General features: G+C 39.8%; 4 protein-coding genes and 1 pseudogene across 10 annotated transcripts; 2 read left to right on the top strand and 3 right to left on the bottom strand.

Moving 5' to 3' along the window:
• Positions 1-2726: 2726 nt before the first annotated feature.
• On the bottom strand, positions 2727-3884 carry LOC148724038 (uncharacterized; annotated as a pseudogene).
• Positions 3885-9753: 5869 nt separating this feature from the next.
• LOC111343386 (pre-mRNA cleavage complex 2 protein Pcf11) lies at positions 9754-21821 on the top strand. Of its 2 annotated transcripts, none has more exons than XM_088734114.1 (13): positions 9754-10028; positions 12255-12380; positions 12576-12755; positions 13087-13365; positions 14315-15688; positions 15809-16007; positions 16325-16756; positions 17187-17490; positions 17832-18055; positions 18751-18869; positions 19130-19222; positions 20120-20155; positions 20937-21821. In XM_088734114.1, exons 1-13 carry the CDS (start codon positions 9867-9869, stop codon positions 21270-21272), a joined length of 3864 nt encoding a protein of 1287 aa, XP_088590240.1. In that variant the 5' UTR covers positions 9754-9866; the 3' UTR covers positions 21273-21821. The 2 variants fall into 2 exon arrangements, with proteins under 2 accessions (XP_088590240.1, XP_088590239.1); XM_088734113.1 differs by having other exon boundaries at positions 15809-16016.
• A 982-nt stretch (positions 21822-22803) lies between these two features.
• LOC111343382 (protein FAM114A2) lies at positions 22804-30502 on the bottom strand. The gene is made up of 5 exons (XM_088734115.1): positions 29708-30502; positions 27603-27892; positions 26742-26944; positions 25283-25438; positions 22804-23642 (listed from the first exon to the last, which is right to left on the bottom strand). Exons 1-5 carry the CDS (start codon positions 30397-30399, stop codon positions 22992-22994), a joined length of 1992 nt encoding a protein of 663 aa, XP_088590241.1. The 5' UTR covers positions 30400-30502; the 3' UTR covers positions 22804-22991.
• Positions 30503-30961: 459 nt separating this feature from the next.
• Positions 30962-40870, top strand: LOC111343381 (ATP-binding cassette sub-family C member 4). 2 transcript variants are annotated; one of them, XM_088734111.1, is made up of 8 exons: positions 30962-31125; positions 31939-32034; positions 32753-33315; positions 34341-34720; positions 35483-36858; positions 37248-37818; positions 38240-38376; positions 39234-40870. In XM_088734111.1, the coding sequence occupies exons 3-8, from the start codon at positions 32770-32772 to the stop codon at positions 40148-40150; spliced, it is 3927 nt and encodes a 1308-aa protein (XP_088590237.1). In that variant the 5' UTR covers positions 30962-31125; positions 31939-32034; positions 32753-32769; the 3' UTR covers positions 40151-40870. The 2 variants fall into 2 exon arrangements, with proteins under 2 accessions (XP_088590237.1, XP_088590238.1); XM_088734112.1 differs by lacking the exons at positions 30962-31125; positions 31939-32034 and having other exon boundaries at positions 32688-33315.
• Positions 40871-41452: 582 nt separating this feature from the next.
• LOC111343389 (uncharacterized) lies at positions 41453-63924 on the bottom strand. Of its 5 annotated transcripts, none has more exons than XM_088734117.1 (5): positions 63776-63882; positions 60170-60353; positions 44494-45388; positions 44300-44389; positions 41453-43748 (listed from the first exon to the last, which is right to left on the bottom strand). In XM_088734117.1, the coding sequence occupies exons 3-5, from the start codon at positions 45386-45388 to the stop codon at positions 43615-43617; spliced, it is 1119 nt and encodes a 372-aa protein (XP_088590243.1). In that variant the 5' UTR covers positions 60170-60353; positions 63776-63882; the 3' UTR covers positions 41453-43614. The 5 variants fall into 5 exon arrangements, with proteins under 5 accessions (XP_088590243.1, XP_022806293.2, XP_088590242.1 ...); XM_022950558.2 differs by lacking the exon at positions 63776-63882 and adding an exon at positions 61345-61629; XM_088734116.1 differs by lacking the exon at positions 60170-60353 and having other exon boundaries at positions 63776-63924.
• Positions 63925-66573: the final 2649 nt, after the last annotated feature.

Genomic DNA, 66573 nt, shown 5'->3' with positions numbered 1-66573 from the left:
TTCTCTCTGTTCTTCATTAAAAACATGTGATCCCCCCACAAAAATCCTCCACCCCCCCGGCCACCAATAATACCGGTCCTTTATTCCAATAAGCTTTCTGTTATTTACTCGTTGCTTCTTCTAAGGTATCGAAGGGTTTTCATTATCAATAATTGTCTCATTACAAAAATAAAATTTCCACTCTAACTCTGTTTCAAGGTTGCAAATTGGCTATTATCATAGTTATACCACAAAACTGAGTTATTTGCTCTTGTTGAACGATTTGTTTACCCAAATTGAATAACATTGAACATCATTTCAGCCTAATACTATGACGTAAGAAAAAACCACAAGCAACCGGTCAGGAAGTGATGTCATAATAGAAAAAAAAATCACAAAAAAAGAAATATAGAATCCGCGAACATCAAGGTCTGCTAGGTAACGGAAAGGGCTAAACTGATGGAATCTTAACTGATGGAATTAAGTAAGAAAAGTCACGCGAGTAGATGTTAGTATGGTATCTCCAAAAGCTGCCACTCAATAGAATGTTGGCAAGTGCCTTCCCCATAAGCCCCCCGCAAATTCCATATTTCATCAAGGAGAACGCTGCGATTTGCGGTGTTGTTCTGTCTTCTGTTTTGCATTGGTTTCTTTGTTTTGTTTTGCTTTTTCTTGTGAGGTATTGCGGTCAATAAATATGCGTTATTATCCAAGCGTGAGGTCAAGAGGACTGGATTTTGGCCGAGTTCTTTTTTTTTAACATTTTTATGGACCTCGACTTCGTCTCGGTCCATAAAAATGTGACAAAAGAACGAGCCTAATATTCAGCCATCTTGAACGAACAAGCTTGGTTAATAAAGGATTTATCATATTACAAAAAGATTTCGCTTTATTAAGAGTTAAGAATGACTTGTTTCCTTCGAGGGGTGGGAAAGAAAGCCAACTGTGTTTGTAGCACAACAAACTCACGACTGTCGTGCCTGCTTTCTATTACAGTGGAACCTCGATTTAACGAACCTCTATTTAACGAAGTCCTCGATATAACGAACGATATCCTATGTCCCAGCCAAAGTTATAGTAAAATGCATGGAATAGAACCTCGTTATAACGAACCTCGATGTAACGAATTCTTCGATATAGCGAACATAATCCGGAAGGCCAAACGTAAAATCTACCTCGATATAACGAATTCCAATGTCAACACACGACAGAAGATAAATGCTGAACAGATCAACAGTCAACAAATCCTTTAATCCTTATGGTAAAGAGACAGCAACTTTTCAGACAAATTAAGGCTTATTATGTTACAGACGTTGGCGCGATAGTATTTCGACAGCAATTAACCTCTGCTTTATCTTCTTTGTATCTTATTAGTTCTCTTAACGTCTTCACTTTCGAAGGCTTCTTGTGATAAAACGAATATGTAGCCAGAATTTCAAGTCCAATGCCCTTGTTTCTCCGTTTACCAGTCACTTCCACAGAAGTCAATTTTCTGTAGACAGTAATCTTAATGTTGCAACAAATTTTAAATCGCTGCTCTGAACGTGTCGTTTTTTTGTACCGTAAAGAAAAGCTGAGCGTCTGCTCAAAAGTGAAAATAATTGACAATGCAAGTCACCATGCTTAATAAATGAATTGCATCTCAAAACGCGGCACTTCGGGGTGACGAATTTTGCATTGAATTGCGTGACAGAAGTCACTTGTGTTACAAATCAATCATTAACTATGACCTCGATATAGCGAACCTTGAGTAATTTCCCCTCAAATTCGTTATATCGAGGTTTTCGACTTGAAGAACCCTCGATTTAACGACCAAATTAAGTCAGTCCCCAGCGACTTCGTTAAATCGAAGTTCCACCGTAAATCTGTATAAGAAGACAAAAGTAGGAAAAAGGAAAACACGAGATTTAACGAACGCAAAGCTTATTCAAGTACGGACATCCTGTTGATTCACCATTCTGTTTTGAACTTGACTAACAGTTATACGGTTTTCAAAAATGTGACTTATCGGTTTCCGTGGTTGTTTGTAACTCGTGAGAGTCAAGTTGGTCCTGACAGCCTGAAAGCACGCTTCCGCCTCCAAGGACACGTGCAGACGTTTGACCACTGTGTTGACCGAGTGGTCAAACGTCTGCGCGTGTTTGAACGTTTAAGTAATGGCTAAGTAGCGTTTCCTTTACAGATTTCAATGAACGTTTCGTTTTTTTCTCCGCATTTTTGGTTTGACATTGGTTGTATTGTATGTTTTCCTTTGAGATTTTGCGCCGGAAATTGTTACTCAGTTGACCAAATTTGATCTCCGTGCGCATGCTCAACGTAGACCGCCCAGTTGTTCCGGTCACGCAAACAGGTAAAGTGTAATTTCCAATAGTTTCCCCAAAGTAAAGTGATCGATGTACTTGCTTATGTACTATCAGTTGAATATAATTATAGTTAATAAATAACTCTGAGACTTTTTAAATTTGCCCTCGGTAAGAATAACTTAAATTATCAAATATAAGTACCGAGATTTACTTAGTGCAAACTCGCCGAATAAAAATCGTCTCTCTTCGATGAGAAGTAGTTCCTGATTGGTCATTCGATTTTTCTCACGGTGAAACTAGTGAGCTATCCCTTGAATCCTTCCTTAAAAGTTCGACTCAGTATTAAATGGTATTTATTTCACCCTGAATTCACCACAAAATTACATTGTCATTATTTCTGAAATCTAGAGTTCTACGCAAAAAAAATTTACTGAATTACTATGTTCAGATTGGTACATCATCGTTATTGTTTTCGTTATCTTTATTTTGACTTACTGCGGTGGTAGCGGGTCGCGGAAGGACTTTTATTTCCTTTTGTTTTGAATTTTCTTTCTTTTGTCCTTCAGGAGGGTCGCTCATTGCTACTGGTTGTGTATTGTTTGAATTCGCTGTTTGGTTTTTCTTGCAGAAAATTCTCCAAAGAAATTCGCGAAAGTCGCTCATCTGAACGATGTAAATTACAACGTTCATTGCACTGTTGAAATAGACTATGGCACCAAACCCATAGCGTGATCTAAAATCAGTTTGAAAATCACGGTATGGTTTTGCTATATGATTGTAAAGTAAATTGACCAAGAAGAAGAAATAGGAGACGATGAAGGCAAACGCGATGAAGATGAGAAGAGTCATTCCCTTTCCTCTCGTGGCTATCAGCTTGGTCTTAAAAGCATTGTTCAACCCTGTGATCACCGCACGGTTCCCTCTGATCCATATTGTTTTAAGAAGGCAGAAGTTGACGAAGGTTATAAAACCTCCCGGAAGAATTCGAATGTACTGTACCACGACGACAACCAGGGGCATTCTGAACGAGTAAAATTGATACTTGTAAAAGCAGATAGTTGTATAATGAGTCTGGTTTATATCCTGCCTTATTCCACCATATGGGGTGGCTGCTAGCAGCATAAAGACCATTCCAAACACCCAAGCCCAAATGCCACTTCGAAGTGATTTGGTGGTATATAAAAGTACGTGGAATCGCGCGCGTTGATAAGTGCTTTTCAAGGCTGATTACAATCAGATTGTTGATTGTAATGGATGAGAAAATAAAATTTAAATACCGAACTAACTTACATGCCCAGCCATTTGGAAATACATCGAATAAAATTTGAATGCATACTACAGTCCAACCCCTATTAAGCGGCCACCCTAGGGGAAATGGAAAGTGGCCGCTTAATAGGCCGGGTTCGTCAGGAATTGGTCTAAAACTTACGTAAAACGTCCATGTATTCAAATACAAGCATGCTTAAAGGCTTTTAAGCTCTGCTGGACGCAATAAAGCGTTTAAAAATCGCACAAAACCAATTTTAAGAAAATGCTGAGATAAGGTCACAACATGACAACATGACTCACTTACATTGAAAAGTTAGCGACATGTAACGACATGGTAATATTAATTCAGTGATTAATTGCATAAATTCAATTTTAAGGAAATCTGACGATGAGGTTTCAGCGAGAACCAATAGCACATATAAAATTCTCGATATTGACAAAACTATCATAAATGTCGCGAAAGCAAAAGATCGTTACTTGAAATAATCCTGGAGAGTCGTTTGTCGCTTTGGAGCTCGAAGGTTTAAAAATGTATCAGTCGTTGCTGTCTATTTCGGATTCTTATCTGTCATCGCCTTATCACAAACAAATCCAAAGCACGCGTATTTATTTTTGGGTGGCCGCTTAACAGGGGTAAAAAACAATAAAAACCACCATCGGGATGACCAAAAGGTAGCCGCAGTCGCTTAATAGGGGCCGTTTAATATGGGTTTCATTTATAGTATTTAACTGAAAATAATTTCGGGACTTTCATGATAACTGGCCGTTTAATAGGTGGCCGCTTAATAGGGATTGGACTGTAGTGGAATAGATATTGCACTAGCTAGTATCCGAAAGTGATAAACTTCTCACATATAAATTGAAATTTCTCACGAAAGGGCTCTTTTCGACTGGGTATCGCTTTTGGATTGGCTTCTTCCAAAGAAAGTAGAAAATTAAACTGTTGCCCAAAGATCCCACGATGCTTATAGTTGCGAGAAATGAACAGAGGACGTATTTCACGGTGGGATCAACAGGCATGAAAACGTACACCACTGAAACGTTTGTGGTACAATTTTTTCCGGTAGTATGAACTGTTTCCTGACTTGTTCCACAGTTGGCACCATGTTTTATCCCTGTTCTTGAGTATCAGGCTATTAGGAAATAATAGAAAAAAAAAGAGAGGTACAGTTAAGAAAATACTTTGCTCGGACGCGTGCCCGGAAGACTGGATCGAGTACATGAAGTCGAGGCTGGCACTTAGAAATAGGCCATTTTGTAAAATAAGTTGTGGTTAATCATCGTGGTAAATAACACTTTAGAAAAGAAATGTTTGTCTTACGATGTGGTCCGGCCTATGATGTGGATCGCGACGTTTGGACAGGGTCCTATATACTACTAGTCTTCTTCAGACGATGAGCTCGTCGCCTGAAGAAGACTAGCGGTATGCAGTCGAAACGTCGCAATCCACATCAGTAGTGATTACAAGTAACCGGCCATTTTCGATATAGTAAAATTCAAACTTGGCTTCGCGAGGCTTGGGGATTAAAACAAAAGAAATCACATCGAAGTTTAGGGATAAATAATTAGTTTCTTTGGTTTATTCCCCCAAGCCGCGGAGCCATGTTAGAATCTTCATATATAGAAAATGGCCAGTTGAGGGAGAAGTATTCTACCAAAGTATAAAATTTTCAATTCTCAAGAAAAATTAAAGTTCCACAGAAACAAAACTGTTTGTGACGCTCAAGGTTTCTAAAAAAGGTTCCTCTCTACTTAGGAAATTCTGCTTTAAAACACAGAGTAGAGATTCCTCTTTCGCAGTTGAACCGGTTTTACTCAGCTTTCGAGAGCAGAAAGCTTAGCCAATGACGCAGGAGCGGCTTAGTATTAGATTATTATAGCGCGTTTCGGTTCAGGCAGATCCCAGGCCCCCGCGTCCTGAGGTGTGAACGGCAAACCCATTAACTTACGACCTAAAAAACAAAAAATAGCCTGTGAAAAATACTCTTATCGAACTAACTCAGAAAAAAGGTTTAAGTATGTGTACGTGATTGCTTTTTTCGTGAAATTACGTGCGATAATGAACATAGAAATAAATACCAAGGGGGAAGATGAAGAGAAAATTACTGCTTGAAATCTAAAAAACATAAGAAATTTAAACACGACGTGCGGTACATAACATTATTTTGGTTCGTTTTGTATGGTTGGGCGGCGTTGATGTGAAGATGAGCGGCGAAGCTTCGAGACTGCGCTGGTCATTTTTGCGACTCCAACGCCTCTAATTTCATCGAGTGCCCAAAGAACTGTCAGCTACTTAAGCTCTTAAAAGCATGTTTGACGTATTTGACGACAACGGAACAAGTTACTCAATACAATTGTCTGATGCGTAGGTCACATGGCGTAGAAAATTTAGAGTTAAATTTAATTTGGTGCGTAAACAAGCCTGATTTTGTACGAACTAACCATGTTTGATTGCGGACTCGGATTTCCTCGCTGAAACGCGTGCAGTCAATGTCCTATTACCTCAAGAGAAAGAAAACACACTAACGCGACAAACAACGTCACAAGAAGTTAATTTTTTTAATTGTGTAAGCATTAAAGAATATAGCTTAGTTTTTAAGTGATTAGCGGTCGATCGAGCTGTTACACGACTTCGTCCGATGACTAAGTCGTTAATTAATTTGTCTGCTGAGCGTCAAACATTCGATGATCTTGATAAAGAGATAGATAATTTTTTGCTCTTAGTCATTTAAAATGCAAGTGCTTTCAGACATTTTCGCATTAATAAAACCCTTTCATTCCCAGTCGTACGAATTTGTGGAATGTTTACCAATTTGTACGATGGTGACTTCGAAGGTTATCTATAAATCTTTTAAGGACTCAAAATTGGATTTGCTTCGAAACTGGGATAGGACTAAGCAAGCTGATCCGCTACATGATTTTTTTGAGCATAGAAAAGAAAAACACTTTTCACATAAACGTTTTACTCGAAAGATCATTAAGTACATGAACGTGGAAATTATGAAAATTAGAACTAATGAGACTTAATCATCTTTTAGTTAATTAAGTGGAAAGAAGCAGAAACCATGTGATTCGGTGAAAACGAGAATAGGCCTCTGCGAGAGGCATGAGGCAGGTGAATAAATGTTTAAATGTTGATAGTGGTCATACCATTCAGCTTAGCAGACCAGGATTAAAACTCAATACACCAACATGAAAAATTTAAATCAAGTACTTACGATGAGCCCTTGTGGTCCAAAAAAATTCGAGACGCGAATATCGCCGCGCTGGGTGTTGAAGATAATTTGTTGAAATGTGCTATCGAGTCCGTTAAGAATCTTCTCGAGGGTCAGCTGATCAGTTGTCAAAAGCTAATGAACATTTTACCCACAACCAACACTTTCTCGGTAATATATTATTTTTGCCAAAAATAAAACCAGCTCCAACACTCAGCTATTGACGCATTTCTAACGCTATACTTTTTTTTTTTTAATGCGCCGCTTAGGCAGTGATCTCCGCCACTTGAATTCAACAACGTAAACATGGACTTTCATAGGCCCATCATAGAATAGCTTCTTGGAACTGTTTTGGCCTTTTTTCCTTACCTTTAACGAAAGATCAAAAAATTGGCCATGTATGTCAATAAGCTCTCATCATCTCTTAAAACTGTAATTAAGGACGGATGCATATCAAACTGTTTCCCCACTGCGATGGACATTTGTTTTTGTCGGTTCCAGCCTGGCGCAGCCGCTAACCCAGATGCCCTCCTGAGCAAATTTTTAAAATGGCGGACAAACCAAAGAGAGAGATAAGAGAACCAAAGCGATTCTGCAACGAATACACAGCATACACCCCTGTTAAAAAGGTCCTTTCACAGAGAAAAAATACAAACTTGTATGATGTTGAAGAGACTGAAAATTCACTACATCGGCTGCAGTACACGCTTCGATGAGTGGAGACCCTTCGGGGACGGTGAAGCATCTGAATATTTTCCTTCGAAATTGTATAGATTAGTAGGCTGCAACAAAAATTTAGTGGACGACGTTTAAGGTAAAAACGGCGTTCTAACCTGAAAAAAATGTATTTATTCCGACTCTTTCGGAAAATAACTTTACAAATCTTACTTGTTTATCTCGTAAGTAAACGATGGTAAATTAATACCCGAAGCGCTTTCCGAGCAGCCCGATTCTTCTCCCACTGCTTTCTCGCTTATAAAACAGGAAACGAGCAAAAGGAGGAAGGTGTGACTGTTTTGACTAGCCATTTGACGAGGTTCAATCTGCTCCTTGTTCGACAATTTACATATCAAAACAAAGGAAATTTGTTCCTCTCTTTGATTTTGGCGGTACATTTTCAATTTGCGCTTGCGTAAGAGAGAAATCGCCCAAGACTCCTTGCTCGGTCTTGTTTTGACCACGAACGCCTTCTTAATTTTGACGGATCCGCTCGGGAAAAGCTGAAAATGACGAGGGAAAAACTTTACTTTGTAGTACGAAAATACACAAAATGGAAAGCCATGATATTATAGTTCAACATTTCGGTGGTACATTGTTAACTTTTTATACAGAGAGTCGGCAAGATGATATAACATCCAAAAATGGCACTCGATTTGAGAGGGCCGATGAAGTGGGCGTGGTCACGAAATTCAGTAAGAGACTATTTGTACCCCGTGAGTTTGATACGATGTGCGCACAAACTTTTGTCCGTTTTGGTTCTCAAATGCCTGATCAGCTGGACCGGATTAGATTTTTCTTTTCAGATCATTGTCTTAGAATATACATAGGCAACGCGCACCACCGTTTCGCTGTAGTTATTCAAAACTTTGAGTCGAGTTAACGAGTTTGCGTATAATTTGAGCGTTTCTAGTGGACACACCTGTTAAGTTACTGTGAGAACTTTTGATTTGTAAACGACAGTATGGTGGCTAGTTAAAGGAATTTTCCGTCTGAGTTTTTCTACATTTTTTTGGGGCCGGGTGGAATTTCCAACTTTATACTGCATATACCTTTGGGTAGTACATTTTCTCGGTAACATTGTGAGGCACGATTATCGCGAATAGTATTTTAAACAATATTTCTTATTGAGTTGAAAATGAGAAATAGATAACGATTAGCAGTAATAATGTCGGAAATTGTGTGTTTACATAATCAAAACCTTTTTAACGCGTTTAAAATTTCGCTGTTTAGTCCACCGGAAATAGATAGGCATCGTATCTGTCATCATTAGTAACTGTAACCAATCAAAGGAAACATTCACCGATTGTATATCCTTTGTTCTAAAATACACCACGTGTGTTGTAATCGAACTCGGCACTTTGCGAGAGAAAAACATATCTGTTAAAAAATTCTATCGTGAGTGAGCGATTTTAGCGCGAGTTTATCGGGAAAACCGTTGTGTTGTCAGGCAATTATCTAATTCCCAACAATAATAATGATGCTATCATTTATCACGCCACGTAAGAGAGCAGGGTAAATGTCGAAATTCATTAGTAATTATTACTATAAAATGTTTTATTGTTAGGTAAATGTAATTTATTTATAACAATGCTCTTAAGGAACATATTGAACAACAACAAACATATGAAACATATGAGTGAACTGCGGTTATGAGACGTATATAAGAACGATCCTTCGCAGTAAAGCACTATTTGAGCAATAGTGGAAATCAGACCTGAAAAAAATTTCAGGCCTGTACGGGATTCGAACCACTGACCTCTGCGATACTAGTGCAGCGCTCTACCAATTGAGCTAACAAGCCAACTGGGAGCAGGCCATCAAATTAATTCGATATAAACCCGTAGATGATAAATCGAACAACAACAAACATATGAAACATATGAGTGAACTGCGGTTATGAGACGTATATAAGGTCAGGTCTGATTTCCACTATTGCTCAAATAGTGCTTTACTGCGAAGGATCGTTCTTATATAAGGAACATATTGTTAGCATTGTACAATAAGTGGTACATGTAGGCGTGGCGTTAAAATAACTCCTCTGAAAATTGAAAATCGAGGAAATATCGCAGTGTTACGATTATTTATCTATAAAGTGTCAATGTTGCTCTTGCAATTTGGTTCAGGATTGTAGAAATCCCTCTGATTATCTTTTTCTCGCTTTCATCAACTCCGAACGTCAACTGTGGCATCTCGACCGCGAAGAGACTGAGAACTATTCTGTTCCCATAATGCTTTCGAGGCAAAGCATACTCATGTGAATAAAATGAAAACGAGGTTGTTCCAGTTTCCGCCATCTTGTATTTCTACTTGAACTTTTTCCGTTAAGATGCATTAATTTTTTTACTTTATACCTCTTTTTTCGACTCTTTTTGTCGCCCTGATGGATGCTGGGGAAGAAGGTATTTGCGAGGAATATGCGTCATCGCTCGAAGACTTGACTTTTAATTCTAAACCATTAATCAATGTGCTCACGATGCTAGCCGAAGAAAACAGTCAGCATGCCGCGAACATAACAAAGCTTATTGAAAAACGCATTTGTCAGGTGTGTATTTTTATTTATATTTCTCCTACTAGGCTCTTAATGAAACAAAAGTTCTCCAGCTATTGAAAGCAATACTTGTGTGCTCATTGCATTTTTATTTTTAGCTGTATATGATAGAAAACTACGTACTGTTTTGTTGACAATAATATTAATTTATCGCCAACTTAAGGGATTTAGCCCACCGAATTACCAGCCCACCGTCTGACTGCGAAATTATTTTCGTACTCGAAATTAGGTTCTCAGAGTTACCATATTGGCCTAAAGGGAGTTTATCCTGATGCTCCATGCCTGCAAGCTTATAGGATATTTAGAATCAAGGTGATACCGGTAGTTTTGAATTAGTCCTTGCTTCTTGGTTGGCAATAATAATTTCTTGCAAACATGTTGGAGCAAGGAATTTTAACAAAAGATTTCAAGCAGTTTTGATCAGGGGCCATTTGGATAGGGAGTGTGGGCTGCAAAACCAAGCAGGGCACTTCAGCCTTTAATGTCAAATACTTGTTATTGTACAATGAATATATGCAGTTCATATGTACTTGTTACTGTGTTGGCAAATCCCAGAGTGATGGTCCACTTGCAAGCAGTTTCAGTGTCAGCTTGAGTCCCTTTTAAAACACACAGCAATTCAGAATTACCTTAAAGTAAATTTAAAAAGGTAGAGATGTTGGTAGTTTTCATTACACCAGTTTGTCGCACACAGCCTTCCGAGAATTTGAAGTGACATTCCTCTAGATTTTTCTCTATGCACTGCGACTTAGTTTGATTTTTTTCATTGATAAGGTTACTTAAACATTTTCGGCAAATCTATTTTGCACAGTATGGTATCTTAGATGTTTTATTGTGTTCAGTATGAATGATTTCTCTCCCTCTCTAGGAAAAGTTAAAATAGTGCCCACCATCAAACAAGCGCCCACTTCAAATAAGTCCCTACTCTCAAGGTTCCTAAATTTAAGGATCCCCTAGAGGGCAGAATGGAATAAATATGGTCATGTGAAATTTTTTTTTAATCCTTCACACACTTTTTAAAATTTTCTTATATGTTGTTTATATACAAGATATTCCTTTGACCTGAAGGTGGCAGATGCTAATTGATGTATGCCAATTTTTTCTTAACTGAAGAAGTAAAGAAATAACACATAAAAAGACACTAGAAGATACTAAAAGACACACAAGAAAAGAAAATCAAGGAAAATGAAAGACTTTCATAGTATAGGAAAAAAAGTCAGAGTTTTTAGGTGTAATAAAAATTACTGTGTTTAAATTTTTGCATTATCTCATCAGGTTCCACAATAGAATCTTAAGTCACTAGAATACTGAGAAGAGCCCATTTTGTTTCTTTTTTGAAGGATTTCTCTGATAAATTTTATATTCATCCATAGGGTATCTCATTCCTGATTTTTGATACCAATACCCGTTGAGGCCTTTCTTTACATTTTAAGCTTAGAGCACTTAAGGTTTAAGAGTGGTGATGTTGATGAGCAAGTAGTCTAGGTGTGGATGTGTGATGTACTTGAAAAAGTTTTATGATGTTAGAAGGTGTGGTGTCATTATGAACATCAAGCATTAATTTACATATAGCTTCCTGATATAAAAAGGTAATAGGGAGAATTTTGGCTTTTATGAATGAGGGAATAGCATTTTTTTTTTCAATTGAGATTATGCACAAAACTTGCTTTTGGAGAACATTAATATGAGGTTTTAAGTAAGAATTATTTATTGCAAAGTGATGCTCCTTTTTTGAAGTTGTCTGAAATAGCTCACATAATTCATAGTTAACATGTACTTGGTGTCAAAAATTATTGTCACACCTAAATTAGTTTTTACTGTACATATAAAAATTGTAATTTGGTGGTGGTATACACAGTTAAAGAAAAGTATTTTGATGAAAATAACAGTTAAGCAGTGCACTAAGGATAACAAAGTATTGATTTTTTTCAAGTTAACTTGAAAAATTATGTACAATGTGTCCAGTAAGAATTTCTTGTAGCATGTATACACTGCTACTCGACAAAAGTTATTGTAATTTATTTATTAGAATGGCAGGTTTTTTGTCTGGAAAAAGACACATTTTTACAAAGTTTTTAGATACAAAAGTGGCCACACAAGTCATTCTACTTTTTTTTGTCATCCATCAGAGATGATGTTTTAGAATCTATTTTGTAGCCTTTGGTAGTTGCTGATAAAACAGAGTTCTCTAAACCTTTTTTTCTTATATTTTTGTCATAGGTTCCACAACAATTAAAGCTACCCTCCCTTTACTTGCTTGACTCCATTGTGAAGAATGTTGGAGGAGGGTACCTGAAGCTTGTAGCAGAGATTATGGAAAATAGTTTTACTTGTGTATTTGAAAAGGTAATTTATGTGCTAGAAATTTCTCAACTGATCAGCTTGTTTGATTGCCTTAATGCACCAGTAGGACAGGAGAGTAATTGGTTTCATTCCTTTTCAAACCCGAGTTATTTTCAATTGTTTTTCGTATTCTTTTTAATGCATTATTGTGATTATCATTCTTAATTTTTCTCAGTTCTCAAGTAATAATATTTTTAGGCAGATGAGAAGACCCGTCGGGATCTATACAAGTTGCGGCATACTTGGCAGCAGTATTTTCCAGCCAAGATGTTGCATGACTTGGATGTTGCTGTCAATAAGCATGACCCTGGCTGGCCCATTTCTCCTGCTCCTCCACCAAGTCCTTCTATACATATTAACCCGAAGTTTCTGCCAAAGGTACTTTTGCTTTCAAGTCATTGCATCTGCCGAATGCAAATATGGCGTCCAATTTGAGTTGCCATTGTTCTGGACTCACTAGTCTCGTCTTTGCTTGGAAACACAAAAGAATTATTACATGTGTGAGAGGCTAGTGAGTCCAGAACAATGGCAACTCAAATTGGATGCCATATTTGCATTTGGTGTATTGGTACTGTGTAAAAAGGAAAGAGGGAGCTAGTTAGAGTGTTACCGTATGTACAGGAGAAAATCCTCTCAAAAATGATTACTAGCATCCCTTTAACATTAACTGGCATCATCAATCAAAGTCTTTTTTTCTCAAACAACACAGGCTGAAAAAACTGGTGCAGTTTTAACTGCCAGCATAGCCACACCGCAAGAGCATAAGGTTGTAGTTGACCACCAGCAGCGTTTGCTTGAGCTACAAAGACTGCAAGAAGAACAGCTTAAACTGACAGAACTTGAGATTCAGGAGCATCAGATGAAAAGAGATCTTCTACTCAAGAAGCAACAACAGGAACGAAAGCTGCTTCTCCAACAACAACAGCAGCAGATTCTTCACATGCGATTGAAGCCAGAAAGTACAAAAGATTCATTACTTTCAAATGGGGTGAGTACATATATCTTATTAACCAAGCGCTAGGGCCGTACTGGGAGAACATCGGCCGGAGGTCTTGACAGTATGGACTGAGCGCAGCGAGGTCCGTACAAAAAAGACCGAGGGCCGATATTCTTCCAGTACGGTCCTGAGCAAGCTTGGTTAATAAGAGATTTAATACACGACTGAAGTTCAAAGGGACACAAGTGCGGTATCATTCGGGACCATTCGGGACAGTGCCCGGTCCAATACTGAGAGAATATTGACTGGCATTAGAGCATTTTGATTGGTTGATTTTAGTTATTGGCCCTCTGACTTCCTGAGTCGTGTAATAATAATTTTTATTATTTGAGTTGCTCAGAAATTGTGCTTTACATTTATGCCATTGGGAAGTTCTTTTTTTAAGCCTCTGGGGTGTATCCTTAGGGGATTAGATGCTAATTAACAAATAGTAAACACCACAGCGTACACTATTGAGTTATGGATGCACGTGGGAGGTTGCTAAGCACGAAAGAAGCGTAAGAGTCGCTCGAGGCGATAGCCGAGAGCCACTCTAGCTTCTTGAGTGCTTAGCAAACCTCCCAAGTGCATCCATAACTCAATAGTGTATGGTGTGGTGTTTACCATTTGTTTTATAACATAACATTGATACATTGTAGCTAAAGAGTTCCCTTTTATTTAACAAATCTTACGTGACCAGAAAAAAACAAGCGCGCGCGGAAAAATAGTCTTTGCATTTGCTCATGTCAGCAGCGTACACCCATGGGCAAATGGGGGACGCTAAATTGACCAATCAGAGCGCGTGCTTTACTTTGGTTGTGTTATAAAGTCTCTTGTAGGGGTATAAGGGTTAAATAAGAAGTTAAGGAACAGGTTTAGCTCTTTCATTTTTTTTTTTAAGTTTGCTTGAGCATAAGTTGCTAGAATTTTGTGGAAAAAATTTGAGTTTATCTCTCGACAGCCTCCCAATGTTGAAGTAAGTGGATCAGTGTCAACCAAAGCAGAGACTACAGAGAAACTCCAAGAGACACTAAGTAGCCGTGATCCACGTATCCGCCGAAATGAGCCTGAACCTGATCATATTCCAGAGCCAGAATGTTTTGGTGATTCTTTGGAAACTGTCCCAAGCTCTAAGATAAAAAGTGTCCAGCATATGTCTGTGGCAGCCAATCCATTAGTAAGCTCAAGTAGAGTTCCTTCACAAACTCATCTTGAAAGGGAAGTTACAGGCAGTCCAAAGTATGGTGACTTGCAGAAACCATCAAGGCCCAAGAGTGCACACAAAAGGCGAAATTCTGGTGACTGGTCAAGCCACTCACCAAATCATGAAAACTACAAAGATGAGCCAGAAGAAACGCATGATGTCAGAGGAAAAGCACGGAGGGGAAGAAGACGCTCTAACGAAAGGCAGAGAGAAAGAGGAAAAGGTGAGAGGGGCAGAGGTCGTGGCCATGAACCAGGAAAAAGAGGCAGAGAAATGGAGCATGAAAAAACTGAGCGTAGGTATAACAGAGTGCCAGACAGAGGCTCCAGACAGACAGTTATTACAGGGAGACATGATGAAACAAATCATCCTTTTCGGGATGGTTTGAGGAAGAGGAACGAACCTTTCCTGCCACGAGAAGAGCATGTGTTGAATCAGGAAAACTGGAGGAGGGATCCAGCAGAATTTCCAAGTGTAGATGAAAGGTCTCGGCTTGGAAAACATGGCTCTGAGGGGCCACCTATGAGAGACAGATATGTAGGTAAAGATTTCAGGGGTAGTAAAAGTCCACACTATGGTCGTGATGAATTTGTCAGGATGGGAAGTCCAGGAATGCATGAAGAGAGACCAAGGGGAAATGGATGTGAAAGAGAACAATACGAAAATGTTGAACGATTCAAACCGCATCAAAGCAGTCAAGGAATGCTACAAGATCCCGACTTTCAGTTTAGAGAGGAAGTGCATGGTCACCCTTCAGTCCCTTTTCATGATGACCCAAGAGATAGACCAGTGGGAGAACCTCTGTCAAAGAAACCAAGACCTCTTCTCTCAGATGTGGAGATAACTGAACTGCGGAACAGAAAGGGGGCACTCCCAAATACAGGCAGAATGACACCACCACCTGTTTTCTATGAAGGTTTCCTTGGAGAACCCATGGACATTCACTCACATCCTATGGATGCTGAACATCCTTCACCTCGGGATCATAGCTTTGGGCCCCCAGGCCCAGGAATACGGAGAGAATTTAGGCCTCATACTCCACCCATGGAACAACATCCAGGAGAATGGACTCCAGGGTTTGAAATTCCACGTGAGCTCATGTTGGATCATCAGAATGAAATTATGAGGCAGGTCAGTGAAAGTCGTACTCAAGGTTCTCCATCTATTACAAAAAGTATTCCATGGCTTTTCTTCTTTATATGTTGTAGTCTTAGAAATATATTTTAAGATTTCAAATGTATTTTCATCCAGGCTGAAAGTCGTCTTCGTGCAGGAGAGTTGACTTTGGAGCAACATGATGATTTAGTGGATAAACTTCGCCAATTGTATGAGCTTCAGAGGCATCCTGATTCAATGCTACTGCCAGGAGAGAACAGGCCTCCACCAAATTCTGAGCATTTACCAAGACGCATGATGCACTCAAGATTAGAGGAACCTCCATTTAGACCAGGTGGACCAGGTTGACATTGTTGTTTCTTTTTTTGATGATTCAGTACTAATATTGTGGGAGGGAAGGCAACTGTAGGTGTGACAAAATATGTCTTAATAATAAGACTGAGGACAAACAAATTAAAGGAATATACCTGTTTAGTTTCCCTAGTTTGTATTTTCTTGGGCTTGCCTGCAAGATGACTTGTTTTGATTCAAAGGGAGCTTAAATTGCAGCCTTGAAATGTTGGAGCATCAAGGTCTGCAAACATGCAATATATCCAGTCAGTCACTTTTCTTTCATACAGTTCCTGAACCTGTTAATTTTTTTTCTCTCAGAGGGGGCACTGGATAGGCCTGGAACTCCACCAGAAATAGGCCCTGGAAGACCAATTGCTTCAAGATTTGATGGTCCTCCAGAACATCTCAGAATACAAACCAGAGGTCCTTCTCCCATGGAACCAGGCCATATGATGAGGGTTGAGGACCCCAGATTTGAAGCCAGCGAACCTGAAATGAGGAGATTCAATGATGACTTCAGAAGAGCACCAATGGAAGTGGATCCTACCTCACTCGGTAGACCAATACCAATGGGTGGTCCCCCCATAAGAACTGAAAGACCATTTGACAACAGTCCAAGGCTTGATGGTGGGTTGAACCCTCAGTTTTCTCATGGAAGGCCTGTGGAGGAGATTGCTAGACATCCAACCAGTCATGAAAACAGCCTAGGGTCCATGGTAACACCCAGCACACCACCAAGGCAGGACAAAGGTAAGTTCCCTGGAAACCATAAACTCCTGAGAGTATCCCCTTCTTGCAGTGCCCCCTCCTTGCAGTGCCCCTTTGAATCAAATGTAAAGGTCAGGGGATTAATGGAAATGATTACCAATTTGAGAAGTTCCTGATTTTTAAAGAAATTCTCCTCGTTATTAACAAGAGTAAAGAGGTAATCATTAAAATATTGTACTTAAACTGCTTATGGATAATGTCTCCATTGGAGGAAGGTATAATATGTGTATCTAGAACAAAGTCAACCTTAACTTAAAATTCACAAGGTCTCTTTTGGGGCTTATTACACCCATGTTGTTTCTTCTTCACATGAACATTGTAGATGTGGTGGATTCTGGATTCTTGATGTGAAGTATTAGTGATAGTCAGTTGAATATAAGCGTACCGGTTTATATCATTTTACCCTTTACAGCCCAAGAAGTACCTCACACTCCCAACACTATGATGGAGAAGAGATCTGTTGATGATCTCTTTCGAAAACTGATGGATTTCGGAATAATCAAGGTGATGCCTGAACCGGGTAGTGAACCTCCTCAGCATGTGGCCGCACCAGCACTCCCACAGGCTGAGATGCAAAATCAACGACCCCTCCCTGGACTACCGGTTTCTCTACCAGGCCTCTCTCTGCCAGCCACAGCTGCAAAACAAACGAAACCTCCCAAAGAGGAGAAACACGTCATTCCACCCATGAAACTTGTTCCCGAGGACCTAAAAAAGTAAGCTAATCGTATTGGGTATTACAATTATTCACCTGCAAGAAAACTATTTTAATGTCCTCTGATTGAGTGTCGTCAAATCAAAACCAGGGGTATCAGAACGGAAAATTTCTTAAGGACCTAATAAGAAACCTAAATTAAAACAAACACTCTGCGAGTGCAAGTAATCAAGTCGCAGTTGTTTTAAGTTACATCCAATCAGTTTAGACAATTGCTCGATTTGTTTTGTTTTAACCAATCCAGGAACGAAGTGAAGCAAAACCCTAAGTAGTTCTTTATTGCTCTCGACACTATCGAAATTTGCAGTATTACAACGTGTCACTGTATTTTTCACTGCGCAGGCGTCACGATAGTATAATCGCCAGCCTTTATGATGGCACGCAGTGTTCATCATGTGGGCTGCGGTTTCCTGGTGAAGCTGCAAAGATCTACCGTGAGCACTTGGATTGGCATTTCCGTAAAAACCGCCGAGAGAAGGACGGCAGGAGAGTAGCGCACAGGCAGTGGTACTTTGTTGTCAACGACTGGCTGAACTATGAGGAGATATCAGATCCCGACGAAAGAGGTGGTGTTTTGTCGTCTTTACCAGCTATGTTCATTGTTCTGTTATATTGGCGGACAAAAAAAGGAATGCACGTTGTGCTGTCTTTTGCAGTTCCCTTGTAGGAACTAACAATCATGTCCATGATAAACATTATAGAGTTCACCAAATTTTACAAATGAAAGATTTTTTCCCAATTTGTGACGAGGGATTAGCAACATTTTGTGTTTTTTTGTTTTGTTTTTGCTCCTTCGTAAAACTTATGGTATCGTGGCCTTTCAGCAAAACAAACAAAGGTACTTTAAAATATTTTTTTACATTAACAAAAAATTTTTAACGGAAATTTCTACAGTTTGTTGTTTTATTGATTACTAGAAATTTTCTAATGTCGTTTGTTTCGTCGGGGGTTCCATTCTCGTTCAGATGGGAGAAAAAAGTTAAACAAACAAACACAGACAAAGAAAACATAAATAACAAAAACGAATATTTGGATAATAAAAGCGACGATTTAGGGATAGCTCATTTGTACGGTGAATAGATGTAACATTGCGAACTAGGGATGCCACAGACGAACAATGTAAGTAGAACCCAGGCAGTTGATGTGTGGTTTAAGAGTGTAAATTGATTTTGAAGAGCGACGTTGTGACCATCAGACTTCAAGATTTTATTATTGTACGAAACATGTTACTATTGTGCAGTGTCGCGTTTTGTTCTTACAGCAAAGAGTTCGTTCTTTGATGTTACTAAGGGAGCTGCAGACTCTCCTGATCCATCGAAAGAAACAGATAAGGAGTTGTTGGCAGATGGGAGCTGTCCTGTGCTTGCTGGTGATACAGCGGTAAGGATTGTCTGCTAGCTCTTGTTACCAAGCAACCGGTTGGTAAACGAGCGAAAGGATTCTGACGAAGGCCTAACGCTCGAAAAAATCAGCTTTAGAAACACTTTACTATGGCCAATTTATGTTATGAACGCAGATGATAAAACCAGAGTGTCTTTTAATACCCCCCTCTCGGTCACAGCACCACAGTCTCTTTAGAAACTTACCCCCTTTTAATCAATTGGATAACGGTTTTGACTAACACCGTATTTGTCCTTTAGGAATGCGACATCTGTTGCGAGAAATTTGAGCAATTCTGGGAAGAGATTAATGAAGAGTGGCATTATAAGTCTGCCGTACGCATTGATGGCAAGGCGAGTTACTATTTTGCTCCTTTTGTGTTTGTTTTTGTTTTTTACAATTTACGGTATCTGTTTAGAGGTACATACATGCACACATAAACTTTACTGAAGTGTCAAGGTATTTAGCTAAAAGCTAATTGTGGACACTATAAATGAATAACATGAGTATAGTATAAGATTAAATAGAGTATATGTAAAAATATTAAGGATATACTCTTAAAATATCATTAATATATATAAAAAGCATCAATATATAAAATTGTTACAGACAATCATGTAAGCAGCAATAGAATGAATACACAGAATTTAGAAAGCTAAAAGTCTAGAAAATTTAAATAAGACGAGTTTAATAGAGGAAAGGGGAGCACACTCCCAACACACCAGGCAGCCACACAGCAAAAGCCACTATGCATATCCACCTCTTTAAGATGAGCATGCATAGCAGCCACACAGCAAAAGCCACTATGCATACCCACCTCTTTAAGATGAGTATGTACAGCAGTCACACACAGCAAAAGCCACTATGCATACCCACCTCTTTAAGATGAGCATGCACAGCAGCCACACAGCAAAAGCCACTATGCATACCCACCTCTTTAAGATGAGCATGCACAGCAGCCACACAGCAAAAGCCACTATGCATACCCACCTCTTTAAGATGAGCATGCACAGCAGTCACACAGCAAAAGCCACTATGCATACCCACCTCTTTAAGATGAGCATGCATAGCAGCCACACAGCAAAAGCCACTATGCATACCCACCTCTTTAAGATGAGCATGCACAGCAGTCACACAGCAAAAGCCACTATGCATACCCACCTCTTTAAGATGAGCATGCACAGCAGCCACACGTGCCATCAAGTAAGCCAAGCACATTGTTTTTGACACTGGGTTAAATTGCTTTGCAGACGTACCATTATTTGTGCTACCAAGACGTCAAGGAGGTAGGTGTATCTTCATTTCATTATGTTTTTTTGCCAAACTTTCTTTGTAATGCACTAAATGATTTTGTGCAAAACTATTGTACTAAACATATTAATAAGTTATGGCTCTTCCGTCTGTCCTTGAAGAGTGGCTTAAATCTCTTTTGTTTGAGTTCGTGCGTTTTAATTTCTGTTATTCTTACCAATTCTGAGACATCGTTGTCATTTGATTTGGGAGTATTTGATTTCCTTGTATTCTAGACTTCTAGCAGCTCTCTTTTTTTCTGACGGAAAAAAAAAAGGATGAAAGGAGAGAAAATAATAAGAGTGATAAAAGCAAACAAATAAAGAAATAAATCGGCGCCTTCCTTGCGCTATTTTTTTATTTTTTTATTTTATTATTTTTTTTTTTTTTGCGCCGTGTCACTTTTTTGTTGTGACTAAGCTGGGAAAGATGACCTGCTGGGTAGTGTCTTTGTGTTCCTATCTAATAAGATATTCTGTTTTTTCTTCCACGTTGTTGTAATTCTTTGTCACTTTTGTTGCATTTGTTGAATAAAAATAGAAATATGATATTGAAACATGTTCCTAATTCTTACACGTGTTTTACATGTATCCGTTTGCCGGACTGGAGAGAGACTGTATGGTATGCAGGTGTTGCAGTACAAAGTCTCCAGAAACCAGCAGGAATCTAGTACAACTAACGTATTCCTTGTGTCATTTTCTTTCTTCTTCCCTATTACTTTGTCTTTGGTACAATCATTGTACGTTTTGCCTTTTCATGCCACCGTGTCGCGTCTAGAGCCAAATTCAAACAGAAGAGGACGAAAACGAGCAGGAGAAAGATGACGAAAACCCCGAAATTTCTGTGGAAGAAAAATCGCCGGGAAAGGATGGCGCAAAGACAGAGAAAATCGATGAAAACGATCAAGCAAAGGCAGAACTGGGACACGAGGAAGGTCGTGATAGGGAACCACAAATACCTCAAAGTAAAGGGGCGTCCGAAAGCAATCCGCAAAAACCAGAGACTGATAATTCAGATTCACATTTTAAGGCATGTGAAGGGAAGGGCGTGGTTAGTTTGTCTAGTAATGTTAATGAAAATAAAGAAAATGAAACGAAGGGTGATGAAACATAGTCACTCTAGTTCAGGGCAGTGCCTTGATCATGCGTCCTCTATTAGCATTTTCAAACAGCCAAGTGACATTGAAGAAAGAAAGAAAGAAAAATTTTTACAAAATCATTTCCCCCATTCTCCTCCTCTTAGGGTCCCAGTTTCCTGTGCATGAAAAGCGCGAAAGAAACTATGATCGTTAATAGCGACTTGTTATGTGCCCATGCCTCTTGAAAAGTTAAATCCCATGGCAGTTTTGGATGCCACCGCCATTTCCCAGCGTTCCGCTAATTTTTTTGTTGGCCATGATAATTTCACTTCTTCGGCATTCTTGCGCGTGATTATGCATTAAAACGAAGTATTGAAACACTGAAGTATCAGGGGCTTCACCATACTCTTTATCAAAGATAATTCGAACTGAAAAAAATGTTTGGAAAAGCAGGAAATTTGAACAGAGTCTTATTTAGCTAACTCAAGAATAAAGATAATCTACGAGGTGTGGTAACTTGAAATATTTCCTGCCGACCTGATGTACAATGCCAGCAAGCTGTGGAAATAAAGAATTTCTTACAACTTGTTGCAGTGTGATTTTGTTGTGGTTATTTGTCTTTGTTACTAGTAACAGGCTATCGATCTGACTTGACATTTTTCATGGATTAGCTTTCTGGGCGAGTTGTGCATGTAGAATTTTCCTATCAGGATCATATTCAAGGGGAAAGCCCGGATTGCTGTTTTAACGATAATTTTTGTATTGAATTGTGAGTGATTTTCTTTCACTCATCCCATTTTACATGTTTCCGGCTGGACTCGCTACTCAGGCACCAGTATGGCGAGGACTTAAGCACGTACGGGTTGATGGTTCCCGTATAGGTAAACTGATCTTGATAATGAAAATAAAACGTTTTGAACGTAACGACTGACTGGATTTGTGTAGCTTATTTTGAGTAATGCTCGACTGCATCGGTATTAGAGCACATTTCGATTGAGTATCTTCAGAACCACATTGATCACAATTGCGAATCAGAAAAAAAGGAAATACTTAAGAGCCAGTGAGAACTTTCAGTACAACCGACCAACCTTAGAGCGCGGGGGAAAAGTTTTGTTCAGTGTTTAATCTTTCACACTGGCGCCCGAATTTGGTAGCTTAGTCAGTACACAGCCCTTCCATTTTTCTAGAGTGGAAATGGTAGGGGGGGGGGGGGGGGAGAATAAGATCCCTTTGCATTGGAGGAGAAAGCTCAATTCTCTCGAAATTTAGTGTTGCTGTTGTTTTAACTGATTCAGCGCCCGGTTCCATCTCAGGCCCTAAACGACAAGACAACTACATGACACACACGCCAAGAAGATTGGCTGACTTATATGTGAGAAAAATAGACAGATTACCCACTTTTCCTTTTTCATGAATCCGTGGCCTTGGTTTTGTATTGGGGCACAAATGTTTAAATTTCGTTCATTTTTGTGAGTTCTAGTTATCTCAACTAAGACCGCAAAGGATTTTAAACTTGACATCTTTGAATCGAATAATGACAGTCTACTGAACACCAATACAAGAAGATTGACCATACAAACAGAATTTCTTAAATTTATAATGCATTAATTTCCATCTGAAATATGGAATGCATCGATTTAAGGATTATATTCGTGCAACTGACCGAATTACCCATACCGCTTATTTTCAGCGTAATATGAACTCTTCCACTTGAAAAGAAAAGAATTCTCAGCAAAAATATTTGCGCGTCCGCTTCAACTTTTTGGAGGGTTTTGCTCATTGAGGGAGGAGAGCTGTAAAACGGGCCGCAACAGTTTCATAGAGTTTCTCAAATAGTCCGCACTTGTGGAGGAATCAAGATACAGCGTTGTTATTAGAGAGCTGACTGAGTCAGGGTTTTCCGAGTCATCGGCAGCGGTGTTCAAACAGCCTGCGAAATGCGTCGCCAAAACAGAAATCTCCTCTAAAACTGCGTCTGTCAATTTGCGCACGCATTGCGCACGCACAAGAGACGAAGTTTCCATGGCTCGCTCCGCTTGATGGAGTAAAAGTTCAGTAAACTTGTGAAATGATTCCACGGTGCGCGCCGTCAGCTCCGCCAAGCTTGAAACGGCCGTGTTGTAAATTTCAAATCCATCTTTACTCCCTGGAGATTCATCCTGTTCCTTTACACAAGAAGCAATCCATTCTCTTGATTTTTCTTGCGAATTGACGATCTTGTCCGCTGTAAGAGGCAGGTTAAGCGACTTGACATTGTCTAACACGTCCGATTTAAAGTCTTCTTCAGCCCCTTCGACATCAGCGTCATTTTCGTCGTCGATGTGGAAAACTTCTTCTACGGCTCGTAACAATGGCTTCACCATGTTAAGCTCGTCTTCTGTCAAGTCAATGATGCGGGATTCAAGCTGGAGACAAAAGGTTGAAACATACTTTGACGAGATCAATTTCTTCAAACAATTAGTAAATTATTTATTATTATACATCATTCATAAACTTGATCAGCAGGGATTTGCTAAAGCAAAGGCATAGAAAAAACCAGGAAAGATTTATTACTCGACGTTTCGGGGTCATCGTGACTCCATTATCAAGAGACTAGTTTAAAAACATGCAAATAAGGAAAGGTACAAGAATAGCATAAATTAGACTGAACGGCTTAAACAAACACCTTGGCGCGGATGGAATCCGTTTGCACGTTCAGTGTTGGCTTACGCATGCGAATATACAACATTTCATTAACAAGGCAAACAAATTTGCCGTTACATTTCGTGATGACGTTGAATTGCTCGATCAAGCGTTCAGGCATTTCACTATTGTGCTGGAGGTGGTAGTGTTTGTAGATAGAAGATGATTTCCTTGTGTGCCCTTCTACGCGCTCGTGTAAGTGACCACGAGTATAGCCCACATACCCTGCATCACACAGGTTACATTTAAATTCATAAACGACACATTGTTGGTTAACAATAGGGGGCTTAATTTCGTGTTGCTTAAGCTGTTGATCGAGCTTAGGGCTAACGAACAACCAACCAGTGTTCGTTAGCCCTAAGCTCGATCAACAGCTTAAGCAACACGAAATTAAGCCCCCTATTGTTAACCAACAATGTGTCGTTTATGAATTTAAATGTAACCTGTGTGATGCAGGGTATGTGGGCTATACTCGTGGTCACTTACACGAGCGCGTAGAAGGGCACACAAGGAAATCATCTTCTATCTACAAACACTACCACCTCCAGCACAATAGTGAAATGCCTGAACGCTTGATCGAGCAATTCAACGTCATCACGAAATGTAACGGCAAATTTGATTGCCTTGTTAATGAAATGTTGTATATTCGCATGCGTAAGCCAACACTGAACGTGCAAACGGATTCCATCCGCGCCAAGGTGTTTGTTTAAGCCGTTCAGTCTAATTTATGCTATTCTTGTACCTTTCCTTATTTGCATGTTTTTAAACTAGTCTCTTGATAATGGAGTCACGATGACCCCGAAACGTCGAGTAATAAATCTTTCCTGGTTTTTTCTATTCATAAACTTCAACATACTATCCTGCAAGCAGGCCTTCACTATTGACGAAACAGGACTTATGTTATTCCACCCGAGGAAAGACTGGAGACAAGTCGGGAAAAGGTTTGCTTGACCATTGTAGACCTCTTGCCAGCTTCCGTTGCTCATTAGGGATCATTAGGTCCCCTAATTCCACGCGGGAGAAAAACCCTCGTGCTTTATTCTTGATATTATAACCACTCAGATTGTTCTGGGAGTGGAGACTTGGACACTGTATGAAAGTGGAGTGGGGGGAGGGGGGAGTGGGGGAGGGGTAGAAGGGGGAAGGGGGTTAAAATTGCCCCAAGCAATTCAAATAACACAGGGAAAACACACATTTGAAACAAGTCAGGGAGAGGTTTGGTGGGAGTCTGGCACTATTAGTTAGCTTACACATGGCAAGGTACAAAAATTTATTTATTGAGGGGGAGTGGGAAGGGGAACTGACAGAGACTGTTTGGAGGATTAGAAACCTAATATTTTTAACTAATCTTACTGGTACTTACCTCGGCCTCACTGTCACGTGACAGCATCTCCAATGCTTCTAAGTGAGCAAGTCCTTGGTATTTGTCAAACTCACCACACAAGTCTACAGTGGGTGTGGTTTGCTGTGCTTCAACTGTTGCTTTTTGTTCAGTTGCTTCTCTGGCTTCTCTTAAAATCTGCCGAGAGAAAATTTTAATTTCTGCGAGTAAGACTGCAGCCTAAAGTTTCCATTTCCTCCTGCTGCAGGATGGTTCATACTGGAAACAAAAGTAGTCCAAGGTGCATCCACATGCTTATTAGCTGTCAACACAGAGAATGTGGCTTTGGAATAAAGTTTCTAAAGGGGGAGTGGGGTGTTTTAAGGTGCATAACAAAAATTATTACACGAGTTGGGCAGTCAGAGGGCCAATAACTAAAATCAACCAATCAAAATGCTCTATTGCCGGTCAATATTCTCTCAGTATTGGACCGGGCACTGTCCCGAATGGTCCCAAATGATACCGCACTTGTGTCCCTTTGAACTTCAGTCATATAATAAATCTCTTATTAACCAAGTTTGCTCGGGACCATACTGGAAGAATATCGGCCCTCTGTCTTTTTTGTATGGACCGAATACAGTGAGGTCCGTACTGTCAAGACCTCGAGCTGATATTCTCCCGGTATGGCCCTTGTGCTTGGTTAATAAGATATATAGAAACAACCTACCACCTCCTCCCAGCCACTCCTGCCTAAATCGTGGTTACTGTAAATATCATAGCATATTAGTGTTGAGCTACTAGTGTTCTATCACAAATGCTGCAATCTGATTTGCTACATGCTACCAGTGATCTATTCTGTGATAAAGTGAATAGCCTAACATTGTGATGTTGTAAACAAAATAAAATAAAATAAAAAAAGCCTGACTTGTTGTTGAGTTTTGAAAGATAAGTGCATTTAAACTTCTTCACCCAGGTGTTTAACTGGGTACCGGTGAATATGATGTTGGGGAGTAATCCTGTGATGGATTGATTTGGATATATCAACAAAGTTGACACAGTAAATTGGCCACCGTAACGATTACAAAAGCTGACGTTTCAAGTGTTAGCCCTTCGTCGGAGTGAATAGAGGAATTGTGGGTTGTGTGTGCTTTTAAAGGCAGAAAATGGAGCTATGTTATTGGTGGGAACATGGCAACGAGAAAAACATGAATAAATTAGTGGAATGAAAAGCATTTGTTGATCCTTGTGGGATTCCCCCCCCTCCCCTGTGATGGATTGGTAACCCACCCAGGGGGGGAGTAGCAATACTCCTAGTCACTTCATGCTACAGAAACTGAAGTTACGGGTCCGAGCCTAATGGGCCACTTAGCTCATACACAAACTTTTCCTTAAATTATTTGCTCTAGACTGATGGGTGATGGTTGATTTGAACTGTGACCTCATCAACTATTAGGTGATAGAAATCTAGAGCTCATACTCTAATTGTTTACTTTGAACTTGCCTGAGAGAGACTTGGACCTTTTCCTGCTATTTGTTTGCGTTTTTGCCTCAGTCCTGGATCACCCTCAGACAAGACAGTCATTGTCTTTTTGCCGATAAACTCCAAAGCACCCAGCCCCCCTGATACCAGATCAATTCCAGTGGTCTGAACCACACTGGTCAGGCTTGATACACCAAATCCAGCGAAGAATGAATCACTTGTAGCTGAGAGGTGCAAAAGAAACATGACATAAATGATCAAAATATCAGTGGTCAAACATAGTTTAAAAAAGTTTTTTAAAAGTGTTTGTTTCAGCAGAATTACAATTATAATATTTGGCTAGCCCAAATCAACAATAACAACAGCAACAGGTGTATTCATGGAACAATTGTCTGATGTCTGTTATTTTCTTGAAGTGATATAAAAATCATATCTAATATTCCTTTTAGGGAATACAATATTAGTTTTCCAACTCCCTTAGAAAACAATTCCTGTTAAGATCCCACATTCCTTCACAATTTCTAACAGCTCTTCTTGAAATATGAGTAAGTATTAATTTTTTCAGAAGCAAATCAAAGCTGATCGTTGCACAAGATTTTCAACCCCTGTACTACTGAGGAGCCATTTTCATGTACGGAAATGAGAGCTTGTAATCCAGAAAGCAAGAACTTGAACAGATTCAAAGGAAACTGTTTGGTGTAGGTATCAAATCCTTTTGTACCGGTATCCAAACCAAAGAGAGAAAGAATAAAAAAATTCAATATAATAGTCCAGAAACTTTATAACTTAAGTACAGATATCACCTCCACACAAACGCACACAAATGCACACAAACCAAACACAGATGCACGTATTTAGATCTGCTGGTATTAATTTACTGACCTTCAGAAGTTGTGTCACCTTTACTTTCCTCTAAATGTCCAGAACTTTGTTCTTCTGCTAATTTCTCCTTTACTAGGTTTTCTTCTGCTTTCACTTTCCTTGCCATCTCCTCTGGGTCAGGAACACCCAGTGTGGTTTCAACTGTTTCAATGACAGAAGAAAGCCCTGATGTGACAGAAGCTGTTGCTTGAGAGAGCACTGAGCCCCAGCCTGCTGAGCCCCAGCCTGTCCACGCCCATCCTCCAGAGGTACTGGTATTGGAAGATTCTTGTGCTGGCCTCTCTGATATACTATTCACAAGAAATGTTTATGCAAGTTTAGATTTAATTTACTGAAAGAAACCTAGATTCACCCTTTCATCAGGCCACCTTACTTCTTTTGCTTTACAACTATCAACCAACCCATTTATGAAACCGGTGAATCCTCAAACACAGCCTGACTGGAAAAAATTTTTAGTAGTTAGTGAGATTGACCCCTTAATTTTATGGGAAAACAGATGATCAGGACTTAATTTGAAATGGAATTCATTTATTCCTAGTTTTCTAACCCACACAATTGATATATCTTATTAGACATTTTGTTGTGTAGTATTTTTATGAGTTGTACCATATCTTGACAAGCCTGTAGGGCAAGTCAAAATACAAAGAAAAAGTAAAAATACTCAGCAATACTACACAACAAAATGTTAATAAGAGATTTATTATCCAACAGGCCAAATTGTTATTTCAGTGCAGGCAAATTTTGGGGATATTTCTTGTCTCGTGCATTATTTGTACTCTACAAAGCACATTTTGATAATAAATTGGAAATATTTGGGTTAAGTCTTATAACTCCCATCTGTGACCAAGACATAATTTCCCCTTTCAAATATTGATACAATATCAAGCAGATGAGTGATGAGAATAGAGGAAAATATCAATTAGGAGATTGTTAGCTGATCCAAACCAAATTCTCCACACTAACATCATAAGAATTGTAAAACAGACAGTAAGGAGAATTACAAATAAGATCTTGGAGGTGAAAGGTTAAGAAACAATTACCGGTATATATGTAACAAGCAAACACGCACTTAGGCTCCGTTGGACAATTGTTTTGTTTTTGTTTTTTTTCTTTCTTAACTGGCTGACCAACTGAATCAGTTAACAAAGGGAAAGGAGATGGGGCATCAAACACTCTATGAGTATGGCCTTTGAATGTCTGTGATGAGACACCTACTGAAAATATACCTATAAACTTGAACTTGGATAATAAAAATTTCAAAGGCATCAAAACTCAGTAAAACTCATTGCTCTTGCTGCTGGGGCCATTTATCTCCAGACTGAGACTAAGTGAGTGTTCTTTACCACTACTATAAACTATCACTCCAACCAGCACCCCCCCCCCCCACCCCAAACAAACCCTTCCCATGTCCCATCTTAGGTTTGCAGATATCTTGCGATCTCACGTGGAATAATCACGTATCCGAAGTTGTAAAGAAAGTAAACAAGCGCCTGTATTTTTTGCGTCAGCTTAAGCGTGCACAGGTCAAGTCGGAGGAACTTTTGCTCTTCTATTTGACTTGTATTAGGCCTGTCACTGAATATGCATGCCCTGTTTATCATCATAGCCTCCCGCAATACCTTTCAGTAGATCTTGAGAGATGTCAAAGGCGAGCTTTACGTATTATCTATCCAGATTGTTCGTACAATGAGGCGCTTCTTTTGACTGGTCTAGTTCCCTTACACAACCGCCGCGAGTTCTTATGTGATAAGCTTTTTAATTCCATCCTGTCTAATCCCTCGCACAAGCTCTATAGCTTACTACCTCCCAAGAATGAGTGCGAAGTCAATTTAAGGAGTCAGCACTCTTTTACTACACGGCGCCTCCACACCATTCGTACTCGAAATAGTTTTATCCATCACTATGTCCATAAAGCAATGATGTAATATTGTTTTTCTCTTAATTATATATTTTTGTCTTTTTAATTAGTTCTTCTTAGCCATGTATTTTTTGTAGTATATATTTTATTGTAAATCAAACGTAATTCAGCCTGTGGCTGCAAGGTTTTTGATAATAAACTATCTATCTATCTATCTATCTATCCTCCCCCCCAACTAAACTGTTACCTGTCACGCTTTATATCTTCAACTTGATCATTGGCATTTGATTCTGTAGCCACCGTCTGCTGCTTTTCCTCAGAGTTTCCTGTAGCTTCTGTTTTTTCCTTAGCTAACACATCAGCCTGGTTCACTGTGGTCTGACGATAATCCTGTTCCCGCTCCATCGTCAAGCCATGGTCTGAAGGTTCTTCTGAATCAAGTTTGATATTGTCTTCTTTCTCGTTCACAACAGCAGTTTCCTCATCGTCGGAGGACTTTGATACCCTAGTATTGGTGTCTTCCTCGCTAGTCTTACTTGACTCAGTAGCTTGTGGATACTCGTCTACGATGTTTTCTGTGGAAGGTGAACTCTCGCTATGTGTCACAGTAGGTCCATGTTTTCCTTTTCGTAGGTTTTCCACTTCGATGTTCTCCAGCACTACATTTTCATCCATATTTGAATTTCGCTTCTCTAGCTCTTCATTTTCGGAATTTATCTCACCTCCTGAGGTTACCTGCCTGGTTGTCGAGGCATCATTCGTACCAACCGATTCTTTCAACGTGGAATGTGAAGATCTAATGTCAGCTGACGTGGCGACTGGACGAGTAGAATGTTTACTGTGCTTGGTTCCTTCTTCTCCTTCATCGGCGCTTTCGAAAGCATCTTCTTCATCACTGCTGCCTCCTTCTGCAGTTTTGTCTCTGGAATCTTTCTCCATGTGATGTCTACTGTCGCACCACAAATAAAGCCACGAAAATTCGCTCAAGTTGTTTTCGACGCTATTCAATGCAAGAAATCATTGAGTGAGTGACAGAGTGTAAAGACTGGGCTCGAATGTTGATTCTCATCAAAATAATCCCGCGGAAACTCCTGCGGGATATTAATTCCCGAGTGCTCGAGAGTAGTAGTGAATCGAAACCCGTTCTCTTGTTTGGAATTCGTGATTATTCGGGAAGAGAAGTAACCCAAAATATTTCAAGGAAAGATAAAAAACAAATAACATGAACCACATTATAGCAGCAATCTCCTTGTGCGACAAGTAGATTTGCTTTCAAAAGTATTTTGAAGGCTTGATCACCATGATGAACTCCACGCAATAGAAAAGTAGTGTAAATGAAAAGAGATTAATCGAATCGTATATTAGCCAATAAAAAAGGTCTTCGCTTCAATTTAAAAAGCCAGTGAAAGCCCTGGTTTGTTCTCAGAAGAAATTAAAATCAGTTCACAGAGACACCGCTGACCATGTTAGCTCATGTTCTCAGTCACGCATGCTTTTATCATCATTCTAATGCGGTTTCATTTATCAGCTAAAAGTGCGAAAACTGTCATGAATCAAGGTCTATTAATGTTTGATGAATAGAAAAAATGAGGTTTCTGTCTTATGCAAATTGTTCGATTTGTAAAATCTTGAAAGGGTGTGAGTTTGATTCTTCAGCACAAAAAGGTGAGTTCACTTATGATTTTTCTGATAATTCTCTTCATGGCACTATTTTATTTTCTTTACAATCAAACATTAATCGCCTGTTCATAATTTGTCCAAATTGATTGACCATATGGTGAAATTCACACTAACTCAAGTCCGCTCTCTGGTTAAAAACATTTCTGAATCTACTACAACATCCGAAAATTTCTGACGAAAGTTCGGTTTCTTTTTTCACTTTCTTCTTATCCCATCTGTCTGCCTCATTCTCGCTATCGACTGGTGGCATAAATTTAAAAAGGAAATCAGGGACACCAGGGAACTTGACAAAATTGTAAAATTACTGACATTACGACAGGCATCATTATTACCCACTAATTATTTCATAATTATCGTAAAGATTTTCCAATGAAGAGGAAAAAAAAATTGAAAACAAAGTTTTCCTTTACATTCCATCACATGAGCAGTCCGCCTTATCTTTCTACGTAAATGACCGCCAAGAAAAAAAATCAATTCTTTCTGTCCTCTTAAAGAATCTCATTTTTTGTTCTTCACAAATCACTGGAACTGGATGAAATAGTAAATTTGAAATTGATAGCAAAGGGGTGATCTTTAGACGCAGAAAAGGAAACAAGAAATTAATCAAAATAACTTTTTCAAAATTCCCAGTTATCTTTTTGTGAATCAACCCGCAAAATCAAAGCTGTGAAAATATGTACGTGGATCTTTTCTGAAAATCCAACACCTTGACGGCATCGTCTGTTGTATGCCGCCTTGACGGCAATTACTGTAAGAAAAAGTTGATAATTTAAACTATTTTGTCTTCGCCATAAACAGACTCACGTAATCGGCCATTGTGACGAGCATCTGACAGAGGAAAAACGTGCTTCAAATTGTGTGGCATACATTGAGAAACAACGACGAGCGAAAAAGGTTAATTTAATAGTCAGTTAGTTTATTATTGAGAACATTATTTTTCCGTCTCTCTCGTATTCTCTTAAACAAGGATCGTGGAGATAGAACAGGAAACCAAGCCCCTAAGACGCCACGAAGACTATGTATGCGCCATGTGATCATGCAAGCGTAGTAAAAGCTGTAGGGAGATAAAAACCATATATTCGATCAAAACTCGATCATCGCTTTTCATATTGCTGTAACATTTTAGAACGCTTAATTTGTTCATACTTTCTCGGTACCTATTCTTCTGAATCATTTGGATGTCGACTTATTTAAGTTTCACTGAAGTTCAAGAAGCAGTCTCTTAAAACAAAGAAATGGCGAGAGATAACATATGTATGTTTGCTTTCAGTTCTGATGGTGGTTTGAAATATACTTTTCCGGGTGTTGGATTTTGTAAGTCCCCTATTTAGGTCATCCTTTATTGAAACCACGTCATTAATGCGATCGATGTAAGAAAGAATGATAACAAGCTTCCTGAGAGAGGTCTGTTGGCTTTCCTAATACCTAGATTCGGTGCACAAGAACCCTTTATGATATCCCGAAGTTCTTCCCTGTCAATCCCCGGCAAGAGTAAAAGCTAATATTTTTTTTATCTTTCCTCTATTCATGTGTTGTTTTCTGGTGACTTCCCCGTCGAGCTCACTTCGGTAGAGGTATATACTTCTTTTATCTTATTCTGATTTACTCACAGAAGAAACCACGTTGAGCATGCAGTCTGCATTTGACAAATCATGGAAATATTCACTGTTTATGAAAAACCCGAAGGAACGAGCGGGAATTCTGTCGCGTCTCTTTTTCTCCTGGATGAACAACTTTATGAATATCGGCAGCAAACGGGTTCTGGAACACAGTGACCTTTATCCCCTTCTGGACGAAGACAAATGCAGAGGTCTGACAGAAAAGCTGGAACAAACATGGCACGAGGAAATACGAAACTCGCACATCAAGGGACGAAAGGCGCGACTTTCCAGAGCAATGATGAGAGTTTTACCGTGGGGCGATTACGCCCTTGCAGGTCTGTCTCTTTTTATCGCCGTGGCTTGTAATATTCTACAGCCTCTATTACTTGGTCTTCTTTTATCGTCAATGTTGCATCTTGGAAATATGCGATACGACCGCTGGCTTTGTTTGTTTGCTGGTGGGCTTTGTTGCAGTGCTTTGTTTCACGTGTTGGCACTGAATCAGTATCAGAGCAAGGTGGACTACATGGGCATGCGCTGGAGGGCAGCTGCCATTGGTATCGTTTACAAGAAGGTAACGATTTTAGAAAAGAAATGATAATTGACTTAGAAATGACAAAGCGGATAGCCTAATACATAGGGCAAATCGTAAAGAAATTTCGTCGTATATCAGAAAAGTGCAGCCAGATCAGTCCATTTATAAATTATATCTACTGTCGTGGAACCTTGATTCCAGCTCTTCTCTTCTATTGCCTTGAGAGAGAGTCCATGGAAAAGAGGATAATTTGGGTTTCATGAACTCATGAGTCGATAATGTAAATCGGCGACTATAAACGGTTTCAAAGCTGACGTTTCGAGCGTTAGCCCTTCTTCATTTGCTCTGACGAAGGGCTAATGCTCGAAACGTCAGCTTTGAAACCTTTTACGGTAGCCATTTTACATTATCAACTCATTTGATAGAACCCAAAAGACCTTGTTACTCCCACTGACACAGCACCACAGTTTCTTTAGAAAACTACCCCCTTTATACTCAACATTACTTAGGCATTCGTATAAACTCGCCAAAACGCCTATTCATCTATTTAACAAATAATGAATCACATGATTGCGATGTCAAAATGCGTTAAGAACAAAAAATGGCACATGAAGCACACAAAAACTGTTCAAACCCACGATAAATACGCAAACGTTGCTTATGGTGACGTCATCTATGGTTCTGTCCTCCAATAGACCATGAGTGAGGACCAGTGAGAGTGCGTGTGTAATTCAGCTTATCGTACAATAACAATATTTTGCATTGGTTCAGTAAATATCGCGGTTGGTTGAAAGGTAAACAAACTGCCCTATTATGGACAACATAGAAAATGATTTTTCTCGATTGGTTATCGGTAGAATGTTTGAGAAGGTGTTGTCAGGAGTGCTTAATATATTTATGCCCATCGTAACTTTTATATCGGGTTTATCTCGTGCCCTCCACGAATACCGCAATTATATTTGACTATTATCTCGGGCTTTAATTCCAGCGCTTTGAATCAAGACATGATAAAATAACAATCGATTTGAAAATCGAATATCTGAGCATTTCTTGTCTTCTTCAAGATTTTCAAGTTACGGCTCAAAGATCTCACGCGGGTCCAACCTGGTCACATCATCGCTTTGGTTACCCATGATGCTCAGCGCCTGGATCAAAATTTTCATAAAGTGGGATACATTCTGCAGGGGCTGGTAGAGCTTGTCACCGTGACGGCCCTGCTCTGGCGCCTTGTTGGTTTTCAAGCTGTATCCGGTATCATTTTCTTAATCTTCCTCCTGGCCTATTACATCGGTATGTGGGACGTGTGTATGAAATTGCGCTTGCGCATTGCGCGTTGGACTGAGCGGAGAATGGGGATTATGAAACACATTGTCAACGGAATCCGTGCGATCAAGATGAACACGTGGGAATGGCCGTACAAGAGGAAAGTCGAAGAAATACGAAGGTATGAGAGATCACGAATGACTCAGTAAGAAAACAGAAATGCAGAAAAAAGTGTCTTTAATCGTACAAACAATTGATACCTCTCACGGCACGAGTCCTCTTTGGATCGCGAGGTTCTGGCTTAAGACCAACTGAGTTTTTTTTTGTTTTTTTGTTCTTACGAAGACCCTTCAATCTTCACCCAGAAATATGTATCAATGAGTACTGGCGAACTTCCAAGGAAACTAGAGAAAATGCAACGGGGGAGGGGGGGGGGATGATAAACCTGCGATGGAATGATATCATATTTAGGGATAATAGCAATACTCTTAGATGCTTCATACAACAGAAGCCACAAGTCGCGGTCAGAGGCGCCATTGGATGTATTGCCACTTAACCTTTTTATCCTAAGACAGTAACTAAGATTTTGAATTCGGCAAAAGAAAGATCTACATATGACGATCATGTTGTATAGCATATTGGCGTTTCCTTGCCTTGAAGGGCATCTATTTAGCAAAAATTGTTCCGGATACTGAGTATTTGAAATTTTCGGTAGCAGCAAGTGTGGTACTTTCAAGAGGTGGCATAATTGTGCTCCAATATAGCTTCTTCAAGATAAGGGCTCTTCCTTTTCTTTTTTGCTATAAAACATGTTTGAACAGTCAGGCACCACTATTTTTTTACAGATAATATTTCATTGGCATTCTGAATTAGTTTCAGTTGCTGATGAGTGTGTTTGCCTTCGAACGTAGTCATCAGCAGAATAAATGTTGATCTTCAACAGGAAGGAACTACAGTATGTCCGCCAAAAGAGTGCCATCCTATCAACGTTTGCGACCTTCCTACACACAAGCTCCATTGTGGCATGTTTTATATCGCTAACAGTTCTCATCATCACAGGAGCGGAGTTAACCACTTACAGCATCTTCATGGTCCTTGCACTGATAAGGACAATCCGTTTGTCTGCCTCATCAAAGTTTGCCGCTGGTGTCAATTTTATCGGTGCTGTAACAGGATCTCTTGGGAGAATTCAAACATTTCTGGAGCTCGAGGAATCCGTGTACTCGGAAGACACGTACAGCAGGAAGAGAACCCGCTCTAAGATCCGCTCTTTTTTAGATCTGACTGATGCCGAGATGTCGAGGTACCTCTCTGCTGAAGATATCACGAAGATTTCCAGTGACATAAGATCTGGAAAGAGCGTCCCACAGTATGAGCCTGTACTGATAAAGCAGCGGTCTCTTGATGCACCCGACGATCCATCCGACGATATCCACGTGACCTTTGAAAATGTGTCTTGTCATTGGGGAGGCGGAAATAAGTCTGTTGTTCTGAGGAACATTACGTTCAGGGCGTCTAGCAAGGAGCTGACCTTAATCAATGGTCCCGGGGGGTGCGGAAAATCCTCCCTGCTTGCAGCTATCCTCGGGGAACTCCCTCCATCTGAAGGATACATCTCCTGTATTGGAAAGATTGCGTATGTGTCCCAAACACCTTGGATTTTCTCCAACACTCTTCGTCAAAACATATTGTTCGGTAAACCGTATAATCCATTTAGATATCAGGCCATAGTGAATGCGTGCAACTTACAGAAGGACATTGACAAGCTTTCGGATGGCGACTTGACTTTTGTTGGGAGTAACGGCCTCAGTTTGACGGATGATCAGAAAGCTCGCATGGCAATTGCAAGGGCAGCATATTCAGACGCCGATATTTATCTGTTGGACGACCCCTTTGCTCCTGTCGATGCGAGAGTCGCTGAGCAGGTGTTTGGAAAATGTGTGTGTGGGCTGCTTTCAAAAAGAATACGAATTCTAGCGAGCCGCCAGTTACAATACGTTGAGCGAGCGGATCAAATTCTGACCATGCGCGCTGGGACGATTGTAAACGAAGTGACGTCACAGGTGATGGGATACCGGTCCGTGAAGCTCCACTCGCCCGGGGAATCGCGTGAGAGGGAGAGGAAATGTCCCAGTAATAAGACGGTTGAATTTTCAATCGGGGAGGAAATTCAGGAAAAGTATCGCACTCGTTCGAATCTGTTTGAAGAAGAAGAAATGATGGGGCCAGTGTCATGTACAGTTCTATGGAATTATCTCAGAACTGGTGCCTGTCTTCCATTCATCGTTATATTTGCCATGTTTACCTTCGCCGTTCAAGGTAAGACGCACGGGAGAAAATAATGCCTCCTCCTAAGTAAAAGGCTACGAGACGAGGGTTCCAGACTTGAGACTTAATTGAGGGGTGTTATACGCTAGAATCTCTTAGCATTTTGGCGCATACCATTTTTTTTTATTTTTAATACACTTTTTTCCTGATTAACATCGAGGTGCATGCATTCTAAAACCTAGCTTTGTCCTCGAGCACTTGATGGATTGTTACTATAAGAAAACTGATTCTTACCAATTCTTCTACTTTTGCAAACTGACGTTAGCTTTCTTGTCTAGATCGGCTTCGCACAGCTCCTTTCATATAGCTATTCCTTTACCCACTCTATGAATGCAAGGGAACACAGTTCGGGGATAATAAGCTTTTTCGTTGTTTTACAGGAGCCGTTCTCATCCCGGACATGTGGCTACTGCGCATGAGTGAGTCTGCTGTTCTGTTGAACTTGGATCAGACCAGTTGGTATATTTATGCCGCTATGGTGGGCGGAGTATTCATGCTGTCAATCATGCGTGCTTCACTTTTTTTCGCCACCACCTTACGTTCGTCCGAACGCCTCCACCAGAACATGGTAGTCTCTATTCTCCGTGCTCCAGTCTCATTTTTTGACACTAATTCATCCCCTAGCATTTTGAACCGCTTCTCAAAAGACATTGGATGCATGGATGAACTTTTGCCAAGTGTATTTCTGCGCGCCATTCAGATAACGCTATTCGCTATCTCAGCCTTTCTTCTGCCAGTGATACTCAATCCGTGCGTGCTTTTAGGTGGAATACCGCTCTTCGTTATGTTTCTCTTATTATGGGGTTTCTCACTCAAGACCGCGCGTCAAGTTAGAAGACTGGAGATCAGCTCTCGAAAGCCAGTGGTATCTCATTTCTCGGAGACACTGATGGGCCTAGTGACGATTAGGACTCACAGTATGCAGATGTCATTTACAGAGGACTTTTATGGGTTTGTGCAAATGTTTTGATTTAGATTTTGCTTGACATGAAGAAGCTTCATTTACCAGAATCCATTACAACGACACTAAAAGACTGAGTAACTTGGACCAAAACCTAATTATGTCTGAATATGACTCACTAGAATGATTCTGGCGATTACTACTTAAAAAATAATTAATGCTGATTGTCGAATGTCTCTTTTATTCGTATTTGAACAAAGTGTATTTTGGGGGTCAGAAGATAAAGCGAATAGCTGATAAGATAATGAGTTTTTTTTTTTTTGTCCTGGAAAGCGTTTTACGCTCGGAATTTTAACATGTCAAAGCTTCGTCTTTCACTTTTTTCAAGGATCATGATATAATAACTCTATCTTGCGATTTTGGTATGCATGTTCATATTGATATGAAACTCGCGATGTGGCTTTCTGTTAGTTACCAGGACTCTCACAGTCAAGGATGGTGCATGACAACCTCATGTTGGAGCTGGATCGGGTTCCGCCTCGACTCAGTGTGTGTACTCTTCATTGTCTCAGTGGCTGCTGGAGCGTTTTACGTGAAGCTGGATGCAGGTATTTTTTAATGAATAATAACAGCTTATTAAACTCTCTTGCTTTAACTTATTGAATCAACGAGTTATAATACAATGAAAACTTAATAAGATCGACTATGTACATTTCTGTATACATTAAGTACAAGTTATATACACCACACCAGAACATGCATCACATTTGTTAAAAATACTTGAAAGTGAGAAATTTTTCACTTTTAAGTAAGTCTTCGGTACGCTTCGTTCTACAGGTAGTATACCCTGCTGGCAGAGGCGTTTATTTGTTAACTTCCCCTACGGTCCACGTAAAAATAAAGTCCTCTGCGCTCGGCCTGTTAAATTTTCTTCGAGCATGCGCGGCCTATTGCTTAGAAACAAATTAGTTCCCGGTAGTACTCGACTAACTAAATAGGATGCGTGCGCATAAAAACGTGTTTAAAACAGGTTCTGACCGGTTTTGCAAATCAGATTATCCACAAACTTGGATAATTCCCAGGCGTCCAAGTTGACGTCAACTCTCATCTTAATTTATTCGTATTGTCTCCTTTGCAATTTTATCACTTCTATTTTACGCCTAGCATTTACATATTTCCATATTTTATCGCCTTTATCATTCCCACGTCTTGAATTTAGTACATATATGTAAAAAGTTTCCTTTTCATCAGCTTGAAAATGACCTCAGCGAAGTCGAAACGTCGTTCAAAATCATTGTCACTAATTTTTATCTTGAATGCGCAATATCTATTTGGTATCGCTTGAAATCGACCTTATCGATTGGATAGCTCGTGGATCATTACAAGTACATTGGGAGGGTGACTGGACAAATATTTTAGGGATTTTGTTAGGAAAAGACTAACCCTATTTTTAAACTGTTTTCAGCCATTACCATTCTGTCCCTGATCTATACTCTTCAGTTGTTAAATGATGTGTCGCAGAATGGCGTCAAACGCTGCTTTGAAGTGGAAAATTATATGAGTGCTGTTCATCGTAACTTGGCCTGCGCTGAAATTGTACCAGAACCTGGGTACGCCATGGAGATCCAACCTCCAGTGCCGTGGCCAAAAGACGGCGCAATCAGCTTCGAAAATATTTCCTTGAGCTACACTCGAGAGGGGTCCAGGGTGTTAAAAGAAATCTCTTTTACTGTGTACCCTGGGGAGAGGTTTGGCATCGCAGGACGGCCGGGTGCTGGAAAGTCATCTATCATAAATGCACTGTTCCGAATGGTTCCAGACTGTGCAGGTAAGATAATGATTGACGATGTCAAAATCAACAGCCTTAACCTTCAAGCGAGTAGGCGTGGCATATCAGTCATCACCAAAGAGCCAATCCTTTTCATGGGCACACTGCGCATGAACGTAGATCCATTCCTAAGTCATACTGAGAGGGAGATCTGGGAAGTGCTTGAGAAATGTCATCTGAAGTCCTGGGTCGAGAGCCTTCCCAAACAGTTGCACCAGGACCTCGTGGACTGTGGATCTTCCCTGGGTCCAAGTGAGCGCCATCTCATCTCCTTTGCTCGTGCGCTTCTTCAGAAAAACAAAGTCGTTGTAATAGACGAGGCGTCGTCCACCGTGGATTACAGAACCGATCGCCTCATTCAGGAAGTTATTCGAAGCTGGTTCCTTGACAGCACTGTAATTACAATTCCTCATCGTCTGAGCACAATTATTGATTACGATCGCGTTATGGTGCTTGACCGGGGAAAAATCGTAGAACTGGACAAACCGGAAGTGTTGTTAAAGAAGGATGCAGGCTATTTTGCGCATTTGTATGGAAATCAATGTCCATCATAATAAACTAATAACTTCTGGCCTTGTTCGCCGACCTCCTGCGTTTATCTACACGAGTGGGACTTGGATACGAAACTATAATGAGTTCTATATCGTCCCACAGTAAAGATTTTGAACAGTGATAAGTTTACTAAGGGAAAATTTTGAAAGTGCTACGATTTTAACCCTCTTTAAAAGCCTCATTTAGTTGCATACGAACGAATTCTGTGATCAAAAATCGAAATAACTTAATTAGTCATGTATCAGGTTGTTTCCCTTTAACTCTTTAATTCCCACCATCTGATTGCATGTGAATTCTCCCCTCTAGCTGCTACACTTGTAAATTAGTTACGAGAATTTGATGTTTGATCAAAGGTCACAACTCTTACTTGATAAGTTTGAGTATTCTCATAACCTGTTTGCTGGATTATGTATGGCTACCATAGGGAGAAGTTACATGTTGATCATTTATGGGATTTGAAGGGTTAACTGTTTTGTGACACAGTTCTAATCAGTACCTTTAAGATGTGATTTCAAACGATGAAGTTAATGACAGTTTGTAATTTTTGTTAATAACCAAACAATTCAAATCGTAAACGATGCACTTTTCCAGGATATTAGAATGTCAGTCGTGTTGTGGTACTCAGATATGGAATGAAATTTTAACTAGGGGGTGGATATCACTGACTATTGCATGATTGGACCGCTAATTAAACTGACAATTGAATAAAATGTTTTAATGTATCTTCAGTCTCGTCAATTGTGATTTGCGCTGTGTAAGCTACGTACAATAATTCTTGGTTTTCGGTTATCACTCTCGACTTCAGAATTTTTCGGAAAGAACTCTGATTCAAACACCGCCTCCTTGTGCTTTTTTTTGTTTGTTTCCACGCAACAGCTTTGGCGAGAAAATTAAATAGAAAAAGGGACCTCATTTTTTACCTCATGCTTATATGCTGCTTCTGTTTGATATCCTGTTATGTGACGCAGTTCTCGTAAAATGACAGTCACGATATTTGACACATGCGCTCCGCGTTTCCTCGTCCCCAGTCTATCAATCGTTTCCTTTTTTTCATGCTCTATCTCTGAGCGCCGCTCGGAGATAGAGCATGAGCTGGCGTCTCATCAGCTAAGAAGACAAACTTTGTATATAATCGGCCACCGCGTAAAGCGCCTCATCTTTTTTCCCGGTCTCACTTTGGCAAAACTACAAAAGGTGTAACTTTCTACGACCTGAAAGTTACGTTGAATTCAGACTCATGATAGTTTGGCATGTCTCTAAGTCCCAAGGGAAAAAACAGCACACAGCGACTGTTCCTTAGCATGTTAACTTTTAAAGGGTTTTATTCATAAATCGCTCTGAAGATAAATTCTAGTAGCGAGTTAACCAAAGCCATAACGTACAAACACAAGTAAGGGACTCTAAGCCCTTTGAGATGTATAATGCTAACAAAAGAAGCATATTATGCTACGAACATTACTCATTATTTTCCAATTATGCTTAAAATTATGCTGGTTTTTGAAATATATGCTATTTTTTGCTCAAGTATGCTTTTCAAAAACTAAACATAAATAACTCCAGACAATACAGTTTACCTTGGGCAATACGATACAGTAGTGCCACAATTTCGATCGAGCAGTAAATTGTATGTTTCAACATGTTATCAAATGTAAGAAACTTAGCTAAATCCTCTAGAGACGAATTCTTGTAATAATTTGATATCGACGACTAGAAAATTTATTCCTGCTATAATTGATTTTCCTTTTCTCCGAGCAGGCCTGGGTCATTTACTAATCGATATCGCTGTTCACTTCGCCAGGTTTAAAATTTGTCATCTTCATTTAAATCATCATTGCGCATTATTACCAGGAGCCCATTACCCGGAGCTTCCATCTTCCATACTGACCCTCTGAGCCAACCCTGTCCCGTATCTTTCTATTTTTAGAAGCAGCTCCCACGGCGGTTTTCGCGGGTGTTTTTATAATAGCCAATCATAAGAGAGCTCTCGTCTCTATTGTGTTACGTCTCTATTGTGTTACGTCTCTACTGTGTCACTTGCAGGCCGCACGAAATTATTTCAATAATGGCGGAAAACGCGGAAAGATTAAAGAACCCCCGAAAATATCTCGGTTCTAAATATAAAAAGATACGGGAGAGGGTTGACTCAAGGGTCCAACTAAGATGGAAGCTCCGGGTAATGGGCTCCTGTCATTACATATCGATGTTCCCATCCTAACAGCATGCCGGAAGTTTGTCACTATGGACATATATAGTTAAACGGCTTAGCCTGCCGCCAGTCTCCTGTAGCTCAGTGGTAGACCAAAATAATTCATTTAAATATCTCATCGAACAGGGTTTGACTCAGTCTTTTACGCTTTAGCCCCTGAGAGGAACTGGTGTCTAATTTCTCCTTAGAATCGCATCATTGAATAAAATCTCGCATTCTGATTGGTTAACGAAGCGAGGTATTTAGCGTGGAATTGCGAGTTGAAAACGAGGCTATGTGATATTGTTTCGCATCTACATAAACATAACAGTTTTGAGTAATGCTGTTTCCTTTTTTTTTACTCATTTTTATTAAGTTATGCGATTCAAGGAAAATCCATTACTCCACTCGTGAATTCCGCATTAAATTGCACTTGAAAACCGATATCGCACTCATCGCTTCGCGATTCGTGCGATATCGGTTTTCGCGTGCAATTTAATGAGGAATTCCCTCGTCAAGTAATGAATTTTCCTAGAAAATATCACCCCTGAATCACACATTAAGGTGACGAGAATAAAGTAAATGATCCCTAACTAAAGAGGCTGTTGATTGTTAAGTAAATTCCCCTTGTCAGCACTCTAGGAAATGTATAGAGAGCAGCGTTGAGAAAATGCATACTGATGTTAGGGTGTAAAGGGTTAAAGAACTGCTATTAACTTAAAACGCATCGCACCCTGTCTAGTTTACGCAATGGACCTGTTTCTCGAAGGTGCCAATGGCTTAGAGAGCCCGTTAAGTGTTCTGTTCAGTCTAGATGAGGGTTTTAAAAGTTATAACAGTTGTACAACAAAACTGCCAGCTCAAGAAACAAGATGGACTGGTAACAATGGAATAATTAGCTTCTATATCCGTCAAATTTTGATTTTGAAACATGGCTTTGCTAACGCGTTTGCCGTTTAGGTAGGATTTTATTCACTGTTTTTATCGTAGAGTAGAGGGTAATTGCTGGAAAAGGGCACCTAAACTATTCCATGTAAGTCTGACACACAAGGGCGCCTTCAAAGCCTCCATGCCCTGATGAACTCAAGCAAAGCTAGAGAAGCAAGGTTCACGCTATTTTACGTAAAACGTGAAAGGGCATGCTGGCGTTTGCCGTTTCACACAAACGCGGTGCTAAATCATCTCTATTACCTATCTAACCGTTCTTCACACTTCTACTGGTTATACTCTGTTTCGCGTAAACGCGGTGCTAAATCTCTCTATAATCTATCTAATCGTTCTTCAGATTTCTGTACACGCTGGAGACTTTGGATCACAAGTTTTACAGTACCTCACGGTGTTTATAGTGGTCCTTTCCACCTTAGTGTGACAACAGCTGAATTTGGGAGCCTTCGAATTCATGACCACCTTGTGCTCTAAAAACAGAAGAGCCAAAAGAGAACAACTCAAAAATCAGGTATAATCAAAGTTTTCAATCGAGACACTTCCACGCCTGCACGTGCCTCCCTTTATATTTAACCGGTTTGCAACAATGAAGTGATTAAAAGAACCTAAGATTTTATACTTTTGTTTCAAAATTTCTGAAACTCTCTATTTCATAGTTTCTGTGAAAGAAATTGTTTTGGCTATGAACAACCTTACTTTGTTGCCGGATAACTATACAAGTCGTTACTCCGATTAAAGTAACGATTTTATCACTTACCAACTTACCAGTGGCAGCCTTAAAGTGGGGAGGGGGGGAGGGGGAACCGGACCCCTCCCATCTGGGGTTAGAAGTAATTTTGGAACCCTACTAATGAAAAATTCCTGGCTCTGCCCTTAATTGCTTAACTATTTCTCATAAGCCTCCACAGTATGTAGAGCAAAAGAAGTTTACGATGGAAAGATAGATTGAGGGGATCGGTCAAGTATCACGTTTGAAGACATCGTAACAAGTGTTAAGACCGCGCAGATCACAAGGGTCTACCTGTGTTGTTGTAGTCCGGTGGCTGAGTTTCTTTGATACCTTGCGATGTAGCCTCGCTTTCCTCTACTGATAGCTTGCAGGAATCTGGAACTATTCGAAATAAAAATAAAAGAAGCTATCAAGCTAAGGGACAATCTTTAAAGCGGGTTAGATAAAAGTTTTCAAAGCTTGATTAGTAATGGTAGTTCACTTACCTGTACTGTTCTGGACATGTGGTCGAGTTTCCGTGGTCGCTGGCGAGGTGGCGTTCCTTTCTTCCAAGGAGTATTTCTCTGATGGAAGTAACCTTTCCTTGTTTAACTGGTCTAGATCAATCGAGATCTCACCAACCTCTTCGTTGCCACGTGTTTCTTGCCTTTCGGTATCATTAGCCTTCTTATTTACTCGATGATTGCGCTTTCTATTAAGCAAATAGCAAATCGCCAACAGCAACAGGACCAAAGCTAATGATCCACCCACAGCAGCACCAATGGTTATGACTTCCGAAGGACTATCAGCCATAGGGGTCCCCTGGTGTGCAGCGTACGTGCTCCGTGGGGTAGACACTTGGCTTGTAGGAGATGACACTAATACCAGTGATGCTGTGTGGTTTGTTTCCACGGACCTGACTGTGCTGACATTTCGATCAGAGATCATTTTACTGCATTTATGTGATCTGAGAACACTGCACTGCTTATTTTTGGGCATGCCTCGGCACTGTGGCTCGACTAAATCATCTTGGTCATCACAACAAGGGGAGCAGGGCTGGCACATTCCTGTTAGGAGGTCATCTTGGTAACCACCAGGCTTACACTTTCCACAAACTGCCTTGGAAGTCGGGGTGCAGGCCTTTATGGTTTCGCGATACTCCTCGCAATTCTGACAGCTCATGCATGCCCCGGCGTCTTTTCCAGACGAGTATGTTTTCCCAAGCACACATGGCTCGCAAACTATGGGTGTCTCTGGGGTTTGAACGGAACTGCACTGCACAGAAAGCCCATGTCCTGCAGGACATGTGGTACAGGCCTGACACTTGACTGCTCCGCTGGTAGAGTTGTAGACCGTAATACTGTCACCGTGACAAGGGGATACGAACTTGGAAGAAGACATCTGGGAATAATAAATTAATATTTATAAAGGAATGTTTATAACGAATATCAAAACTACTGGTGCTTAAAGGAAAACCCTGTCAATAAAATGGAATGCAAGGCCCAAAATTTGAGTGAAAGCAGCGTGTTCATTGAAAATTTTATGAACTCCTTCTCTCACCCGTTCTACCTGTATCGGCCCACCTACCAGTAAACCAAAACATTGCATTCTAGCATAAACCCTTTCGATAAAAGCACCCGTATTATTCCTAGTTTTGCTATGCGATAGTCTGTACCTTCTATCGGTTTTACTGGCGAAATAACCCTCTCAGTCTGGTAAGCCCGTGAGAAGTGTGGTTTAATTCTTTTACGAAATAAAGTAAAAACAAAGCACAGTATGTTTCAGTTTTCTCTGGGTTTACTGGAACAATTAAGCGACGGGTTTGTAAACAATCAGGGTTCGCTCTCGTAGTATCTCGCTTATTTTATAAAGTGATGTAGATACGTAAATGAGGCGGAACATTGCGTAACCTCCCTTTTCTCATGTTCCATTACCTTGTGGAACACATCATGATGATATCATGTTCCAGTTCCGTTCTCATTTTTGGTTCCTGAACTTTGTTCCAAACATGGGACGGGAATTGACTGGATTGACCGTAATGTTCCAAAAGTTTATTTGAAGACAAAATCAGTAGTATTTTTTGATTGAAAACGCTGAAGCTCGCTTCGAAACGTTGAAGGAACCAGTCATAATTTATCGTCTGGGAAGGGATGGTAAATTTTTTCGGGGGGATCACATGGTTTTCAGTTAGAATGTAGTGGGGATCAGCCACGGCTGACAGAGTATACAGGGGCAGGAGCCATAAGTAATGGGCTCCTAACTAGGGGGACTATGAAAATTAACCACCCACTATCTGCCACGATATCATAAGAACATTATAGAGTCTTGGGAGATCAGTAAATTTTGTCGTGACACAGCCAAAGTTATCCAACCTCTCCCAAGGCGACGAATAGTGACCGCACCCTAATTATAATTTATTCTAGTTATCGAAATAGCGTGAGCCCTAAGGCCCATTTCCGGTTGTCACCGATTGCGGAAAAAGGAAAGCCTCTCTTTTTGTTTGCCGCCCGTGCATTCCGGGGCAAGATATCATAAGCTTCAAAAATAAAAATATCTAACAAATGAGAAAGAATAAACTGGCTAGGACCCGTAATGCTGTTGTTAAGATATAGATTTAAAATATGGTTGTAACCCTTTTTTATTCCGGTCATCGAAATAGCGTAAGCCCAAAGGCCCATTTCCGGTTGTCACCGATTGCGGAAAAAGGAAAACCTCTCTTTTTTTTTTGCCGCCCGTGCATTCCAGGGCAAGATATCAATAGCTTTAAAAATCAAACAGTGAAAATATCTAACAAACGAGACAGAACAAACTGGCTAGGACCCGTAATACTGTTGTCAAGATATAGATTTAAAAAATGGCTTCAACCCTTTTTGTTCCGGTTATCGTAAAAACGTAGGCCATAAGGCCCATTTCCGGTTGTCACCGATTGCGGTAAAAGAAAAGCCTCTCTCTCTTTTTGTTCACCGCCCGTGCATTCAAGGACAAGATATCAATCAAGCAGTGAAAATATCTAACAAGCGAGACAGAATAAAGCTGGCTAGGACCCGTAATACTGTTGTTAAAATGAAGATTTCACAAATGGCTTCAAACCCGTAACCAGGGGTCTTCAGTAACAAGCGTGTTGGATAATTTCTCAGCGACGCTTTGGCGGTACTGTTGACACGCCACATTTGCATGCTTGAGCCTGCCTTTAAACCCTTGCTAGCTTAATAGGTCGTTTGAAAATTAATCCACGTTATGGATGCATTTTCGGCAATGTTTTCCCTACAAGATGTAAATAAAACCAGAATCTGCCATGTAGAAAATCTAAATTCAAACTCTCCATCATCGCGTTGTCTTTATCGAGGTTTGTTTAGCTAAAGCGTCGTGACCCACAGGCGGCCCAAGCGCCAGCTGAGAGATGATCGTCTTGCTCAATAACAGTCATGGCGGAATTATAAGAGTTTGTATGGGAGTATTTACGACCGCTCTAAGGAATAAAAAAATACGCTTGTTATCTGACCGCTTACTTTGATAAAAAGAACCCATTTTAGCGACAACTCGCTCGTATGGGTTCTTTTCATCAAAGTAAACGGTCAGATGACAAGCGATACACTGTGGAAGTAAGATGAGGTATTTTTATTGAGAATTTGACACATTTTTTCATTCATTAGAGCGGTCGTAAATACTCCCATACAAACTCTTATAATTCCGCCATGACTGTTATTGCGCAAGGTGATCATCTCACAACTGCAGCTTGAGCTGCCTGTGCATGACCTAAGAAATGTTGTTGTTTTCGCCTTTGTGTTTGTCTTTAGGACATTGCATGTGCGTACCAAAGGTTATACTTCTTTTTTTAACAAACGTAGTTATCCTCTTATCTTGGTTGCCTTTTATACCAGCAACAGATTATGACAAACCTTCAGTTTCACGATGTAATGATGGAGAAGTTCTGTGGCCTTTAGAGCACGTGGCAAATGCTCGATCATAGAAAACAATCATCTTTTCAATGAAGTAATCAAATTTGTCTGGTATAAGACTTTGAACAGGTCAACTACCTTTAATGACGAACGAAATTTTATAGTTTAAAAGAAAATAGATAAAGCAAAGAACTTCGAGGATTTGGCAACCTCAAGTCAAAAAGGCAACTTGTAAAAATAACTTTAGCCGTCGCGTCTGATCTCTAGGCAATGAACGTGCGTAGATAATTTCAAATGCAAGCAGAATGATTTTCCTTCTCTCAGTAAAGAGAAAAAAGAGAGTGGTACTTACTGTGTGATAATTCGGAGGTGGTCAGTATCTCACCAATAGAGCTTCCTATAGTATTGAATGTAGGTGTTAAACCTCAAGATGTAGGTGTTCCCCTAATTTTGGTTTGTTATTTTCCGATACAGAACCGGTTTCACGGGTTTTGGTAGCTTGATTAAAAAAAAAAAAAAAAAAAAAAAAATCCGTGTTCCGGTGGGACGTGACCTACTTGCAAGCGCAAGGTCATCTATTGTTAGAAATCACAGGGTTAGAGATATTCTCTTTTTTACCACGAAAACATTGCCTATTAAACATGAATTCACCTTTTAACCATCAGGATAAAAGTAAGTATTTCAGTAAATCGTTTAACATATTATTCTTGAGAATATCTAACTTTAGATTTCTGGGAATTTATAGAGTGCTATATTCAGCATCGCTCGTCTTTAGCTTTTCGCCGGGGAGAAGTTGCTGCTAGCATGACAAGCCATAACCCCGGTTTTCCATCGTATTGGCGGTTGTCTGTGGTCAATGGAACTGGCCAGATTACATCATCGCAGGGTTTGACTGATGAGTGAAACAAAGGCCGTTGACCTCTATTGCACTGATCGCGGATAATGTCGAATTAATGCGCGTGCAGGAAAACCAAAGGCAGACGCGCTGGTTGTCCTAGTTATTTAATACGCCAGTGGAGTTACTGTCATTTTCAACAGTTGATCTCGGCCTGATTCAAGAGTCTGACGGAAATGTGCCATCAATGCTACAGTTTGAAATCATCGATCCCCAAATCTGTGTTAATCCGTGATTTGGTACGTTAATCCGTGATTTAGTACGTTAATCCGTGATTTGGTACGTTAATCCGTGATTTGGTACGTTAATCCGTGATTTGGTACGTTTTTGTGAAGGGTGATTGCCGTTCCTTCTACCTATGTTCTTCTAAATGGAAAAGACGTGATTCCCCGCGGGCGATATGTCAAAAGTTATAAATGATTTGTTGCCTTTTTGACTGTAGAAACCGAGAGTAAAGCCCAACAATAGCTGTGGTCACACTACAGGGTTTTGTCCTAGGGAAACTTGACTTGTTGACGGGGTGTTACGAAAACGAAGACCTAAGACCTAAGACCCGGTCTTCGTTTTCGTAGTGCGAAAACAAAGACCCTGTAAACAGAAAACCGTAGAAATTACAACTTAAACACACATTAAACAGCAACAACGCTTAGTAATATAGTACATTACACTTCACGCGTTTCTTCCCATTATTATCCGTATTATTATACGGCCCGTCTTGTCTGTTCTGTTTCGCTATGCGAGCCAATTTGGTGTTGATATTCTCGAGGGTTTTCCCGGGTAAACTTACAACACGTATTATTCTGGAGCAGCAGGCAGAATTCGAACGCTAGCCGCCTTTGATTTATAGTTAGCATTGCGTGACAGAATAACAGAGAAGGCGTTCTGTACAGGATAAATTACTCTTGGGTTCTGTCAATAAATAATCAATTTCTACTCTATTTGGTGGCTAAAATAGATTCTGACGGTCGTTCAGCTTTCTCTCCTGGAAAATTCTCATTAGCCAAAAGAATTGCTTACTTTTTAACAAGAATTTTCTAGCAGAGAAAGCTTAAGGACCGTCAGAATCTATTTTAGCTACGAAATACAGTAGAAATCGATTATTTATTGACAGAACCCAAGAGTCATTTTTCCTGTACAGAACGCGTTCTCTGTTATTCTGTCACGCAATGCTAACTATAAATCAAAGGCGGCTGGCGTTGGAATTCTGCCTGCTGTTCCAGATTAATAATATGTGTGGTAAGTTTACCCGAGGAAACCCTCGAGAATCTGAACCTTCTTCATCTCCCTTAAACCAATATCTACATTGGGACGACAAACAAAGTCTATTCAAGTGGAAAGGGAGCCTAACACAACTTCAGGGATTTTGTTCGAAAGTCCTGAATTTGGAAGTTTCTGCAACCGCGAGTCTCTCTGAAAGGTCTAGTTCTTTGAACTCGAAGACAATCACGCTGGTTTTATTTAACAGTACCGGTACCCTTCAAGTCCAAGGTCCGGATACAAAAGCAATGAAAGCCAAACTGAAGAAGCTACTCCAGTTACCGGTTGATGACGACTCAGGTATTCTCGTGAATGAAGAAGCTTCTACTCCGGCGTTTAACGAGAATGCCAAATCAGTAAAGGAGGAGTTGGACTGTCTGAAATCTGAAGTGCTGAACTTATGGGCTCATATAAAAGAGAAACCTAATGAGGAAGACCTGAGATCCGAAAATTCTCGACTTAGGGAGATAATTATCTTTGAAGGAAGAAAATAAAAAGTTAGTCCAAGAACGCGATTCTTTAAGTTTTGCATTGCAAATCGTATCCAGAGAAGCAGCTACTCAATGCCGTTCAATGAGTAACACCTCTAACGTACATACCATTGTCCAAAATATGGATGAGTCAACACCTTGCGCCAACAAAGAACAAGGCTTCATTGTGAAATCAAAGAACAAAAGAAAGAAATCGAAAGGTAAAGGAGGTCCTAATAACACCCTGACAGGAAAAGATATCCGAACCCGAAAAACAACCAAAAGAGCGCACAACTCTGCTCATAGGAGATTCGATGATCTCAAGAATACCTGGAAAAGATCTGGGAAAAGCAGTTGGCCACAGGGTTATAGTCAAGCCTTTCTCGGGCGCTACGACAATGGCCATGAATCACTATCTCAAGCCAAATCTGGAATCTTCGCCCAATGAAGTGATTTTACACATTGGAACTAATGATCTTAAAACCAGGGAACCAAAGGCCGTTGCGGAATCGATTGTGATCTCGCGAGACAGATCGAGGGCACCTGCGATACTACAGTTACGCTGTCGGAGCTTGTATGCAGAAAAGATAAGCTGGACCAGGCAGTGAAAACAGCCAACACGCATCTAAAGAAGTTCTGCCATCAAAATGGATGGAAATTAATCCATCATGAGAACATATCTCACAAAGGTGAACTGCACTTAAATTTTAAAGGTAATGAGCAGTTTTATAATAATTTTAAATCGCACCTAGAATGAGATAATGTGCTGTTCGTCAACGCCGTGCGGGATCAATTAAGCAACCAAAAGGCCGAAAAATCTGTCTCAATATTGCCTCCTTTGTGCGGTTTTAGAATGGCATCACTCAATATTAATCAATTAACTACTCATATAGACGAATTAAGAATCATATTAGCAAACAATGATATCGATATTATTTCCATAAATGAAACGAAACTGAACGAGAGTATTCGAGATCAAGAAGTTCATATTCCGGGATACGAAATAGTTCGCCGCGATAGACTAACAAAATGCGGCGGAGGGGTATGCTTCTATGTATTTATTTATTTAGTCCATTTTCACTGCATTAAGTTTTTTGCAGTGGGGAAGGACTAGAAAGGAACATAGGAACCATTCGTGCTAGTCCACCCTCCCACCCATCCCACCCCAGGGGAGGACATCCATCACACAGTAATCTCGTGTGTGGGAAATTAACGTCTCCTACCCCAACCCTGCAGGAGACGGGACCTCCATTTATTCGTCCCTATCCGAGAAGACTAGAATATCTAACCATTTCTTGATGTTATAGAAAGGCAGCAAATTCTTCTCAATTATTTTAAGACCCTGAGTGTTGGTCCGGCCGGGGCTCGAACCCTCGACCTCCCGCACAACAGTCCAGCGCTCTATCCATTGAGCTAACCGGGAGGCGGTTATGTAAAAACTTCAATCAACTTTACAGTACGAAATGACCTACACATGGATACACTAGAAAATCTTTGCTTGGAAATCCATAAGCCAAATTCAAAATCTTTTGTGATTGTTACTTGGTACAGACCACCTGATTCTCCTATTGGCATTTTTTCACCTTTTGAATCCCTAATTGGGAAATTGGATAGTGAAAATGTAGAATTTTTTGTACTGGGAGACATGAACTGTGACATGATCACTACTCGATATGACAATAACACATCCAAATTAAGGAGTATTGCTGATGTCTACGGGCTCGAGCAGCTTATCTCTGAACCGACGGGGATAACACCCACCTCATCAACTCTAATTGATTTAATCTATACCAACTGCTCGGATAAGATTGCATGTTCGAGAGTTTGTCATAACGGAATAAGTGATCATAGCATGGTTTATGTATATAGAAAACTTGCCCTGAATGGGATGTCTAACGGACATAATTCTATTACATACAGAAATTTCCGAAATTTCGATCGCCAAAAGTTTCGTTCTGATATTCTATCTCAATGTTGGGATAATGTATACGAGTCTTCCAACCCAAACGTGATGTGGCAGCAATGGAAATGTACATTTCTGGCTATCGCTGACAAACATGCCCCACTGAAAACGGTGCGCGTTCGTTCACGGAGTTCTCCGTGGATTACCTCTGAATTGAAAGACTTTATGCATAATAGAGACATATTAAAAATCAAAGCTAGCAAGACAAACGATCCTAACGATTGGGCATTATTTAAGAAACAAAGAAATAAAGTCAATAAGCAAATACGCTCAGCTAAGCAAGTTTATTACCAAAATAGTTTTAATAAGCAAACCAGCGACTCCCGAAAGACCTGGCAGACTATAAACGAGCTAACTTCTCGAAAATCTGGGAAAACGCCAGTGGCATCACTAAAAGTGAACGGATTAACGATAACTAATCCGTTGGAGCTATCAAACGAATTCAATAACCACTTTGCTAATATTGGTCCAAAACTTGCCAGTGAGATAAATTGTGATAGTGGTAGCTATCAAAGATATCTTACCGCAACAGATAAACGGTTTAAGCTCCAACCCACCGATCCAACTAAAGTATTTTCACTTTTAAATAAACTAGACAAGTCAAAGGCAACGGGCCTTGACAAAATATCTGCTAGGTTTATCAGGGAATGTGCTGATCTTATTTGTGTGCCGATATGTGATATTTTCAATCAGTCTATTAGCCAAGGGACGTTCCCAGATGACTGGAAATATGCAAGGATTACCCCTCTTTATAAACAGGGTGACCGCGGTGATGCTAACAATTACCGCCCCATATCGGTATTTCCAATAATGGCGAAGGTGTTTGAAAGGATAGTTTATGAACAGTTATATGCCTATTTGGAAGAGCACGATATTCTATGTCAAAACCAATCAGGGTTTCGTGCTAATCATTCAACTGTAACAGCTTTGTTGGAAGCGACAGATTCTTGGGCATATAATATTGATAACGAGAAAATCAATGGAGTCATTTTTCTAGATTTGAAAAAAGCTTTTGACACTGTTGATCATCAGATCCTTCTATCGAAACTAAACTATTATGGTATACATGGAAAATCTTTTAGATGGTTTCAGTCATATTTGGAAAACCGAACACAAAAATGCTCTGTCAACGGGTCGCTATCCAGTAGCTACTCGTTGACTTGCGGCGTCCCTCAAGGGACCATCCTCGGTCCATTATTGTTCTTATTATATATCAACGATCTTCCAAATTGCTTATCAAATTGTAAACCGAAAATGTATGCCGATGACACGCACCTCACATATGCGGGAAGCAATCTTGAGAACGTCCAGTTTTGTCTAAATGAAGACCTAGAAAACGTCTTCAACTTCGATTCAACTGGCTACAAGCGAACAAACTCACGTTGAACATGACTAAAACCGAATTCATGCTAATAGGGTCGAGGCGGAGACTAAATACTCTCACAGCTTCATTAACAATCAGAATGAACAATACTCAAGCGAGTCAGGTTACAGCTACAAAATCGCTTGGTGTAATAATAGACGATAAACTCGATTGGCATAGTCACATCGAAAAACTAACGAAAAAGATCTCCTCTGGTATCGGGGCCCTAAGGCGAATTAGGCACCTGATCCCAGCATCAACCTTACATCTCATCTACCAAGCTTTAGTAAAACCTTACTTTGATTACTGTGACATTGTTTGGGGTAGCTGTGGGAAAACGTTACGAGACAAACTGCAGAAATTGCAGAATAGAGCAGCCCGTGTGTTGACATTCTCTATGATGCCGATGCAACTGAGCTACTCGAGTTTTTAGGGTGGAAAAATCTTGCACGTCAGCAGGAAATCCATAAAGTCACTATGATGTTTAGATGTCTGCACGGGCTAGCTCCAAGGTATCTATATTCAAAGTTTACATGGCGTAACTCTGCTTATGACCTCAGGGACTCTGAAAATAAGCTTAATGTTCCACTACCGCGCACTAATTACTACAGAAAAAGCTTTAGCTACAATGGCGCCACATTATGGAACAGTTTACCACGCGATATAAGGAACACAGAGTCTCTGGGGTTATTTAAACGTAAGATCAATGACATTCTTTAAGTCTAACGCACGGCATTCACGGAAAACAGCTTTAGTGTTATAGTATGTAGTTTTAATTTTAAATATCTTAGCGTATGTGATATGTATTTTTATAGGCAGATGAATTGATCGTGTTTAAATAAAGATTACAATACAATAGAATATCAACACCAAATTGGCTCGCTAGCGAAACAGAACACTGACAGGACGGGCCGTATAATAATACGGGCAGTATAATAATGGGAAAAAACGCGTGAAGTGTAATGTATTATATTACTAGGCGTTGTTATTGTTTAATGTGCGTTTTACTTGTAATTTCTACGGTTTTCTGTTTACAGGGTCTTCGTTTTCGTACTACGAAAATGAAGACCGGGGTTCTTCGTTTTCGTAGTACGAAAACGAAGACCGGGTCTTAGGTCTTCGTTTTCGAGGGTCTTCGTTTTCGTAACACCCCTTGTTGACAGTTTCCCTTGGGAAACTCAAATTTGCAAGTGTGACCGATTTTTCCCTAAGTAAATTACCTCGGGAAAGTTTTATTGTCTGGGGCTTGAAAACCGCAAGAGAACAAAAGAATATCCTGTGGATTTCCCACTACAACTACCCTAAAGCAGAAAAAGGGATAAATCAAATCCCAGAGTAGCCGACCAATGGAAGTTCGTCGGCGATAGCGCTGGTTACAGATCGGGAATTATCGTGTTGTGAAACTAATTTTGGAAAGCGCTTGAGAACGTGACTTCTGTTGAAGATTTTACCGCGTGCGCGCGAAAATCCACGATGTCGCGATTTAGAGAAATCATGTGAGTATAAATCGATTCTGAATTCCTTGTTTTTTTCTGATTCACTCCAGGTTTCGTTTGTTCTTATAAATATCCACGCAAAAATAGTCAAGCATTGACTAAATGCGGCTCTTCGTCGTCTTTGAATCCTTCGAGAAATCAGGCGCTGCAGTAAAATTACTCTTGCTCGTCTTGCTCTTTGAAATAAAGCAATGAACAGCAATGAAATAAGAATAAAAACCTCTCTTTGATCGTTTGATTCTCGAGCATGTTTTCCGTTTTTGCGCCAAAATTTTTTGCCCCAAAATTTTGAACACACGACCTGAAATTTAGTCCTTTGTGGCGTTAAACCTCCCAAAGTCCAATGGCCTGCAGTGTGACCTTTTAACCTAGCGAAAATGAAACCTGAGGTACATTTACCTAGGGAAATTTTTCCTAGGTTAAACGATTTTCCCCGGGTAAAAGCCTATAGTGTGACCACAGCTAATATCAATCCGAACATTGTCTAATCTCGATGATGAGCTAATAAAATAGTTAAGTGGGTTTGTCATGCTTCAAAATGAACCCGTAATTTAAGGTGGCTCAATAGGGTTTCTTGGCCGGGCGAAGAATGGGTAAGAAAATGGCGCGAGCCTTTAAATGGCATCAAATTTGTAAACAAACATGGCGGCTTCACGCGAGAGCACAATTTTTGTCACATAATCGCGAAGTTTACTTGACGAGAGAGAAACGGCATCGATACTTTCCAGTAATGAGCACAATATTGACCGTGAAAGACCAGAAGTTTACACAACGCCTACACAACATCCGTAATGCGTCAGGTCGCTTTCGGAAAGTGGAAGTGATCGAAACCAGAAAAGAAACAAAAATAAAAAGGTTACACGGAGGGTTCAAAACGTGGAATGCCAAAAGGAAGCTCCAGTATGATAACATATCCAAGGAAAACGAACCCCCAGCAAAACGAATTACACGAGCACGTGAGGTCAGTACATTTTACTTAATTCGGAAGTCTTAATTTTTGGTAAGATTTTCCTGTCAAGCTTGTCCTAATTATCCGCAATTTTGAGACACTTCGAAGAGATTTCCAAGGATTCTGCGGCATAGTGAATTAAGGTATGTTCTCAACTGACTTTCAGGTCAAAAGCAGTTTGCACAAAAACGTCAAAGATAATGATCGCCCGTGTTTACACATTCGTCCTCGACAAAACCGCGTGGTTCGAAAGTTCGCGCATGCTCAAATAGCGATCTTGGCGAGTTCCTATTCTGATGACGTGATTGTCATTGAGGTTAGAAAATAGAAAGTTCCCCCTCAGATTTCTCGTATTTCCTTCGGTGAAATTCCTTGAAATTTGGCAGTGATGTTATACCCTCTTAGCTTTCCTTGCCGTGAATTTATCAGAAAAATTTGTAAGACAAGTTTTTCGCTCAGCCAAAAAACAACAAAAATGTTAAAAGCGATAAAACTACCTTGACAACCCCTATTTTTTTCCATTTTAAAAGTTTCGTCTTGTCAGACTCTACCCGGTCGGAGAATAATAGAAAATTTTACCGAAGGAAATTGAAGAAAATTGAAATCAAAGTCAAACAGACGTCAAAAAATGGCGATATTTGAATAGTTTTAATTTGGGACTAAAAGCCTTGACTTCAGAGTTGACTGTTGTACAGCAAATTTAGGCCCTTGTTTTTTATGTTTCAGTAGCTTTGATTTGAAAAATAGCAAAAACAACGAGAATATTAACTTTCGATTGATGTTACTGGCGCGCGCTTCGTGATCTTGCATAACCCTATTGAGCCACCTTAAGATCACAGCGGCCAAGATGCGTTCGTGTTTTCTGGCCAAAACTACCACAAAACCTACTCTACAGGGTGTCACATATTCAGCTAGGATCAGAATGGGTCAGTTAAAACAAACGAACGAGAAGTTTGCATTATACATGATTTAAACTTAAAATCAAAACAATATTACATGTCGAAAACGAAAATGCAAGTAAAAAGAAAGTGGAAACTGAGGAAACGAAATCGCTGACGAAAATTCTAATGCAACTGAAAATCGAAACAAAAGCAACTTCCTTCTTCTTCCTAGAAAGTTCAGTAAAAATGTAAAATGTTTTGATGTGCTTTGTAAATTTACCTAACCAAGCTAAAGCAGTAATTCGTATTCGCGAAAAAAAGGAATATGACGATCGTTTCAGGCTTAATAGGCGACGGCTGAAAAGTTTACTGAAAACTATTTTGTTGCACTTGAAGTTCACTTCAGATGATCAACAAAACTTTTGAGAGGATCCAAGAAGATCTGATAATAGCCTTGTTTTTTCCCTCACTCGAGTAATCCTAATTTACTTCTAGTCCCAAATCGTCGAGGCTTTGTTGCCCTTTCAGCGCTTGATGTTTTTGTCTAGTAGTCCTTGGTCCATTGCCAAATTGTCTTAAGCTGTGTCTCGGTAGTTTCAGCACAGCAATGTAGAAAATTTCTTAAAAACTTCTTGAATTTGAAAAAAAAAAAACCAAAGAAAGTCGGTGATGAAACCTGCGGGGATAAAAATTCTTGTGACCAGAGTGTCGCAGTCTGGCATCACGAACGACGAAACTTTTTTTTTTTTTTTTTTTCTTGCCCAGACAAATAACATTTGGTCGCTGTAAGATGGACTTTGATTTCCCTCGCAAAGTGCTCCAATGAAACGCGATGCTTTTAGTTAAGGCTAAATAAAAAGAAGAAAAACAGTCAGTCCCCTGATCTTGGTTGCAACATTCGATCATTTTTAACACACGCACCCTAAAAAGGATCGAAACTGGCTAACAATGTTCACTTGTCACAAATACGGAAATACCAATCATGTCAATCCCACTACTGTGCGTTTCCCACACTAAAGCTGTTGTAGATAATCATTGAATGTTGTTCGTTTATGTTAATTTTATTTGGCACGGCACAGCGAAGAAACAATCTACAAAATGCTAAAATGACTTTAAGGCTTAGACTTCTTAAGAAGAAGTGATAGATTTTCTCGATGACGTCAAGTCTCGCTGACGGAAGTTAGACGCGATTTATTTTCTTCCTTAAATTCTTAAAAAACCGGGAAAGGCAAAACGGAAAGAATCGGCCTACCTTCGTGTGAAGTCTCTAATCGTTGAACTAACACAGCAAATGAAAAAGTAAGCGAACGCCTTTCTGATCGCGAACACAGCTTCGTTCCTGCCCACGCACACCAGGAAATATTAATGATAACGTTTTGTCGGGTCACCATCATATGACTCGCAAAAAAATATCTTATACGCATCAAATTACAGACTCAGGAAGTCTTGCTCAACAAAAATACAATGTCATGTCGCCTTCTGCTTTGGGAATCCAGTGAAGGACACAAGTGTTGTAAAGATCGACAAATTAAAGTTACATAAGATGATTTCGAGTAAGTCACTGGAACTTTAGCCTGTTCGTGTCTAATTATCAAAAATTATTAATAAATTTTGAGTGAAAAAACAAAGACAATTTGACAAAAACTTGTACCAAGCGTGATTGACAGGAGATTCTCGTGGAGAGTGAGCATGCGTAGAGAGTTAGTTTTTGTGAGCGCTAGAGTTTGTATGTGAATTGTGATGCGTAAGTCATGATAAACGAGTTTTTCTTTTTTTTTTTTTTTTCCTGTATTAGAGGTGTCTTTTTATAAGGGCATTTCCGAAAAATTATCACGTTTATTTGGATATGTCAATTTTACAAAATCCGATGACGACTCATCCGGCGCATCGCTTTACGCACGTCACGGTGGTAGTGTTCTAAGCGACATAAAAATATCATTGATGCCTTGAGGAAATGCAATTTTTAATTAATATTGACAACCATGCATTTATTCGGCTATGATACCTGTATGCATTTGCTTTACTTGCAGTGGAACCTTCCAAATACTGAGCGTTTCTCAAATGAAATATGAAAGTTTAGTATAATCTTTGAAATGTCAACCAAAGTGTTATGAAGAACGGCGAGGAGATTGCTTCATATTGCATACATATTATTTATGCAAGATTTAGCCGCCACCGAGTTGCCTTTCAGAACAAACATTTTGACTGAAATTAGTTTATTGCTCAAGCGTGAATACATTACCTCAGTGGCCGAGTAATAAATGTCTCGCCTCTGCGAGCACAGATATTTTCGAAGAGTACTCTTTCTTCCTACAGCCATTTTAGTTTTTTCCTCTTTTTATCTTTTTTTGTTTTCGGAAGGCAACAGTAATGACCTATTTCAAAGCGATTTATTTCTGCTGTTGATAAATCATGATCATAGCTGATTCGAGAAAAATCTGTCGCTTCAGTCTCCGTCACGTGACCGTTCGAAAGATGTTTTGCGAAGTTAATTGATATCGCACTCTAAGACTCGTAGAGAACATGTAATCAAATACGAGTTCTACTTCTAAAAGCTTAAAGAAGAAAAGAAACATAATCGTGTATAATATTGTAGCATTCAATAAATGAGTGTTCAACGGTCGCCTCATTCTAATCACGAAAGTTAAAAACCTGGCCACAGAATTTAGAGAAATTTGAAAAATCCCCACAAGATTTTAGCCATCGTACCGAAAGCACGCGTGGGTACAATTGACATCGATCGATTCGCTAGATTGCTTGAACGGATTATAAATGAAGTTTGAAAGCTCGTCGACCCAGCCATTTTCAAAGTTAAATGTTATTTTAAAGCAACTTATAAACACTCGCTGATCGCACATCATGTTCTTGAGCAGCTTTACGCGCGACTCTGTTGATTTAAGACAGACGGCAAGGTAACAGTCATTTTCGAATAATTTCAAATCAAACCCTAAATTTCGCCATAATTTCCCTGACACTTAAAATATAAACAGAATGTCTCGTCCTAAATACCTTATAAACAGCCTTCTTTTGCAAGATCAGGGTAGACTGCCCAGTGTTTGAAGTTCAGTTGATCTTTGGCCACGAGGCTGAGTTATATAGAGGATTACGACGATCACGTGGTCATTAGCAATCAATTTCCTCCTGCTGCGACTCATTGCTTGATAATTTACCAACCTACCGCAAAACGGGCTATCTAATTATAAAAAACCGACAAAACCAAACTTATTACTCCGTTCAAATGACAGAGTATCATGACTACAACCGACCGAATTGGTGCGTTGAATAGAACGACTGATGTTTACATCGGGGCGATAATAAATGTGTACATCCTACTAACGTCTTAACAGCAACGTTTAACTTGCGGGGTGATGTTTATATTTGACAGAAAACGACTGTGCAATGTCTGCAAGAGACCACAAAGTCGTATATGAGAACGATCCTTCGCAGTAAAGCACTATTTGAGCAATAGTGGAAATCAGACCTGAAAAAAATTTCAGGCCTGTACGGGATTCGAACCACTGACCTCTGCGATACTAGTGCAGCGCTCTACCAATTGAGCTAACAAGCCAACATTGTTAGCTCAATTGGTAGAGCGCTGCACTAGTATCGCAGAGGTCAGTGGTTCGAATCCCGTACAGGCCTGAAATTTTTTTTTTTTCAGGTCTGATTTCCACTATTGCTCAAATAGTGCTTTACTGCGAAGGATCGTTCTCATATACGTCTCATAACCGCAGTTCACACATATGTTTCGTATGTTTGTTGTTGTTAGACCACAAAGTGTTATTTGAGAAGGCAAGATCTCTTAGGATGTCAAATCGTTCTCAAAGAAAGATTTATCTCAACGAAAAGAAAACAGATTAATTTCTACCAGGAAGTTTAATTGTAAAAAAACGAACTCAACTTGGGGAAAAATAAAACGCGCATTTGTTGACAATGTCAATAATTTATTCAAACGTATGAATTACAAGAAGGATAACAGTGAAGTCAAAACATACAGCAGAAAGTTTCTAAATAGCTCTATGACTTTCACAAAGACTGTCGACATTTGATCTTTCATAGAAACTGATTTTACATGCGTTCATTACTTCTATTTTGATGCAGTAAACGAATTGGCGCCATTATACTAGCAGCGTTACTTCACCACATCTCAACCAAAACACAAACGATCAGGAAACGCAACCTACCGGTAAGTGCTGTAGAAAACGTGCAAAAGCTAGCGTACTCACGATTTCTTTTCTTGGTTCGATGTTGCTATTACACTCCAATTAACTGTGGTGCAAAAGCTAGCGTACTCACGATTTATTTTCTTGGTTCGATGTTGCTATTACACTCCAATTAACTCCCTCTCACAACTCTCACGAAAAAATACATCACGTCTCCTTGTAAGCACGTGGAACAGCACCATATATGGGGCGATAAGACACGTGCTGCATACATGCGGTTTGGTTATGTAATAGATAAAGGAAATCACTTAATAAATGTAACGTACAGTTTCCAACAGTGCTGTCTTCCCGATGACACTGATTATAAAATCAGACAAGGGTTCTTTTTCCAAAAGAACGCCAAAGCGCTACTGAAATCAATTTTTTTTCATGATTGCGAAATATAAATTCTGATTATAGTTTCAGGCCATGCAGAGAGGCGATTCACCACCTATAATTACATGAATAAAAAAACTTACGACCTTATGGTGACACGTGGAAAATTTTAAGCTCTTAGTCCATACTCAAAGTTATTTTGGATGATGTGCTAAACCTTTGATAGGGTCCGATTAACGCATAGCATTATCCACCGGATTGAGATTCATCCAGTGGATAGCGTTATGCGACCTTCGAACAGTCGGAGCTAGGCATTGCTGTTTTCTCAGTACTGCTGTTTTCTCAGTACTCGATGTTATAACTTGTATCGACTCAGCGGCATGGCGAAAAGACAATGGCCGCAGACATGTGTGGGCCGCAAACAGGAAATTTAATAATTTTTTTTTCGATTTCGTGCAAAGCTTTCAAAGCGCATCTAAGAATTGCTACATCGCCGCATAAATTTCATCGGCCCTTTATCCTTTATGATTTTATTTTCAAGATTTCAGAGTGAAGCCAAAGACGCATTACACTGAAATTGGTGGAAATGTTGTAAAATGCTCGGCCGACCAAAACCACCTGCGGAAAATTCATCACTCTTCCTCCTCAGAAGTATAAGACTAGGAAACTTCCCTTTGCTTTCATAGAAATGATCGCTAGAAATTTCAGGGCGTCAAGTGTTATTTTAAGGCCGCTGACTTTTACCACTTTCGTTAATTATCTTTGATATTCTCAGCTGAGTATCTGTTCGTGTAACTGTCGATTTCATACAGACGGTAATGTAAAATTAATTATCGAATAATTGCTTAAACCAAACCCTTAAAAATTCGTCTTGGATAATAAATAACTTACTAGACGTTTTGTTGTGTAGTATTGCTGAGTATTTTTACTCGTTATTTATATTTTGACTCGCCCTACGGGCTCGTCAAAATACGGCACAACTCGTAAAAATACTCAGCGATACTACACAACAAAACGTCTAATAAGATATATATATATGTATATATATATATATATATATATATATATATATATAAAGTGTGACTTGATTTTCGTAGAACAGTGCTCAATACATAGAAGTAGAGCGAAGTATATATTGTGGGAGGAAAAAGACAAGTAAACTACAAGTTCATCCCTACAAGCCTGTTTCGTGGTCGCCCACTCATCAGGGGATTTTTATATATCGATAAACTTCTCTCCTTGCGTAAGGTTTATTGGGAAATGGTCCGTCGCGTAATCGTCTTGACGTATTACAAAATTAGCCACAAATCACTAGAAAATAACTCACTTAAGTCATTCCAGTGTGTGTATTTTTGCTGTGCTTAAACTTCGGCGACAAAGTCTTAAGCTGTTATATATTACTAGTAAGAGTTTCTGAAGAATTATTGACATGAGGCTTTTCTCCAAGGTATTTCTTAAGTCCCTTAGCCTTGTCGTCGACTGTTTTGACGACATCGAAGATAGCCTTCAGGCCTTTCATCTTTTATTCATATAAGTCCTGGATGATCAAGCACCTGAAAAACCATCAAATTACGGGGCCGACCAAACCTGTATTTTACGGACGAGTTCAAAGAACTTTAAAAGATAAAGGGCCTTTTAGCGGAAGTTAGCAAGAAGAGGAACCGACCATCCAGACGTTTGAATCGAATACAGAAATCTTAAACGCGAAGTTAAGAGGGAAATTAGACAGGCAGAACGCGACGGTCCATAGCGGATCAAGTCAAGAGAAATCCCAAAAAACCTAGCTGCCTATACAATACGATTCGATCATTCATTCCTAAGAAGTCTACTGGTCAGAGGTCGTTTACCAGGGATGATAAGACAAAAGATAACGAGTTTAATCGTTTCTTTACCTCAGCTGGACAGGCCACTGTTAATAAAATTAATTTATCTGCTGATCAATATTGTTACCACCTCTCAAAGCCAGCTTTTGTTCCTATGTAACACTCAAAGGTCATTCGATTCAATTTTAGGAACGTATAAGATTCCTTTTTTCGTACTGTCGCTTTTTTTCTCATTCATTATTCTACCTTCTTACCTTGTTATCCTACCTTGAAGTGTCGTAAAAAGCCGTGGCTTAGCTTGGTCTACAACTTTGCGCACTCGCTGTGACAAGGAAGTGATTTAGAGAATGGTCAGTTCGTTAGTTATATGTGCAGGTCATCATGGGGAGTTTCCTTATCGAAACGGAACGTGACGTGAACCGAAACATTTGTAATCAGCAAGTTTTCACGGATTGTGTTACAGTTATAGGCGTCAGAGGTCGCTGAACACGCCCGAAAAACAGGAAATTACTCACCTTACGTCGAGGAAATTGCGAAATGATTTTTATCTTCTCCAGATCTCCAAATCTCCAAACTGGAAACACCGGAAGAAGAGAGTGTTTCATGTTTTGTACATTCAGTGTCTTAGCAGTAGTTTACTTCATAGTCTATAGCCTTCACTTGCCTCTGGCGTAATCGAAGCTCTTATGTAAAGACATAAGGCCTTAAAGCTCGCCTATTTTGGAATTTATGAGCTTGTACATTCAGTGTCTCAGCAGTAGATGTACCGGCTTCATAGTCCATAGCTTGCCTCTAGCGTGATCGAAGCTCTTATATAACGACCGTAAGGCCTTAAAGTTCGCCTATTTTGGAATGCACCAGCAGCGAAAGTAAAGCTTAAAAAAAAATCGGTGACGATACCCTATTTTAATTTTTGCCATGAAAATGTTGGCAAAAGCTACTGCCGTTGTGTTATTCTTTGCCGTTTCCGTTCGGGTTATGCGCAAAACGATCGAATTCCCGGATAATATCGATATCATGGCGCGAAAAGCGCACTGGTTGAACGTGGCAAAACTGGCCAGATTTTATGCTTTTTGTTTCTTCTGCTAAGTTGTAGGTAAAATCATGCACTCTCGTAAGAAACCTGACATAAATTGTTGTTGTTGTCGTTGTGGATTTCATGAACTTTAGGCGGTCTGCCATCATTAAATTTGTATTTTATTTCCTTTTAGGGGTTTTTAAGTGACTGATTTAGAATTATCAGAAAAAAGGTGTGATGAAATATGCGAGGGTGTACGTGGGTCAGAAAAATTCAGCACCACTCTTATTTTAGAACCAACGTTGATGCGGGGGCGCTAGGACTTTGAGCAGTCGGATCCAGGACTTGACTTTGTTTTTTAACTGGAATAGCGATGATGTTTATCAGCATAGCGGGTGGGGTTATGTATTTGAAAAAACTAAGTTCGTTGGCAACTACGTACAGCTAATGAAGAATACAGTGACTGTGAAAACTTAAAGCATAGTATCTGCAGTCCTAAAGATCTACCTACCTAGCCTGATTTACCTGCCTTCAAATTCTAAAATTTTAAAGTCTTTTTTCTTTGCTGCAGTTATTTTCGCTCTTTGATGATTTTGGGTTATTGGCAATGAAATTTTTTCACATCTTCGCCGAAATATACAACTACTAGGGAACCAAACTTACTGTCTGAAGATTGCCCTTCAGTAAGAAATTCCCTATTGGATGGCAGTTGCTTTTTTCCCACTTATGTCAAAGGAAACGGAATGGCCTGCAACACGAGCCAGATTTTATGCATGATCTTTCTGTTTTGGTTTTGAAGGCGACATCATGCACTCACGTGACAAAACCTGACATGAATTGCTGTTGTTGTCGTCGTCGTTGATCTCATGAGCTTCAGGCGGCTTGCCATCATTAAATTTGTTTTCTATCTCCTTTTAGGTCTTTTCAAGTACTGGTTTAGAATTATAAGAAAATAAGTTGAATTGGAAAAAAAGAAAAAAAAAAACAGCGTGTAAGTGGGACAGAGAAAAAAAAAATGTAATTTCCCCTAAACTTTAGCATCACTCTTATTTCAGGATCAATGTCAATTTGTGGGCGGTAGGATTTTGAGCAGTCAGGTCCACGCCTTTGCCTTACTTGAACATCTTAACGATGGTTTTAATGATTTTCATATCTTAATTTTATTTTTCAATTCAGCGCTTTTGAATATTTTATGACGTGGTTTTTAGCCAAAGAACACTAGGTAAAAGTATGGTTTTATTCCTCAGTAAGTTCAACTGCAATCAAGTTTTACTTCATGATAGCGGAATATGTAATTCAACGATTCTTTCAGGCCAGGCAGCCGATTCGCCCACCATGCCATAAGAAGTTGCTTAGGAACCTTTAGGGAGGGGAATATTTTAACTTCGAAGTTCTTTAGGTGGTCAGCTAAACATGTTCATGTTACCTTTACTTTTTTCTTACTTGAGAAATCCTACCTCGGTTGTGGAGTTCGAGGTTGCTGAGAGCTCGTTGTTTCCTCAGCGCCTGATGCCGTTTAATTTTGTTGAGTCGTCAGCAAACGATACCTATACCCATCAATTCCTCATGTGATTTTTGATCCATTGTCATCAAGCCGAATGAATATTTTTTGATTTGCTGTAAGTGAGATTTTTTAATTTCTCGCCTTTACTCCGCCTTATAAGGAAGGGGAAACGTACTGTTGGGTAATAAGAATTAAATATAGACTGGCATATTGCAATGCGTTGACTTGGGATTTTACTATACTCGTGATTGTCAGGGGAAAACTCTAGCCAGTAGTTACGCAAGGCAAACTAAGAATACTGTACTAGATTGTGGTTTAAGTTAGGTTTCCTAGAACGTTTAAACTGTTACAACAAGAGAAATGATATAGAATAGTCTGATCAGGAAATGTTAGAATTGTTAAAAGGAATTTTTTAGAACGTTGGCGGTGTTCGTCGACAATAAATATTGGAAAAGAAGACAGTTAACAATCCTCTTCGATAGATACCGAGTAAGCCAGCGACTGCGGAATCCGTATAGATCCCGCGACAT

The sequence above is a fragment of the Stylophora pistillata genome, chromosome 9 (genome assembly GCF_964205215.1).
Source record: "Stylophora pistillata chromosome 9, jaStyPist1.2, whole genome shotgun sequence".
NCBI classification, from domain to species: domain Eukaryota; kingdom Metazoa; phylum Cnidaria; class Anthozoa; order Scleractinia; family Pocilloporidae; genus Stylophora; species Stylophora pistillata.
Note: the sequence above shows the minus strand (reverse complement) of the source record. Positions and strands in the feature narration are given on the sequence as shown.

What these genes read in the sequence shown, in the direction of transcription:
- LOC111343382 (XM_088734115.1), bottom strand. Translation starts at nt 30,399, where the DNA reads ATGGAGAAAGATTCCAGAGACAAAACTGCAGAAGGAGGCAGCAGTGAT. An exon ending in GAAGATATAAAGCGTGACAG is followed by an intron (nt 27,893 to 29,707) that starts GTAACAGTTTAG and finishes TCTTGTGAATAG; the next exon opens with TATATCAGAGAGGCCAGCAC. An exon ending in AAGGTCCAAGTCTCTCTCAG is followed by an intron (nt 25,439 to 26,741) that starts GCAAGTTCAAAG and finishes TTCTCTCGGCAG; the next exon opens with ATTTTAAGAGAAGCCAGAGA.
- LOC111343389 (XM_088734116.1), bottom strand. Translation starts at nt 45,388, where the DNA reads ATGTCTTCTTCCAAGTTCGTATCCCCTTGTCACGGTGACAGTATTACG. An exon ending in ACATGTCCAGAACAGTACAG is followed by an intron (nt 44,390 to 44,493) that starts GTAAGTGAACTA and finishes TATTTCGAATAG; the next exon opens with TTCCAGATTCCTGCAAGCTA. An exon ending in ACCGGACTACAACAACACAG is followed by an intron (nt 43,749 to 44,299) that starts GTAGACCCTTGT and finishes TTCTGTTTTTAG; the next exon opens with AGCACAAGGTGGTCATGAAT.
- LOC111343381 (XM_088734111.1), top strand. Translation starts at nt 32,770, where the DNA reads ATGCAGTCTGCATTTGACAAATCATGGAAATATTCACTGTTTATGAAA. An exon ending in TTGGTATCGTTTACAAGAAG is followed by an intron (nt 33,316 to 34,340) that starts GTAACGATTTTA and finishes GTCTTCTTCAAG; the next exon opens with ATTTTCAAGTTACGGCTCAA. An exon ending in GTTTACCTTCGCCGTTCAAG is followed by an intron (nt 36,859 to 37,247) that starts GTAAGACGCACG and finishes GTTGTTTTACAG; the next exon opens with GAGCCGTTCTCATCCCGGAC.
- LOC111343386 (XM_088734113.1), top strand. Translation starts at nt 9,867, where the DNA reads ATGGATGCTGGGGAAGAAGGTATTTGCGAGGAATATGCGTCATCGCTC. An exon ending in ACCACCAAGGCAGGACAAAG is followed by an intron (nt 16,757 to 17,186) that starts GTAAGTTCCCTG and finishes TACCCTTTACAG; the next exon opens with CCCAAGAAGTACCTCACACT. An exon ending in ATCAGATCCCGACGAAAGAG is followed by an intron (nt 18,056 to 18,750) that starts GTGGTGTTTTGT and finishes TTGTTCTTACAG; the next exon opens with CAAAGAGTTCGTTCTTTGAT.